The sequence below is a fragment of the Lepidothrix coronata genome, unplaced genomic scaffold (genome assembly GCF_001604755.1).
Source record: "Lepidothrix coronata isolate B3197 unplaced genomic scaffold, Lepidothrix_coronata-1.0 Scaffold23, whole genome shotgun sequence".
In the NCBI taxonomy this organism is placed as follows: domain Eukaryota; kingdom Metazoa; phylum Chordata; class Aves; order Passeriformes; family Pipridae; genus Lepidothrix; species Lepidothrix coronata.
This window is the reverse complement of record NW_016690203.1, coordinates 998,657-1,068,438: the sequence shown is the minus strand read 5'-3', so window position 1 is coordinate 1,068,438 and position 69,782 is coordinate 998,657. Positions and strand designations below refer to the sequence as shown.

The 69,782-nt window shown below is 38.5% G+C and overlaps 1 protein-coding gene and 1 long non-coding RNA gene across 6 annotated transcripts; one reads left to right on the top strand and one right to left on the bottom strand.

Annotated features, from left to right (window-relative positions):
- Nucleotides 1-12,484: 12,484 nt before the first annotated feature.
- On the top strand, nt 12,485-37,517 carry SLC35B3 (solute carrier family 35 member B3). Of its 5 annotated transcripts, none has more exons than XR_001873800.1 (11): nt 12,485-12,588; nt 16,936-17,214; nt 18,538-18,659; nt 20,530-20,684; nt 22,128-22,235; nt 24,240-24,337; nt 27,084-27,176; nt 27,569-27,680; nt 30,596-30,665; nt 31,762-32,043; nt 36,991-37,517. XR_001873800.1 is itself a non-coding variant. In XM_017808589.1 (10 exons), exons 2-10 carry the CDS (start codon nt 17,014-17,016, stop codon nt 31,910-31,912), a joined length of 1,110 nt encoding a protein of 369 aa, XP_017664078.1. In that variant the 5' UTR covers nt 12,485-12,588; nt 16,936-17,013; the 3' UTR covers nt 31,913-37,517. The 5 variants fall into 5 exon arrangements, 2 of the variants coding, with proteins under 2 accessions (XP_017664078.1, XP_017664079.1); XR_001873798.1 differs by having other exon boundaries at nt 33,588-37,517; XR_001873799.1 differs by having other exon boundaries at nt 31,762-36,696.
- Nucleotides 37,518-58,669: 21,152 nt separating this feature from the next.
- LOC108494203 lies at nt 58,670-59,315 on the bottom strand. The gene is made up of 3 exons (XR_001873771.1): nt 59,183-59,315; nt 58,910-59,033; nt 58,670-58,726 (listed from the first exon to the last, which is right to left on the bottom strand). It is a non-coding gene; the product is annotated as an uncharacterized LOC108494203 (long non-coding RNA).
- Between the last annotated feature and the right edge of the window lie 10,467 nt (nt 59,316-69,782).

Genomic DNA, 69,782 nt, shown 5'->3' with positions numbered 1-69,782 from the left:
CTTCTAGTTATCACCAGAAACTATACAAAGGTTACCTCTAGGAGCATCCCTCCAGGGTATGGAAAAGTGCATCCTTAATATTTCTGTTCCTTTTATTCAAGCAGCCAAATATCCAAAGCAATTGTGGAGAATACATTCAAAGCTGAAATTAGGTTAGTCACTTCCGACTCTGAAGAACAACATCGAATGCACCTGAATCCATTACCCAGGAAAAGATGGAATCAAACTGCAGCACTGAGCAGATTAAAAAGCACTTTCACTAAAAAAAAACCAAAAACAAACAAACAAAAAAAAACAATCAAACACAACTAACAGTATTTATAACAAAACAGCTGAATGAAATAGTCTTTCTCCAGGTCTACAGAGCAGCAGTGAGCACCAAGCAAGGCTCAAGAACAGCAAAATTAAATCTAGCAGAAGTCCAGGCATAGGCTGCCAAGTATTGTGTGCAGCAGGAAAACTATTCGTCCTTCTACCAGACTTTCAGTTCAGTATTAGGTGAAAACACCTCATCATTTTCAGTAACCTCATGCTGATAGTCCAATTGCTTAAAATGAAAAATAGTTTTGCCAAAGAATATTAAATTCAGGCAACATTTGCTGAGTCTAATAGCATGTGAGCACATGGCCACAAAAGTGGCAAGAACAAAGATCAATATTTCAGACTCTCAGTTTGGTGAGAAACAAACCCTTTACTCTCAAAAAAAAATCACAGAAATTAAAATCTATATGAAAATCTTGTTTAGTAATTCAATTGCATTTTTGTTCCTTCAGACTTATGACTTAATCCACAGGCTTCATCTTCCGGTAATGAAACGGGCACAAACTATTACAAGGAAAATTTACTTATCCCGTAATACTATTCATATACATGATGAGAGAAGCTTTCTTGATCCTGACTAACTCTTGAATTTCATCCAACTAAAATCAGTTCCAATGAAACTTTTTCTATGACTATCATACATGCAAAAATATTTCTAAAAAAAAAATAAATCACTTAACAGAAACATATACATATGAGTAAATTTAAAAAAAAAGTGACAAAAGCACTGAGCCAGCAAAATTTTGAGAACAAAGACAAATTTGCTTGTCTTCAACAACAAATTCAAAAAATTATAATATAAGAATCAGACTATATTTTAGATGGCAAAGTAAAGTCAAACTCTCCTTAAAGCTGAAGCATTCTGGGACAATGATCACTGGGCTGTGAAAGGAATTAATGAGCTCTAACACTACAAGTACTACTGCCCACTGTGTTATAAATGCTTCTCTCACTTCTTCAGTTTTCTCACCTGCAAACAGGAGCTAGAATAAAAACAGCATGGTGTTGGAAGACTACTTCTGAGAGCTTACATCAACTTCAGAAATTATCAGACACTGTACTAGATCAAAGTATTACAGATAAATGATTAGATTAAAAGGCCACATTTCTATGCAGATGACTTTTCACTTCAGGAAACAAGCAAACAGAATGGTTTTCATTCTTTCATAATGGAAAATGTTATAAATGGACAGTGTATGTGATGAAACATCAGTGTTCCCTGCTTAAGGTCATGCCTGTCACTACACTCACTTTAAACTGAGCTGAGTTTAGTTTTGTAGTCATGCAATTTAAATACCTGCATGGACACTCCAGCATGTAAAAGACTGAACATTATAGACTGAAGAAGCCCACGGAAAATTACACAAAGGAACTTGTGTATATACTAAAAAAGTATATATCTGTTGGGTTTGGAAGAGTCACTGAAAGATGTCCAGACACTTCAGAAAAAAGCAATGATCCTTGTTAGTGAACCCTGGAAGAACTGGGCTGGGGAGTGAACTATCAAAGAGCTTCTAATAGAGAGGTTCCAAACTAGCAGAGTTCTAGCTACTTCCCATACGGAATGGCCTTTAAAATAGATGAAGTGCAATACCTTAGAAGCAAAGGAATATGCAATGAATATTTTCATAAAGCAGGTGTTCTTCTAATACAACTGTAGTATAGCACATTTTCAGAATGGCTGATTGCCATTATTGCTCACACAAACAAATAGAATAATTCTAACCATGCTTACCAGTCAAGGCATTTGCCACAGCCAGGACCATAAAAGAACAGTTCTTTATTTTAGTAAATCTACAAAATTTATTTTTCTCTTTCTTTAAAAGAATGGATTAATCTTCAACATTTAAATGTAGTGGGTTCACTGGAACTAAAGGCCACTAGTTTCTATCTAAACAAAAATTGCTTAACACTACCTTTAATCCTTTACAGCGAACCCTGCTGATTCTCGCTCATAGAAGGATTTTCTGCCACCAGCTTTTGTGCCCCAAGTAATTTTCATCTTTCTCACACACCATTAATAACGCTACTGCTCCAGGTATCACTAAACAACATAATTAATGGAGTCTAAGTACACTGCAACCTAGCCATGCTGCAATGTGATTTGGGTCTATAAAGAACATGCTGAAGGCCTTGGCAGAATTTGCAAGATCATCCCAAAAAATAATGCTGTGTGGGTTCAAAATAAGGAAAAAGAAAAAAGAAAAGACAGAAACACACTACCTTCAACATAACCAAGAAATCAGGATACAACTGTAATAAACTGAAAATAATAAGCATGTTATAGTGCTACTTAACTTATTTGTAAATATCAGTTTAAATTGCTTAGCAAAGGAAAAAAGCTTGCAATATGGACCACGGGGGAAAAAAAGACTTTAGATTATTGGCCTAAGTTCAGCAGCAGAGTTAGCAATTTATGGACTTGATTATACCTTCAAAATGAACAATAACCCAGTAACTACTGCAGTAGAAAGGTACTAAATTTTTATGATATGGGGTAATCAGGTTGGCTACCAACGACATAGTAGACATGCTGCAAAGAAGAAACAATTCACATTAAAACAGTCAAGTAACAAATTCCCTTCTTGAAAAGGATATTTTTCTTTATATGATGTCTTTAGCAGACTGTAGGCTGTTTCTTTAAATGAATGCATACGACACACTTAATTTTCAGGCACACTTGGTTACAGAAACAGGCACCGCACTGTACATCATGTTTAGAAATAAATAGAGCTGTCATACTAGGATTTATACTGACATTTACATCAGACTCTTAATCTGTGTAGATTTGACAGATAGGAAAAAGTCAGTCACCCCATATATAAATGACGCTTACATATTCATAATCAAAATATTCTCGGTTGTTTACTCAGTAAAGCAAAACTAGTTTCTTTATGCATCTATACTGTGGCAGTAAATAGTCTGACATTTCAGCGGAGATGGTGTGCTATTTTATTGCAATTACTATTTCCAGCAAAAATTAAGGGGCAAAATTGTGGTGCTTTTTTTTTTTTTTAAAAAAAAGGTATTCTTTTTTGTAGCAGGTTGAAAAGAATTGTATTCTTTGCTTCATGGTGTAATGGGTACTCACAGTGTGTGGAATTAGCAATTTCATGCAAAATCAGTAAACTTTTCCCTTCTATTGAGTGCATGAATTGTTAATAAAAATGAAATAAAAAATGAAGTACTTATGATAACTCAATAAGCACTCAAAGAAATGTAGTGCTTTTTAAATAACTTAATGCCTACATGAGTGACTCAGTTGCTATAAAAATTATGCAAATATAATTGTAAAATAGAACATTCAAAAAATAATAGAAATAATATCCAAACTATTTTGGACTCTACTTTTTTTTTCCAATTTCTTGCTATCTTCTAGAACTTAAAACACTTTTTACACTGTCCTCTCCTGAATGTTTGTGTAATGAGTTGAGCACAAATTTGGGCATGATACCTGTAAATTCTCTTTTCACCCATGAAAGATATAATTATATGTTGATTTAGGGCAGGGAGAAATAGACTTAAACAGTTTCAGTAGGTACTCTTAGCTGTCATATGGATCCATTCTCAGATAACTGCAGGGTAGAGATTAGGATAGTTTAACAGAATTTACAATAAAAACGGTTCAGCACACAGAGAACAAGTCCTCAACCCTTCTAAAACATAAGGAAAAATTAACACAGGAGGGAGATCTGCATTCCCTTCTTACCTTAGACACTGCCCATATGAAGTCCATATAAACATAAGCGTATCAGTTTTGATGCCCATAAAGCAGTGACAAAACTGCTTCACAGGAGTACTGCTTTAGTTTGAAAGATACTCACAAGACACTATAAAATATCATAAAAACACCCATGAGTACAAAACAAGTGATGTGAAAATTCATTTCAATACCTTCTTATGCATAACATGTTAGTTTCTTCAGATTACATTATGTTATGGAGGTTTTCACAGTCTTGCCTTCAGAAAAGTTGAAATTCGTATAAAATCCATTATTTATTATACTAGGTCCTTAGTAATAAATAGAGTATACTGCTTTTAACTGCAGTTGTGGCTAATTCCCAGCTGGCTTTATTTTTCTAGCACATCAGCAAAATACACAGAATTCTTTGACTCAAATTATTAACTAATATTATAAATTAATTGAGAAGAAGAAAATAATATAGTGTAAAAATTACTTCAATCTCCTTTTAGGAGGAATTAAGATGTAATGATGAATGAAGTTCAGAAACTCAGAAATTTTGCTTCAAATTTATTTCAACACAATATAAAATATTTTGATGCTTATCTAAAAGTATCATTCTTCAGCCTGGCCTATCCAAACTTATTCTCTCCCCAAAGCTACCAAACAGAAATATAAAACAGACTTTGTATTCTCCTTTCCTTCTTCCAAAAAACTATCAATTTTGCCTTTCCAATACCCACTTGACACCAAAAAACCTGTTTGTCTTCCAGAAACATGCCTTGCCTGTAAAACGCCACCTTCCAAGTTTATGTACTTCAAAATATTATATCATGCATATGTATATCTATAATGGTGGAGGAAGTGGCTAAGTCACTGTTCAACATATTTGAGGATTCATAGCAGTATGGTGAAGCTCCCAGTTACTGGAAAAGGGGAAATATAATACCCATTTCTAAAAAGGGAAAATAGGAAGACCCGGGGAAGTACAAGCTCATCAGTATCACCTCTGTGCCTGGCAAGATCATGGAGCAGATCCTCCTGGAAACTATGCTAAGCCACATGGAAAACAAGGAGGCAACTCGTGACAGCCTGACAAATCTGGTGGCCTTCTATGATGGGGTCACAGTGGTGGTAAATGAGGGAAAAGCAATTGAAGAAATTTACCTGGATTTCTGCAAAGCATTTGACACTGTCCCACAGTTATGTCATCATCTTTAAACTGGAGAGACAGGGATTTGATGGGTAGACTGCCTGGCAGATAAGGAATTGGCTGGATGGTTGCAGTTAAAGAGCTGTGGTCAATGGCCACTGTGGAGACCAGCAACGAGTGGTGTTCCTCAGGAGTCAGTATTGGGACTACCACTGTTTAATATTTTTGTTTGTGACATGAACAGTGGGATTGAGCACACCCTCAGCAAGCTGGCCAGAAAGCCAGTCATATCCTGGGGGATATCAAAAGTGTGACTAGCAGGCCAAGGGAGGTGATTCTCGCCCTCCACTCCACTCTCATGTGACCATACATGGAGTGTTGCATCCAGCTTTGGGGCCCTCAACATAAGAAGAACATGGACCTGCTGGAGCAAGTCCAGAGGAGGGCCATGAAGATCATCAGAGGGCTGGAGCACCTCTCCTGTGAAGACAGGCTGAGAGAGTTCGGGTTGTTCAGCCTGGAGAAGAGAAGACTCTGGAGAAAGCTTAGAGCACCCTTGCAGTGCCTAAAGGCAGCCTGCAATGAAGTCAGAGAGGGACAGCACAGGTGGCAATGGCTTTACATGGAAGGAGGTTAGGTTTAGATTAGACATTAGGAAGAAATTATTTACTATGAGTATGATGGGGCATTAGAATCTGTTGCCCAGAAAAGCATCCTCATCCTTGGAAGTGTTCAAGGCCGAACTGGATGGGGCTTTCAGCAGCCTGGTTTAATGGAAGGTGTGTGCCCCTGCCCATGGCAGGGGGCTTGCAACTAGGTGATCTTTAAGGTCTCTTCCAACCCAAAGCATTCCATGGCATCTTCACTTACCAGTTCCATGAGCTTTGCAGTACTCTTCAGTCCCAGATACATCCAGGTTGGTAATCTGTTAAAGATTCCTAACTGAACATTATGAAAGCCAAAACCTTGAATGGCTTCAAAGTAAGATAAACAAAGTGTTGGAGATGTCTACTAGAGGCCATTAAACAATCTATACACAACATCCAAACAAGTTAATAGCACAAGCCAGGGGGCTACGCTAAGAGGAGAACTGCTTAGCTATCCTATCCTCAGGTCCTTGGACTCTATCACAGAGAATGACTAAACAGACCTTTGATATGACCTAATACTTGTTCTTAGGTTAACTTTCAAGAGCAGAAATCCATCAACATTTAGGGAGGGACCTGACTTCCATCCATCAACAGTCAGGACCTGACTTCAAACTTTGCACAGCCACAACACACTCCATTATTTACAATCTAGAAGGCACTAAACTATTACAAAAATCATGCAATAGGACAGTGAGAAATTTTTTTATAGAAAACATTCCATCAAGCCACCTTCCTCACTAGTACTTCCTCTGCCATTGTCTCCAGCGGAGTAAATGACCTGCAGGCACAAGTGAGACAGCTTTTATTCCCATGCTCTAGAGTGTCATCAGTGTAATGCCGTCCATTTCAAGTCATAAGCCTGTTCAGAACTGCATATGAATAAAAGGAAGTTATTCCAAAAAAGGCTGCTTGTGACTGTTAAAGTTACTTTAACCACCTCTGAACACAAAGTACAAAATAATTTGCATGCATCCTGGCTTAAGCACAATTTTTCTGATATCAATCAGTCATGACCGCAAAATTCCATACGTTGTTATTCCAAACAAGTTGTAGAATATACAACTGCACATCCACTCTTTCTGAAAAACATTACTTACTGTTTGCATTTCTAAGTACTAGCATTTATATGCACCAGTGACGAGACAGAAATAATGAAGTTGACTGTTATCAACACTTGATAGATTATATGCCTGGCCCTATGTTCCATGTTTTAAGTGTAATTTAAAAATTTAAAAATCAGTATTACAGTACTTTGTAATGTCAGAAGGCAGAACCTTAATTTAACTTTATAATTCTAGATACAATAGCTTTCCTTTGAATATGAAGTGATGTATCACACATTTCAAACACGGTATTCTATAATCATACAGCTCTTTGTTAATGTTAAAACCACAATTTAGTTTCTGAGGACATAAAATGCAGTAGTACAAGGAATACATTAGAAACGGTTTTTAAAATCAGGCTAAGAAAAATAATTGTAGCTGGAATTTAAGTACAGAAAATTAAAGGAAAGTATTCAGAAAACCTTTATTAGAGAAGCCTATAACATATACTTTTTAATAACATATACATTAAAATATATAGATTTTTAATTGCATTGATATTGTGATACTTAATTAGCCATCCCCATCTTGGATGGGCACTTATTCCTAATTTTAAAAATAATCCTAGCAAAAAGCCCATCAAGATGTTCTTCTGCGTGTCTTATTTATTGTGTTCTCATTCCACCATGTCTCAGAGTAATAGCAATAAAAACCTGTACAAAACTGGCAGAAAAATCTTACTGTGGAACACACAGTATTAAATTATCAGTCACACAGTATTAAATTATCAGTTACACTATTGTATTTTTCAACAGAGGAGAACTATTGCTTTTCCTCCTCTTCCTTATGCTACAGAGGTAAACAGATGCTCTTCTTTTCTCAACCAAGTTTATAGGTTCACTTAACTCCCATTAACTCAGCGGATGACTAGATATGACGGCCAAAATGCACTTTCATCTAACCAAAATATTTACTTTTGTGTGATGTTTATTTGTCTCAGATATAAATCCTAAAAAAAATTTTACAGAAAAAACTGGCTGCTTTGCATGTAATTCCCATTTTTGGTAAAGATATTAAACCAGTAAATGACATCGGGTTTAGCTGTTTCAAGACTCACAAAGTGCATCCTCATTTGCACATGTCATGATTTAATCAATACAGCAGATTCTAAAATTATTTATGCCAATAATACACAGATCTGAGAGGGTGGCTTCAAGCATTTGAAAATGGTATTAATTTGCCTTTCATGCTGAAATATAACAAAACCCCTCATTGTTCTGCTTCATTAACTTAATTTACTTATCACTCAGGTTGAATATTTGTGGATACTTGTGTCACTAATGGTATACCTATGCACGTGTTTCATGGGGAAACATACCTGTATTGGGTAATATTCTTAATAGGAATACACACTATGCCATAAAGATGTTACTGTCCATAACCCATCAGCAAAATGTAAAATGTGCACCTGTTATAAATATTCCATATTTGTGAACCCTTCCACTAACAAGAAATGCCTAACACCTTTGTTCTGGTTAATTCACAACCTGCTATACAGAGCATGGGAACACGGGTACCATTTCACTGCTGAAAATTAGAAATGCTCATAGTCAAAGACGCGGGAAAACAATCTAAGCTAGACAAAAAAGGCAACAAAGCCTATTATGAAGTTGGCATTTCTAAATTGGACTGTAGTGAACAAAAGCTCTTGTCAATAAAACTTCAGTCAACAGTATTATTGTGTATCTTCACTTATGTATTCCAGAAGAAAAACATAGGATTAAGTCTGTGCACAGACTAAGCTTCCCCATTGATACCTTGACTTGGTCAAGAAGAAGCACAGACAAGCAGTGTGAGAACTTTAGATCTTTAATACTTCAACTGCCTCTGCTTGTGATGTACAATATCTATTTCCTGGATAAACAGAGAAGTTAAGTCCCCAGAGCCTGAATCCAGTACCTTTCATAAGCCCTAACTTCATTTTTACAAACGATAAAAGAAAATGTAATTTGCTTTCCAGCTTTACCAGTAATCCATATGTGTTCATATTGCAGACTGCAAAAGCATCTGTGAGATCAATAATAAACATCCTACTCGTCGTTTACTCTTCTGCTTTATTTAAAGAGAACATTCTCCAGCATACACCCCACTCTACACTTTCTCCAGTTTGAATGATGGAATATGGATAATAGAAATAGAAGAATACATTGCAAATAGCAAAATACATGTTCTATATTAATAAGCAGGAGAACTCCCGAGTCAAAATAAAGTGGCCTAATTTGTACATTTCTGAATATAAAGAAAAATAACAATAAGATATCCACATGTCTCAGATATCAGGGAATATCAGATCACATCTGCCAGTGTGTCTCTCCTCAATGCTCTTATTAGCAAAGAGCCTCACATACCTAGGTTCCTTCCATCCACTTAAAGGTTACTTAGTCAATACAATTTAGTGGTGCGGTTTGCTTTTTCCTGCTTTCTGCCTGCTTCTGAGTCATTAAGGCACAATCACAGAGTCACAAAATGGGTAAGATTGGAGGGGACCACTGGAGGTCATCTGGTCCAACCTCTCTGCTCAAGCAGAGTCCCCTAGAATACGTTACTCAGGATTGTGCCCAAACAGCTTTTGAATATCTCTGGTGAGGGAGACTCCACAATCTCTCTGGGCAATCTGTTCCAGTGCTCGGTCACCTGCGCAGTAAAGAAGTGCTTCCTCATGTCCAGGGGGAACTTCCTGTGTAATCACTCCACTTACGTCCATAACAGTAAGGTTTATTACAGGTGATGTATCTAGAGAACTTATAGGAAGCTAGAAAATGCCAGCTGGTCACATGCAAGCTTGAATATATTTTCTTGAATCATTGGAGTCATTACTTCTATCACGGAGACAGAGAAAAGCACCATCCGTATTGTTGCAAAAAATCACAATATTTGCTTACTGTGAAGTCCCTCAACCCAGGTAAAGGAAATCAAAACCAAGAACCTCTCAAGAAGATGGCTCCAAGTATTTTTCTCAACAACCACGAATCCCCTTTTTCAGAAACAGCTATTTTGCTGAAAAGTTAGAGGGGGTTCAAATTTTTATTTGGTTTTTTTTTGTTTTTTTTCTTAAGTCAACCCAAAGTACGCATTTTCTTTTTGATGTTTGTCACTTAACAATACCCTTAAAAATATGATTTTAAATGCTGGTGCACTTGTTGCTAATATCTATAATACATACTGATTTACTATGCTGGCACTGGAAAAGGTAAAGGAAAACTTTTAAAACAGTGTAAACATAAAAGCTTGAATTTCCTAAATACATATCTATTGTCCTGTAGTGTTTATGTATAACGTTAAATAGTTCTGCATATTGTTACAGAAAACACAGCACTGCCATTTTATAGCCTGATATGATTAATAATAACTAGACTTTATGTATCTTCAAGTTACATCTAATTTGCACATTTTCCAAAAAATGCCTTTAGCTACCTTTCTTCACAGTTCTTTGCCTGATTCCTTTGGCCCTTATGCTCTCTATGCATTCTGCTGTTATTGCTCTCATTTACCTTTTTGCTTGTCATTATTAAATACCTTTATTATTTCCTACCTGCAGCCTCACACAGATAGGCACAAGAAGGCCTCCCTGGCAATACATTTTTGCCATTTTTTATGAAGGCAGCAGCTTTGCATGGGTGCTTCACTGCACACATCAGAATGGCAGAGCATCAACCAAACCCCAGAACAAAACTTGTCAAGGATTCTAAACAGTCTCAGTTTCACTGCAGCATGAAACAGTCACCTTCTCCTGGGGTTTCTAACAGAATCACAGCATCAGTCAGGTTGGAAGAGACCATAGTGGGTCATCTGGTCCAATGTCCCTGCTTAGGAAGGGTCATCCTAGAGCACATGGCACAGGATTGCATCCAGACGGTTCCTGAGTACTTCCAGTGAGGGAGACTCCACAACCCCTCTGGGTAATCTGTTCCATTGTGTGGTCACCTGCACAGCAAAGAATTTCTTCTTCGTATTCCTGTGATTCAGTTTCTGCCCATTGCCTCTTGTCCTAGCGGTTAGCACCACCAAGAAGAGCCTGGTTCCATATTCTTGGCACCTACCCTTTAGATATTTACACATATTAATGAGGTCCCCTCTCAGTCGCCTCTTCTTAAGGCTGAACAGGCCCAACTCCTTCAGCCTTTCATCATGAGAGATGCTCCAGTCCCCCAATTACCCTTGTTGCTCTCCGCTGAACCTGCTCCATGTCTCTCTTTTACTTAGGAGCCCAGAACTGGACACAGCGCTCCAGATGTGGCCTCACCAGGGCTGAATAGAGGGGCAGTATCACCTCCCTTGTCCTGTTAGCAATGTTCTTCCTAACACATGCCAGGATTCCATTGGCCTTCTTGGCCACAAGGACACACTTGCACATGGACAGTTTGTTGCTCACCAGGCAACAAGTTCTCCCAAGTTCTTTTCTGCAGAGCTACTTTCCACCAGGTGAGCCCCCATTTTCCAGAGCATTAAGGTGATCTTGCTCACTGAGGACCTAAAGCAGTGCTGAACAAACCATGCCTGGGCAGCGAGCTGACACCTTCACACCTGCCCCTGTCACTGCAGTGCCCCCTCCAGGTGGCCACAGGGGGTGCAGTCAGGTGAGGAGCCCCTCAGGCCCTCCCAGGTTCCTGCTGCCTCAGGCTCCTTCTTCATGTCCTGTTGTGCTGTGGTGGGACAGGGCACATGGCAGAGTTATTGGCCAGGAGGGCCAATGGTATCCTGGGGTGCATTGGGAAGCATGACCAGCCGGTTGAGGGAGAGGATCCTCCCCCTCTGCTCAGCCCTGGCGAGGCCACATCTGGAGTGCTGGGTCCACTTCTGGGCTCCTCTGTACAAGAAAAACAAGGAGCTACTGGAGAGGATCCAGTGGAGAACACAAAGACAATGAGGGGTCTGGAGCATCTCTTTTGTGAGGAGAGACTGTGGGAGCTGGGCCTGGAGAAGACTGAAAGGATCTCATCAATGCATATAACTATCTCACAGGTAGGTGTCAAAAGGATGGTGCTAGACTCTTTTCAGTGATGCCCAGCAACAGGATGAGGAGCAATGGCCATAAACTGAACCACAAGAAGTTCCACCTCAACACGAGGAAGAACTTCTTTATGCTGAGGGTGGCAGAGCACTGGAACAGGCTGTCCAGGGAGGTCGTGAGTCTCCCTCTCCGGAGGCATTCCAAACCCACCAGGACACGTTTCTGTGTCACTTGCTCTAGATGACCCTGCCTTGGTGGGGGGATTGAACAGGATGATTTCCAGAGGTCCCTTCCAACCCTAAACAGTCTGTGATTCTATGATCCCCGCCGGCCCTGAGGGACACGCCAAGAATCTCCCCACGAGCAGCCGCCGACATCCCGTCTCCCCACGAGCACCCGCCGACATCCCAAATCGGGAACCCCGCCTGGCCCCGCCCCCCCCTTGCAGTGGGCGGTCTCTGCCTGGTCCCTCCCCACGCGCGGGCGGGAGCGGGGGGGCGCCACAGCCTCCCGCCCCAGGCCGGGTAGCAGAACGCCGAGCGAGCGAGCGGCGTTGTCTCGATGCGCTCGCCTCTCGCGCCGGCCCCTGGCGCATTCCCGTGGCCACTTCCGGCGGCGCGCGGGGCTGGAGCAGGGAGCGATCCCGGCGGGAGGGAGGGCGGCACGGGCTGGCAGCGGCGGGGGGCGGCTGGCCGGGGCCGCCCTGCCCCTCCTCGCCTGTCGGACAGGTACGGGGGCGGGACCGCTCCTCCCTCCCTGCCTCCTTCAGGGACGAGGGGCTGGCGGGAAGGAGGTGGGGTCGCTTCCTTGGAAGCGTCACCTGGCATCAGGGGGCCATGGGCGCGACGGTGAGGGGCGCCGGGAGTGGGGGCAGGAGCTGGAGGCTGTGGCCGACGGGAGGGATTTGGCCGGTCCGAGGCGGCGGCGTCCGCGGGCAGCGGGACGGCTCCTTTCCTGGGGGGAGGGCGGCCTGTGGCGGCTGGAGAGCCTCCGTGGCAGCCCTGTCCGGGACAGCTAGCAGATGCTCGGGCGGGGCTGCACCCGGTGTGGGACAGCCCCCGGCAGCTCGGTGGGCGGAGGGAGGAAGGTTCAGGGATCGTCGTGGACCTTGTCTCCCTTCCCTCTTCTGCCTCCGGGGCAGGAGGCGGATACCGTGGAGCAAAGTATCCCTTCAGGTTTCCTCACAGATGTGCGTTTCAGTCCCTGTTACCCGGAGCATCCCTCTTGCGGTGCCAGCTTCTGTCCTGCCACCAAGCATTTCTGGTAGTGTTTCCAGAGGAAATGGATCGTGGCCAGGGCCAACGTGGAACTTGCCTTGCGTGGCCCGGGCGGGCAGTTTTTCTGAGTGTGCTGAGATGCTAGGTTCTGCCAAAATTATGGTTTCAATTGATGTTCTTCAAGGTGGAAAAAAAAAAAAAGCCCCAGGCCCTCCATAATGTCTTTTCCATGTTTGGTAAAAGTTAACTTTTTGGAGGCCAGAGAAACCTTTCCTGTCTAGTCACTTGTTCATTTGTTTCTTTTTTGCTTAATAATTACTATTCTGTGTGCAAAGTTGCAAATATTGCTCTGCAGGGGAGTTTTTTTAGAGGGCAAGAAACAAAGTCATTGATTTAAAGAATGTGTTGTTTACATTTTTAGACACAGGAGGAAAAAACAAAAGAGGGAATTTGGTATTTTACGCACATCAGGACAGCTCTTAAGCCACTTGACTCTTCATACAACAGATTTTTGCTGTAGCTTCGTTCAAGAGGTGAATTAGTTGCTTGAGGGATTTTAGCGAGAGGAGGATGAATAACATTTTTCATACTTAGAATAGTAACAGTTTGAGAAGTCACAGTGAACTTCAGAAGAGTTCTGTCACTGTTGATAATGAAATTACTTGGTGGAGGGTGTTGCAAATGGATACATACATTTAGAGTTTTTTCAGCTGTTAAATAATGTTCCTTGAAATGTTTTTTGAAGGATGTAGAGAAAAAGAATTACTATGTATCATTGTTTTATGGATGGCCATGGGCGTGACTAGAGCAATCAGTATTGTTTCTTACTACTTTGATAATAGACTCAGTCATCTGCAAGAAATTAAATGAACAGATTGTAAAATCTGATGGCATTCCTGAGGAAATATGTTGAATATAAATAGTTGAAAATTGAAAAGATTGTGTTAATTGTGTGGTTTAATTCCAGTAGGCAGCTAAGCACTACACAGCCACTTGCTCACTTTCCCCACTGACCTCAGAGGGATGGGGGAAGAGGAAAGGAAGAGTAAAAAAGAAAATTTATGGGTTGAGAGAAAAATTGTTTAAGAAGTGGAGGAAAAATGGAAAAAGAGATGCAAAACAAAACAGGTGATGTAAAGGCAATCATTTCTTCCACAGGTAGATCAATACTCATTCAGTTCCTGAGCAAAAGCTGGCTAACCTCCCTGACTCCTCTCCTCTCGCTTTTCATTGCCAGGCATGAGGATTTATAGCCTGCAATATCTCTGGTTAGTTCAGGTCATATGTCTGGTTGTACCCCCTCTCCCGCTTGCCAAAACATTACTGTGTTATCAGCATCATTTTGGTGACAAGTCTGAAACACAGCACCATTCAAGCTGTTCTGAAAAAAATTGTCTCCATCTCAGCCAGACACAATACATAAATACACTTGTTGTTTCTTCTTCCTTCTACTTCTGATGGTAACTCAGGTAACACAAATAATATTTAGATTAGTAGCCAGAGTGAAAAATGTAGATATAAAAATATGCATTACACAATTCACTCAATTTTTGGATTCATGAAGCACCCATGACAGTACATGGCTGTGTCTCGTCCTGGACATATGTCATACTCAGTTTTAATTTAGGTGAAAAATGAGGCTCATATTACTTCTGCAGCTCTTGTTCCTGCTGAGAAAGTGTGATTATCAAGAGGAAGTGTACACTGGACAGAAAAGATCTGAACAGGCATCACCAAAAATAAAAGTTGAGCTGAGATGCCAACAGTGGATAGATTTTTAACTGTGTTAGTTTCCTTCATGGAAAATTGCTCTTTGGGCTTGAACTTGGAAGTTCTAACTTTGCCTGCAATTGTTTGGGGAGAGTAGTATTTCATGTCCTGGGTTTAGTGATCAAGTAGGATCACCAAGTATCTTCTACAGGCACCTTTACTCTACTTTCCATAGTGGTGGGATGCCATAAACATGAGATTAAAGAGGGCTGCTCAGTCATCATACCCAGTCTCAACAGCTATATATAATTGCTTTCTTAAGCTTCACCTTAACAAACAGTTCAGTTGTTCCTTCTTTCATTTTTAGGCTGCTCTAGAATGCAGATAGTCTAGAGGTGGAAAGGTGGTTTTGGGTTTGTTCATGATCTGTATGCCCATTTGCTCTCATTCTTCTGTCCTTAAAATTAGAATTATTTTTTTCTTCTTCATGGTAATCCCTTGATAATTTTATTGAAAGAAAGTCTGTTTTCTTTTCATCGGGGTTTTCCTAGGCTAGACAAGTAACACTTTCATCTTATATCAGTTCCTAAGACAGGCAATCTGCTCCTCCATCCTGATAACCTTTTTTTTCAGTTGTTCTTTCAATCTGTCTTTGAGGGTGATCAGAACTCTGTGATATTATACATAAAGGCTCATTCATGCCACATTGCCTGACATTGGTACTTTTCTGTTTTTACTAAAAATAGCCTACTTAAACTTTTTCCTTTTTTTTTTTTTTATGGCCACCTCATTTTAGTATAAGCTAACAGTCCACAAGGGTAAACTTTCTACCTCTCACTTTTGGTCTTCGACTGAAGAGCTATGAATTTAAGCACAAATAATTATTGTGGTTCCTAAACCCCTGTTATACTCCCCAAGCTATTCTTTCAGAACTCTAGTAGGAGTCTTGTTCCAGCCTGATAGTAGGTTGTATGAAAAAAAAGGAAACATAAGCACATTGCAGGTTTTATACTAATCCTTAATTTTTCAGCTAAGATTGTAATTTCTTGTATAATATATTGTATAATAAATTGCCAACATTCCTTCAGACTACATTTATTGCATGATCTTGTGATAACATGCTAGCCCAATTTCTGTTTAAAAACAGTGGGAAAAGCATTGTTTATAAGTGTGTGATGAGAATTATTCTTGAGCTGGGGAAAACAAACCACTCAATAGTTGAGACAAACAGAGTTCAATTACTGGCTGCTCACTGAGCTAGATGCTGACCAACACTTAAAAGTCTTGGGACAATTGGCTGATCGCTGTGTTTATTCTTGAGGGTCAAAAGGAAAAAAAGCCTCAAACATCCTACTGTCTGCTGATCTGGAGAACAGAATTATTTGCATCTCAGTCGAAATTCCTTGTATGGGATTCAGTCATCCAGTTTTGTTTTCTGTTACATATGGCAAGAGCTGTATGTGATAAATATTAAAGGGATTGCCATACCACAGACCTCATCAAATAAGAAGTTGCATTTTTGAGACTGGCTTTTCAGTCTGCTTGTTTTCTTCTCCACGTTCTTTTCTGCAGAAGTTGCAAGAAACAGTGAATAAATGTGAGAATGGGGGGGTAACTTCTTCCACTTCAACACTTTTAAGTAGTCATAGGCTCAAATCTGTCGTTTTTAGCAAGGCTTGCCATGTAATGGTCTAGTCTGGTGTGTTTTGCTGTGAAAATGAAGCACAGTAGACAGAACCACAGTGCTTCAAACCAGTTCTTTCATTGTGAGTTCATCATGGGGATCACATCTCTGCCAAGCAGTCACTCCTGTGAGTACTGGCATAAAAGGACTACTTAAAGCTACTGTGAAACTGAAGTTGGTTTTCTGTTGCTGATGTTTTGGGGTTGAGTCATTGGTTTGTTTGCTTTGTGGAGTGCAGGAATACTACTTACCCTTAAAGTGTTGTTGGCCTCTGGTGTTAACTTTGGTGTTAACAAAGTAACTGATGTTAACTTTGGACATCAGAAAAGATAAATAAAATTTATGAATAGAAACAATCCAGCAAAACTCTTAAACCTTTATATTTACTCTGTAAATGTCACATTCATTTACTGTTGTTGAAGGGCTGTATGTTATGTCTTATCTGACTTTAGCATTTCTTTCAGCTTTCAGGCAGAAGACACACAGAAAGAGAAAAGCAGAAAGAGGATAACAATAGCACCGAATGCAGAGAGCCAGGAACCATGGATCTGAAATTCACTTCATCAAGAAAATACATTTCTATCAGTGTACCTTCCAAATCTCAAACTATGTCTCCTCATATCAAATCAGTAGATGATGTTGTCGTTCTTGGCATGAATCTCAGCAAATTTAGCAAACCTACTCAATTTTTCATCTGTGTTTCTGGAGTTTTTATGTTTTATCTAATCTATGGCTATTTACAGGTAAATGCTATGTACTCATGTCTTAGGCCAATTCCTCCTACCCCTATTTTTTTTTCAATACCATAATAATATAGTATGTATTTTAATATGTATAGATGTTTAAACTAGATATTATTGCAAAGTCAAGCTTTCAGTATTCAAGAGCATCAAGTAACTATATAATGTGAGTTTCCATTATAGTTCATGTGCCTAAAAAGTTTAGATCACTTGGACTTTCTTAACTTGATCTTTTACTCCCATGTGCAAGATAGACCTAAGTCTTCATTGGTGTTGAAACCTTTAGAGCTCTCAAAGTTCCATGAGTGCTGTAGAGTTATAGTTCTCTTATTTTTCTCTCTGCTCTCAGGACAGAGCTGAAATATGCTGTGGTAGTTTCTTTAGCGGAAGCATAATGTTTGTGCAATTTAGGTAAACATTTATCTTTCTGTTAACCTTTTCTCCTTTATCTTGAACAGCTACATTTCTGTTCCTTTTTTTTAATTATTATTGAGTTCATCGAGCATTCTCCATAAAGCAGCGATTTTAGAAGTTGATAATTAAAAATCACCCTCTTTCCAATGCAGTTTTCAAAAGCAGCTAAATATAAATATTTAAATATATAATACATAAAAATATAATATATATAAAATATATTTTTAATGTAAAGTTTCTTTAAGAGAGTTAGACAATGTTATCAGTAATTGAAAGCAGAATCTCAAAAAGGAAAATATTAGGTAGCCTTTTGTTTCTGTAGCTGACACATCTACAAAAATCTTTATGCAGTGTGTGTATTTTTCCATAACAGATTGCTCTGGTTTAAAATGTTCCTACAGCCTGCAAATTTATAAACTCACAAGTGCTATTTGATATAGGCACTCAAAATATTAGGTGTGCGTTCCTAGGAGCTGAAAATTACATCAGTAAGTATGTTTGTTAGACAAAGTTTGTGTTTAACTTATCACAAGATATTTATAAATTCTGAATAAAAACAGATAAAAACAAAGTCTTCTACTGATGTAAATGAACTAAAAAAAAAAAAAAACCAAGAGAAAAGCAGACAGGAAGCCATCTATAATTTTATATAAATATTAATGGATCAGATGTAATCCCCTGATGAATTGATCCATTAATTTCAGTGTATTTACACCAGCAGTAAATTATCTTCATGAATTTTGGAAACTTAAATTGTCTTTTCCACTACTTGCAAGTTACATGTGGCAGGTGAATTTGAGCAGCTGCAAAGGCTAGATTTGCATGTATGTGAAGGAAAAAGATCTGTTGATTATTTGTCAAGTCAATATTTTGGTGTATGTACATGACCTTGGTGGGTTTTTGTTTTTATAGGAATTGATATTTTCAGTGGAAGGTTTTAAACCTTTTGGTTGGTACCTCACTTTAGTGCAATTTGGATTTTATTCCATTTTTGGACTAATAGAATTGCAGTTGATTCAGGACAAAAGGAGAAGGTATGTGTTTTTCCAAGCATTTTACCCATTGTCCATCAAGTTAGAATCATTTTACATTTACACTAAATTTAGCTTCTGTTGTTTGAATGTGAGTAGTGTGAGGCATTGGTAGCAGTTCCATAAAAGTGAATTTGCTGGATAATGTTAGAAAATGTTTTATAAGCACCCACTTAGATCTCAGACCTGTAAGCAGTTTTGTTGATTCTACTGTCGTTTTGTCCCACTTAAAGAACATGTTGTATCCTTAAGGTAGCTGATAGAGACTGACTCATGTATGTGTTGCTTGGGATCATCACACGTAGAATAGAGTCAATGCACTTGAAGCCATCTGTCATTGAATATGTTTTCCTCAAATATTGGTACCTCCTCACCAAAATGTTCCTCCAGCATGCTGTGCATCTTGGAGAGTGTCAGAGCTCCACTGTCTGTTTACCATGTGGCTGGGTAGGTTTGCTTCAAAGGATATGCTGAAGTTTTGTGGTTTTCATTTCAGATAGCACTCGTAACACTCTGCCACAAAACTCTTCTGTGTTTTCACTGCAGTTGACCAAGGAAGTTTCTGTTGATTTGAATCCTATGGGAATGGGATAGTTTGTTCTGCATCAATATGGCCATTCTGTGGCTCCCTATCCAGCTACAGCCTCTGCAAACTGTATATTGAGGCCCTCTGGAGAGTTGAACAGAGGCTGTCATGGTGTACATGAACTTTAAAATTGCCTTGTATCCTAGTTGAGCATAACTAGTTTTCCTTACCTGTAGTCAACCTTGGATTATTTTGCAAAAACTGATTTTAGGTTATAGAATTCCATTGTATCCAAACAACATAACTTCGATAAACTATTCCTTTTATTTTAAACACTGACAGCTTATATTTCAGGTTATCTGACTTCTTGAGATACATCAGATAATATTGCACAGTTCCCTTTTGGGTGTTCTGTTACTAGTATTTAGGGGTTTTATTATCAAATAATTGATAATGCTTCAGAGTAGGACCCTTTACGTAAGTTGTGTTGGAAATATAGATCTTAAATATATTGTACATTTTATTTTCTAGCACCTAGCCATCTTCTTGTAGACATGCAGAAATCTGTTAAATTTTAAATTTTTCTCACATGCCTCAGAGTATGTCTGCATCACATAATGAGTTATGGATAAGACAGGATTACAGCAATACAGCTCCTTATGTTGCCTAATGTGGCTCTGAGTATGCATAAGAAAAAGCTGAACATCAATAACTGTAAAATATCACGAAGTGAGCACAGCGATTGCTAAAAATTCCTGTTGGATCATCTGTTGTCAGGTGATAAATTTCATAAAATTGTGAACAAAATATCTGAAAACGTTCAACGAGCCCCTCTGTTCACGTAGCTGAATCACTACTCTCTTAGTTTTGCTGAGTTTCGTAAAACAATGGTACTTTTTTTAACTTTCGTCCTTTTAAAAGTGTCAAGGTTCATGTGAAAATGTCACCAAAGAAACTGGCACAGTGACCTGAAAGGACTAAGATTCAGGATATCTTGGTTTACCAATCTTCTGTGTTTCCCTTGACAAATAACCTGAAGCCTTTGTCTTGATTCATGTGTAAACAATATACCTTCTCCAAAGGAGGTTAAAGAATTACTGCTTGAATACTTCATGAGCCGTGAAGTTTTTATTGTTTTGTATTTGATTGCTGTTTATTCACAGTAACTGTAAGAAATGAAATATGAAGTCAGACATTTATGTACATTTTAAAATTTCTGTTATGGATTGAAATTCAGTGAGAAAGGTGTTGAAGCTGTATTACAAACATATTTCTTTATCTAAATTTTCCAAGCTAAATCTCTAGATGAGTCTGCAATACCAAGATTCGTATGTTTATATTTTGTAGAATTCCTGGCAAAACCTACATGATAATAGCGTTTTTGACAGTGGGAACTATGGGCTTGTCAAATACCTCTTTAGGATATCTGAATTACCCTACTCAAGTCATCTTCAAGTGCTGTAAGCTCATTCCAGTTATGATAGGCGGGGTTTTTATACAAGGTAAGTGTTAGTCTTGCTTTTAGGTGAAGTTTTTATTGTTTCTTTGGGAGGCGATTATATATGGAAACCTGTACTTTGTTAAATTCCACTGATACTATTTTTTCTATGGGGGAAAAATGAGAATTTCTGAAGCATCTTCTCAGAAAATATAATTGGATGAACAGAAAATGTGGGGTAAAACCGTTCTACAGGTCACTTGCAAAACTTCATTTTTACACAAGCTTTCTTAATTTTTAAGAAATTTAAGTTTGTTTTATAAACCAAATCACATCATATATGAAATAGCTTCAATACTGAAATGGAGAACCTGAAATGGAAAAAAAAATCCAACCATGATTTGTGAAGAAATCCCTTACTCTTCTTGTTTGTAAATCTTAATCCCTAAATTCCTAATAAAAATTCCTAAATTTTGATTGAATGTTTATCAGAAATACACCTGGTTTTGTATGTCTTTGACTAGTCCTAAAGTCATACATAGTTCATATTCCAAGAAGAGAAAAAGAGATCTGGAGAAAAACAGATGAAGGTTATAGTTATGTGAATAAATATACTTCGGTATTTCTGGATTTAGAAGACAAATAAATTATAAAAGTTTGTTTGTTCAGTGCACAAAGATTCAGTGAGTAAAGCTCCACATGGGCAACTATTATGGAACAATATCTAGAATGATGTATTTCTGTTTCTGTAGTTAATTTTGGCCTTCTGGTTGCAAAGCTGAATTTTCAGAGAAGGTTGCAACTTTACATATGCACATGCACACACAGTATTTACATTTTATTAGGAAGAATTTTGTATAATTTTAATGCAAAATGACTGGTATTCCCTTAAAGCTTTTTGAAACTTTATATTGTGTTGTAGTAGTATTGTATTCTCAGAAGCTTTGATTTTATTTTTTTAATTTTATTGTGAAAAAAGAAATCAGTTCAAAAAAGTTCCCTTGGAAGCTCATAGTGAAACTGCAGCTTCTGGGAAAGGAATATAATATTTCAAACAAGATATACTAACTCCTGCCTTTTATTTCCTTACTCTCTTTTGCCATCTCCCTCCACATCTTGTCTTTCCCAAACTAAAAGACAGTGTAGGGTTCTAGAAGTACCAGAAAAGACAGCTGAAATGTCTTGCATGAGGGGAAAGTATGACGAAAACATCTAAGCTGTCCTGAAGTTGCTAAGAGAATGCTTTGTTGGGGAGGACATGCTTTAGGAGTCAAACCAAAACTGACCAAAAGCATTGGATACTACCTGTTAGGATCCTCCTCCATGTTAGGAACTGCTGTTGTAGAAGAAACTAATTCCATTCAAGAAAGACCAGAGCATTAAATCCTCTGTTTAAGTGAAAGAGTTGGAACAGTGTTTCCTTTGCCTTCTAGTCTGTTAAACAGGGTAAACGTGAAATTCTGAGAGTGCTAACAGTCCATTCATGCTGTTTGTATTGCTTTTGTAGGAAAACGTTATAACCTTGTAGATGTGTCTGCTGCCCTATGTATGAGTCTTGGATTAATATGGTTTACTTTAGCTGACAGCACAGTTGCACCAAACTTCAACTTGACAGGTAAAGATATATTATATTTTAGAGTTTAGGAAAGTGCTTGTTTTTTTCCTACAATAAGCATTCCATGGAAGTTTGAGTTCTTGTTGGAGTGCCTTTGGGTATTGTACAGAAATTGCTAGTTTCATTGTAACTTTGCACTAGCAGAACTCCTGTCTGTAACAGAAGAGACCTTTATTCCAAGCGTTAAGTTTTTCGGTTCCTGAAATTTCTGGAAATCCCACCCTTTTGTTTGAAATGTTTCATGCATGTTCTCAAGAAATAATTACCCCAGTAAATATGTTAAAATGAGTATGATAAAATTCAGTTGGACTATTTTAAAACTTCAAATGATTAGTTGTCTTTTCTAGTTAAACTTTTAAGTCTTTTTCCATTTCAGAACCATTTACTTTATATTAATTGATGATCTCACTCAATTTTGCTGTAGTTTTTAGGTGGAGTGCCCACATTCTGAGTTTTTTATGCTGTCTAAAAGAAGCAAAGGGAAGATTTTAACCTGCTTGGATTTAAAAGCTTAGTTGAATTTCTTTCTCAAATGGCAATTCCTGAGTTCATTCCAGTGATTTATTTAGAACTGTTTCCATGTGGGTTTCTTTCAGAACTGATTTAGGACCAGGTTTTCCAATTACTTTTGCTCATGCTTTACATACAGTATAACATTGCTGGTCTCGTTTGTGGTTTTGCTGCTGCTGCTGCTCAGCAGGTGCAGCGCTACCACAATGAATGGAACAGTTCTCCTTACGCTCCAAACTATGTAAGGACATAAGATTAACATTTGTCTTGTCCCCACATTTCTCCTCCCTGTGCACTCTTGCGCTTCAGATTCCAGGTAACCTTTTCATCTCAGTCCAGTCCTGAACCCATGCATTTGTCCAGTGGTGTGCCTGGGCCCTTAGGCACTGCTGGAACAAGCATGATGGAGAACAGAGATGAGACATGCTCTATCACTTTACAGAAGTGACCTGCAACAAGGCTCTTGCTGAGCTGGAGTCTTACTGTGTCTTTGGACCAGAGCTGAATCCATGCAGATGAGATATCTATATCTTTAGCATAAACAATGTTATTCATGTTATCTTGGGTTTTCCAACGAGTCACACCTTTTCCAAGGTCTGATAACTTTCAGTGATGAGGAGACATAGAGAGTGTAGCATGGAAAGGAAATGGTTCCCAAAACAAAAATGCTGGTTTTAGAAGTTCTCATATATTCAGATGTTTGCCAAGGAAATGCTACCTTAAACTTCATGTGTCTTAAAAATGTTAAATTTTACAATTCTGAAAATCCTAGGAACTAGGATTTTTATTTTTTTTTCTTTATTGGGAGCTTATACTTCATCTGATTGCCTATTTTGAGACCTCTGATTGTAAGAACATCATATTAAGAAAATATAACACTGCTTGTTTCTAGTCTTCCACTCCTGATTCTTGCCTGACATGATCTTTTAAGGAACCAAGACTAGAGCAGACAGTAAATATGATTTTGATGATTAATATCTTCTGTAATGTATACTTAGAAAAAGAGATATTTCAACGTGTGTGGAACATTAAATACAACAGTCATGAAAGAATCAGAGTTTGGAGGTTGGGCAATGAATTATGACTGACATGGATAAAGGGTTATTTTTGTTATTGGAAAGCTGATTACATTATTGACTTTGTAGTGACTTTGTTGTGAGCATATATGGTAACCTAAAACCATGGGATTTGTAGCCAGAGTGGTTTTTTTAAATGAATGTTTCGGTAATTAGAGATTTCCACTATGAATCCCCTTGTATTTGTTTACACACACTGCTCAGGAGTTAACTAGTGGAGGGAGTGGAGGTGGGCACTGCTTTGTACTGGTGTAATGAAATATTTTTGCTGGCATTTAGAATATGTTATAGAAGGGAGTTATTATTATTTTTCTAATCCTGAGATATTTTTTTCAGGATAAGTACAGAGTGGTTTTTGCTGCTACTCTGCTGATAAATATTCTGAACGGGTTTTTGTTTGTTTGTTTTCTTATATTAGGTGTGGTCCTAATATCCCTTGCCCTCTGCGCAGATGCAGTTATAGGAAATGTACAGGAAAAAGCTATGAAGTTGCACAATGGTTCTAATTCAGAAATGGTAAATACCAGATTTGCAATTTTAAAAGAATATGATCTATCATAGACAAGGCCTGCAATGACAAAATATGAAACCTAATATGCTTTTCTCTTGCTTATGAAAGAAAAAGCTCTTGGTGTACTATTCTTGGGGTTTTCTGCTTGTTTCTTTGGGGACTTTCGCTGGTTTTTTTGTTTTGTTTTTCAACCTTTCAAGGCTGCTGCTTTCCCTGCGCAGAAATGTATCTTGCAGCTACAGAAACACTCATTTCTGGCAACAATTCCTTTGTCTACCCTGCAGGCCTGAAATCAACGGAGTGTTTTCTCTATGATCATGTGCTTAATCTCTGAAAAATATATACTGTCCTTCTGGTACAGTTGTGTTATATGGAACACATTGCTTTTCTCACTTACTAGACTTCCAATTCTAGAGGGTGCTAGCACTTGAGAGGCAGCCTTTTTTGAATCTTTTGAAATCTGTAAAACTCTGACTTTCAGAATGGATGGATATGTGTGTTCCTGATTCAGTGAAATACATAATTTTGCAAAAGTCTTGCTCAGCATTTTTTATATACTTACTTGGAATATGGATTATCTGTTCATGTGATCTGAGGTTATTTTTCTTTTTAGACAAAACTTATGTTTGAATTTGGCATATTTTTCTGTGAAGTTGAGTAAATACAAGTAAATCTTTTATTATAACAGGCATGATTTGAATATGCCACAAGTAAAAAGTTACCGGAATTTATTTTCCATATTTGGCACATTATTTGACATTTAACTAGAAGATCTAGTTTCTCATTATGAACATAGCGTGAAAAATGGAGAAAAAGATAAAAGGAATCTTCGTTTAGGGCTGGAAGTGATTTAGGATGGCTTAAGACATTTGAGCTACAAGTGTCTGAAAAGTGGAAGAATATACACCTAAAAGTGTCACTGTATTCTTGTTTTTATTTTTGTACTTTGTCTTAGTATTCACTGTTGACTGCTGCTGAAGGCAGAGATTTTAGCTACATGGACCTTACATGACCCAGTGCAGCTTTCTATAGCTGTCATCTCCAAAATCCAAACTAAAGTACCATCTGTAACTTTTCTTGCCTACTTTGCATCTTCCCAGCAGTCATCTGACAGTTGTTGCTGCCTTACCTATGAAACTACAGTTATCTCCAGGACTTTGCTTTTATTCTGCATCAGTCTGACAGATGTTGGTCCTCGTATTGTATACTCATACTAATAATAGAGGATGAGTGTAATGATTAAGGATGTAAAAGTTTTATTTGTTTGAGGCTTAGAGTTACACTCCAGGATTTTGTTTAGAGAATTCAATGCAGAAGTACAAGCAGAATTTTAGAAGTCATTTACTTGAGACTGAGGGTAAAAATTGCATCTGAATCACAGATTATATTTAATGGACAGTGATCTGTAAATAAAATCGAATAGTAAAGGAACCTGTCATCCACAGCATCTCTGTTTCATTGTCAGATTTGGAAATTGCCCTGGATTTAAGCAATTATGAAAAGAGAAAAGATGTCTTGTGGCTGGAATAGTAACTGCTGCTCTTGAAGATTATACCTGACTTTTGTCTTGTTTGTCTTACATCACACTGTCTAACAAGGAAATAGCAATGTGGTGCTCATTCCTGGTTGTGAAAAGGGAGGTCTTATGGCAGTTTGGGAGAAAAGCTGGATGCAGAGGCAAGTGAAGAACTAGGGACTGATTTCTGTGTATATGAACAGTGTCAAATAAAAGCAGATCTGCTCTTTTAGACGTGTATTCATCCTCCTTTATTGTAAAGCAATGATAAGCATTGTTATCTCATGGCAATGCTAACAATAGTTAATAGATTTATTTTTCCAAATAGTTGAGATTACTCTAACAAGAAAACAATTGATGAAACCTATGTCAAAAGTAGACCTGTTGTTGACAATGAGTTTTGAAAGCATAATCAGCATGCTCTAGGCAGTTCTGTGTAGAACAGTTCTGTTTACTATCTCCTTTTTTCATAAGAAAAGGCTACTAAATGTCGCACAAACAGCTGACTGCCTCCTGCTTCATGGGAGGATGTGTGGATGGGTTCCAGCTTCTAATTCTGTTGACTCAATGTGGGAAAGGATAGGGTGAAGATTCTTCTGTTGGTCTATGAAACTATGAATTAAATAAGGATGCAGACAAAGTAAAGAGCCTACCTGTTTGCTAAGCATTCTGAGTGCTGAACTTGGCCAGAGCTGGTCATATTTGAAAATCTTATGCCCTATAACCATGATACATATGTGCTATGTATGTGAACGGAAGTGACACAGCTGAAACTAATGTGACACTTCTGGCAGTTCATGGTGATTCTGTGCTACCCTTTGCACTTTTAAGGTAATACAGATCTTTACTGTGCTGAAAAAGTAGTGGAAAATGAAATAAGTTTAACGTGTTATTCAGACTATTAAACTAAATAGTTGTGTGAAGTTTTATTTAGGCTGTGAAATCCTGAACTTGAAGGATTTACCGCTGTTGACACTGACCTCAGGATATTATTAACTGACTAGCTTTCCAAACTTCTTTTATGTTGTTGTGGGTAGGAAGAATGTGTCTAACACTTATTATTGACTTTTCACTGTACATCAACTATTATAGAAATCCTAGTTAAAATATCTTCAAAGGCTGCAAATTCAGCTCTGAGAAGCTGAGCATATTAGCAGGGCCAAGCATTTGAAATCATTTAATTTTATCCTTTGTATAGTATCACCTGGTAATTATTTTCTCTTACACTATTCTAGGTTTTGTATTCCTATTCAATAGGTTTTGTGTATATTTTATTTGGATTAACATGCACTAGTGGATTAAGCCCTGCAGTAACATTTTGCTCAAAGGTAGGTGTAAAGATTTCTTTTTCTCTATGAAAACCTTCTTCTGTATGGTTTAGCAAATCCCACCAGTTCTCTCTCTAATGTCCTATTTTCATCGTGTAAACTGGTTTACTTGTATAATTCATATATTAAGGGAGTTTTTCCAGTCTTTGATGTATAAGATAGGGGAAATTTTTAAAAAGCAACAAAATCACAGGACTAGACTTATGAGCTTATAATTTCATTATTATTTTTCCATTATTTAACTAAAATTAAATAAGGATTTTTGCATGAATGCATTGTTAAACAGCTTATTATTGCTCAAGCAGTTGATTAAAGTCTGTACTTTTATGTCATTTTGCAATACCTCAGGGTTTGTTTTACATTTTCCTAACCAGCTTTTTTTATTGTTGCAGCATCTAGTTCAGACTTACGGTTATGCATTCCTTTTCTCCCTGACTGGGTATTTTGGCATATCCTTTGTTCTAGCTTTGATTAAAATCTTTGGTGCCCTTCTTGCTGTAACAGGTACGAACAAATGATATCTTTTCTGCTTTTGTATAAAAACAAAGTAATCCTATTCTATTATTTAGGACAGAGCTTTTGAGAATTCTTCTTGCTCTGGCTTTTTTTCTGTTCTTTGTGCTGGCTGATTTCTGTAGCACTAGTAGAATGTGTTTGAGAGCTCCCTGGTTCTTTTTATGCCACAGTCTCAACCTTGAAGAGCCTGTTAAGTAGACTTGTGCATATAACCCACACTATGTTTTAGTGCGGAAACAAAAAACACTGTTCTAAACCAAAACATTGAAATAGAATCATGGAATGGTTTATGCTGGAAGGAACTTCAAAGGACATCTAGGTCCAAAACCCCTGCCATATCTTCCACTAGACCAGTTTGCTCAAAAGGCCCATCCAGCCTGGCCTTTAACACTTTCAGGGATGAGGCAGGCACAGTTTCTGTGGGCAATCTGTGTCTCGCCACCATGGCAGTAAAGAATTTCTTCCTAATATCTAGTCTAAACCTACTCTCTTTCTGTTTAAAGCCATTCCTCCTTGTCGTGTCACTACATGGCCTTGTAAAAAGTCCTTCTCCAGCTCTCCTGCAGGCCCCCCTTAGGTATTGGAAGGCTGCTATAAGGTCTTCCCAGAGCCTTCTCTTCTCCAGGCTCAACAACCCCAACTCTTTCACCCTGCCTTCATGGGAAAATATAGCAAAGTGTAAGGAAAGACGTGTACCATTTGAAACCTGGAAGGAAAAGTAAGGATGTTCCAGAAAAACATAGTAGGCAGTGACATTGTTTCTAAGTGCATGAAACTACAAACATTAATCACAAGAGCCTGGTGGGTGGAAGGTGTAGCAAGATGCTGTGTAGCTACTTTCCTTTCTTACTTCTACCACTAAAAGAAACCCCTGGTTTCTGTCGGGTGATGCTCTAATTCGCTCACAGTAGTGGAGTTAAAAACATTGTTTTCTGACCTGAGGATTGCATGCTCTGATTTCCTGTCGCTTATTTCCTCTGCAGCATGTCTGTTTTGCATTTGTTTTTAACAATGTTCGGTAGGTCTCCTGACTGGAAATGGACCCAGATGAGAGGGTTGGTCCATGTATTAAAATAGCTCTTAAAAAAAAAATGGTCTCACTGTACTAAAAAATGTTAAAAATGCTGTGGAATAGCAAACCTCTCCCAGGTTTTCCTATGCCTGACCTTGACAATTCTAACATTTGAGCCCTTTCTGTCTTGCCTGTAGCAATGTGAAAATGTTTATTGTGCCACAATGAACACCACATTCATTACTGTCCCTCCCACCTCCCCCCATCCGCTCTCCCCCTTCATGGGGGGAGTGGGGTGAAAGAGTTTAATGAAAATTGTATTTCTATTAGCAGAATGAGAAATTATCAGACTTAATTGGGAAAAAGAAGAAAAGGCACTTAAATTAGAAGGAAATGGTTACATAAATATTTTAATTAATAACTGATTTGAAAGAACAGAAATAATTGTAATTAGTAAAACTGAAGTAATTTAACCATTTTTTAAATTATTCATCTGTAAACTGTTTTCTAATTAAAACTCAATTTTCTTTTTCATTCTCCTTTAATTTTTCATGTAATAGGAAATCATTTTATTTGATGTGCATAAATTTCTTAAAATGTAAAGAAAATCAGTAAAAATTACTAAAATTATTAAAAAGTTGAGGCTGGGGCAGATGAAGCAGTGGTGAAGTCTGTTTCTTCCCCTACAAAACATACTTTTAAGTAAATATTTGTCTGTGGGGGAGAGTTGGTTAAAATAAAACTTGCTGGACTAACCATAGCAGCATGAAATATACCTCAGTAGTCACTGGTAACTTTTGCCAGTATGTTGCAGTACAACTAATTTGGATGTTATACAAATCTTGCTTAAGCAAGTAAGACTTTCCAGTATGTTGTAGTAAAAAATATCTCATGGTAAGCACAATATTTTCTTTTAATAAAAATCATATTCTTTAGGTGCAGACCTACCGCACCCTGTACTGGGGTATTTCTCAAGTAAGAATCCTGTGCTATCATATAGAATAAACACCTTCTCAGGCCCTTTAGCTCCACAGCTAAACTTGTGTGCCTGGCTGCATTGCTACTTTGTTTTAAAAAATTTTCTACAACTTCTTTGATAAACTATATATGCTACCCAGCACTCAATTTGGTGTATCCTTGTTCATAGCAGTTTGCATTGAAATTGTTCAAATAATTGTTGGAGCTGTAGTTAATTTAAGAGTAACCAAAGAGGTTACTGCTATTTTGGAAACAGGATTATGTTCTTCACTCTTCTTACTACTTTAATTTTTTTTTTTTTTTAGTGATCAAATTACATGTAGAAGAGGATCTCTTAATGGTTTTGAGGAAAACATCCTAATGCAGTCATTGAAGTCAGAAGAGAACATCCTTGTTCTCTTAGGTTTCTATCTAAAATTGTATTTCCCTGCGCTGTTAGGTAAATTTATAGCAATTTGAAAAGAATGATGAGATGATAATCCCATTCCACTTAAAAACAGAGCCCAAAACACGGCTGAACTCTAATAACATGAGGTGGAAATGGCAAGAGATTTGTTGTATCCAAGCTTTAACAGATTAGTTTAGACCATCAGATAATTGCAAGAGTTGTTTGTTGCTTTCAGAGACTGTGAATTGATTAGCATGAAGTTATTAAAGAGCAAATTTTGTTCTGGAAGTTTTTTTTGCTGCAGATAGTGCGACTGGGGTGATACTACTGTCACAGTGTCCTTGTTTACAAACAGTGTAGGGTTCTAGCACTACATTTGCAGTGTGTGTTTGCACCAAGGGTGATCATCGTTTTAGCCAGACAATTAATTATGTAATGAGGTTACCTGCTAATACTGAAGCCTATTTTATATTCTTGTGCTGCAACTGAATTCTTAAAGAGGTAAATATTTGTTTTCCTCTGCAGTAACAACAGGAAGAAAAGCAATGACCATTGTGCTTTCTTTTTTGTTCTTTGCAAAGCCATTTACATTACAGTAAGTATTTACAGTTTTAAATGCTTTATTAAATATTTTATAAGAAATCGTGTCTTGATCATGGAAATATAACAACAGTAATTAATCAGGGTTTAATGCATGTCATTTCATATCTTCTACGATTGTTGGCAATTTGCTGTAAATATTGACGGGCTTGTTGATGCTAAACATAATAGAGAAAATAGTTTCCATTTTTCTAAAGGTCTGAAAGACAAGCTATTCCATGTGTTGGCATTTTTTGTTGTGTTTTTTTTTTTTAAAGAAAACCCTTACATAATTTCTAATTCTTATGATACTTAATAAATTGTTTGGGTACTTTCTCTGTGGAGGAAGATTTGGCTAAAGAAAGGGATTTTCTCCATTGTTTCTGCTTTTATAAGCTCAGATTTGAGTTCTTAACTAGCCTTTTTAAAGAACTGCAAGCTTCTATTATCTTGAGATATTAAATGACAAGATTTTTGAGCTTGGGTTTATTCCCTTTTTTTAGTTTCAGGGAAGAGCTTATATTGAAAAATGCAGCTAAGTTGCTACTTTGATCCTAATTGTTTCTGGTTTGAAACAAAATAATATTCCATTTTATTTCTATATATAATTTTATTTGAGATTTAAGAACAAAGTTTACACCCAAACACCCAAATGGAATTTACTCCAGCTAAAAGTCTTCAGGCTTAAAATAATGGAGAGCTGAAAGAAAAATGTGCCTACATTGGGAAGTATGGATATAAGGCACTGAGTAAGAACACATTTTGGGTCAGTAATGGAGATTAGCTCTCATAACCATAGGAAGGAAAAACATACTAAAATCTTCAGGATTATTTTATTCATGTGAGAAATAACAGATACTGTTTAGTTGTTATTTAGCTATAAATGCCTTAATAAGCTCTCCAGCCAGGACAGGAAAAAAGAGGGGTGCAAGGATAGTAATAATAAAGATTCAAGGATATTCAGAGCCCACTGATTTGTAGGGGTTTTTTTCTTCAAATCCTCTCTCCTTAATGTAGGGGCTTTATTTAATCCACATCTATAGGTATGTAATTGCTACAGATAAGTGCTAATGGTAACTTTTTTTCCCTCCTCTCCTCTCCCTCCCCTTTAGGTACGTGTGGTCAGGCTTACTTGTTGTCCTTGGTATATTTCTTAATGTTTACAGTAAGAATATGGATAAAATCAAACTGCCTTCAGTGCATCGTCTTTGGAAAAAAACTGTGGAAGAGAGAAAAACAAGGACGTTGTCACAAACTGTATAGGCAGTGGTTTATGCCTTGTCTAGACTTTGACTTCCAATTTTGTTGGAACAGTCCTCAACTGATTCACTTTCCAAAGGGAACATTATTAAAACCAAAGGAGCTGAAGGCATATTATCTGCTTGCAGATTGCTGTAAGTGCACACTTTTGTGAGTCCTTTCTTCAGAGCACTTGAATTCATCGTAAAAGATGGTGTAGGCCGTTGTCAGATGGCTTTATCAGGCAATGAAGGACAGCAGCTCCTGGCAAACTGCTGAGAAGCTGCACTCAAGTGGGACACTGTAGAAGACTAGTTTGGGCATTTTAATAATATTGGCCATGTGGCTGATCTGAGATTAGTGGTTCTTTGTTAATTGTCTAGGTGGAGTAATTTAAATGTAATACTGTATTAATTTTTAATGGAACCTGATCACCAACTGGTCGACCAAATTGTGATTTTAAAGGTGGAAGGTTTAGAATATGGTATGTTGTCACTCTTTTACATTTTAAATAAAAATGTTGGGGTTTTTTTAAGTTATTTAGATCATCACAGAATTTGGTATTTATTGTAATAATTGAAATTTTTATGGAAATCTTAGTGTCACTCTTTTTGACTATTACTTCTGAGTAACAAAACTGAGACTGAGTTTGTTTAGTCAACACTCATGCTTTAGTAAGGGGGGAATGGGCTTTTAGGCCTGAACAGGGTGAGAACACAGAGAGAAAAAAATCATGATTGAAACAGTGGTGTAAGAAACTGTTATTTGCTTATTCTGTGGTGAAATACAAAAATTTTAGTGGCCTATGGCCCTCTGTATCGTAGTGGTGTAAAGAGACATGGAAGTTCTCTTTAAATTAGTGTCATCAAATTGAAAGTCTTCAATTTCGATATTGGAGTAAAAAGTAACAGCATCTGCTAATGTGTTTGGAATATGTATCGTGTTTGTGTGGTCTTCTGATGAAGTTAAGAGGATTAGGGTACAGATTACAATTTTCTTTCATTAATGACAGGAGGAGACAATGTGCTACCAGTCTGTCTTTTTCATCATGAATTTAGGAAGACTAAGTCCATTTATCTCTCTTACTTCCATATTCAACTCGCTTTTGAATCACTTGCCATCTCTTTCATTTTATATAGTTAACAAAGCACTTTAAAAATACCAATCACCTTGCAAATCACTGTTCTTATGTGGTCATGTTTTTTCTTTTTGTTGTGTTCCTTAGATGCATCTTGGTGTGTGTTCTTTCAACTTAGACAAAAGTAAATTGGATAATAGAAACATATAGTCAGAAAAAATGTACAAAGAATTGAAATATCTCACAGGATTGCCCTCTGTCAAACTACTAGTTGATGAAAGTATTCACAATGTGCAAAATGTTTTTCAGACACTTAGGAAGAATATCTGTTCCAAGGAGCTTGTAATCAAAGCACAGACACAAAATGTGCCTTAAATTTTGCTTATTAAATTGGTAGCTAGCATGTGCTGTATTAAGTATGTTATGGAATAGAACACAGAATAGCATAGCCATCTTAGCACGTGGAATGAATAAGTGAAGAGCTGTGCTAACATAACTGCACTGTCTCCAGCACTCAAGCTACTCAAGCTACTCAGCAAAGCCTTTCAACCCATACAAACCCACTGTTGCCGAGATGGGAGAATTTATTGCATGTGACAATTTTGTTTCTTAAAATCCCAGCTGCTGCATGATTGATTCTGTCCTGGATAAGGTAGAGAGGTGTGAATTTGATGAACAGATACACCTTGAAAGAGAAGGATTGCCTGCCGTGACCTTCCATTTTCATGTTACAGCCAAAGTTTTATGGTAAAGTATGATAAAGCGTTAGAATTTCAGATTTGGTGTAAGAGTGCATTTGACCAATCAAGTGGATTGATACACTTCTTTCCCCATAATATTTATGATTTCTTACATTCCCTTGTATTCTTTTCACTATATGAAGTTGCTCTTTCCAGTGAGGGTAAGATAATTTTACAGTCTCAGTTCTGCCATCTGTAAACTCTCTCTGTTGCTAAACTTTATTGAACTTCAGGAGAACAAACTATGTGAAAGCTACCATACATGCAGAAAGTCATAGTAAATATAATTCATTTGGCATCTGTTTTATTTAAATAGATGAGGAGACACTCACAAAGTTTCCGACTGGAATTCAAATGTCATATGTAGGTTTCCAAGCTGTTTATATAATCCAATTTTGTCTCCATTCTCTCTCTTTGGAGAGCATAGCATTCACAATAATTCACCTTTTAACTTATTCTCTATTTTATACAAGACTGAGTTAATGAAGCTCACATTGGGGGAAGTTTTGATTTATTTTTTTATTAATTTTCTTAACTGTAGAAATGTATGTTTTGTTTTACAGATGTACTTTAAAATTATTTTTATACACAAATGAATATTATAGGTTTACTGTTAATAGCATAAATTTAAGAGTCAGCTCTTTATTTTCGTAGGTGTGAGTCTAGTACTTGCAAATCAACAATATGTGTGGTAAAGAAAATGCACACACAAGTTAGAGTAGTTCATAATTTGCCACCCATCATGGTCTGTGCAGTTTCATGCTTTCATTAAGAAAACCATATCAGTGAAATGCTGTTTGTGGGGTTGTGTTTTTTTTTTTAATAAGCTTCATAGTGCATGCAAGGAAGAGAACCTTACAAAATTACAAGTTTTCTTATCACAAAATTTTGTTTTAGAGTCTTCTGTACTGTATACGTATGTTGGTTTTAAAATATGAATAAGGACTTGTCCACAAAGTAACTGTAAATTCTTTTTTTGTTTTTGTGTAAGAGCACTTATATTGAGGTGTTGTTTAATCCTTTCTGGTCATGATAACTATTGCATTTTATACTCATTGCCTCCTGTGCTCTTTATAGTAGGCATGATGAAACCATATAAAAAACCATTCAGGTCTCTCACCAGATTTATTATCTAAATATTATGTGAAATAGTTGCTTCTTATTCTTATGCTACACAACTTTCTCCTCTCTACAAAAAATCTACGATGTAAAAATTAGTTATGACATTGAAGTTCACAGTAAAATTTAAGTCTGAGCAAGGTCTCCACTGATGTCAGCAATCTACCTCTGTGACACCCTCTGCTTCTGCCTCCTTTGGAAAACTGAGGGAGCTCTGTTTTCCTAAATTAGCATGCATTTGCAGTTGCTTTCACATTACGTTTTTGCATTTATTTAGCACACTTCAGTAACAAAGTAATTGCCTGTGCGGTGGATTTCTTCATTATTTCTTCATTCAGTATGTCAGTATCACCAGAACTGCTAATTATTCAGGTACCTATGTGTGAATACAAGTATGGGAGAACTAATGCCCTGAGCCTGCACCCCTGCCCCCCAAACCTACAGTGTTTTCTGATACTACATTAAACTGGTTTTTATAATCTTGTTTTACCACTCCTGTGCTTTGAACTTACGAGTTAAACTTTCAAGTTAAACTTAGGCGTACATCATTACTACTTGCCTTCCTTACTTCCTTACTTATCTTTCTTAATTTTGGATGGTAACTCCGTTTTTAGCGTGCTCTGTTGATGCACTGTGCATTTTTTCAGGTTTATATTTCTGCATTTAAGGGCTTACATCATACTATTGCAGGTTGGTCACATTCCATATTTTGTGTTTCATATCAGTCATAGCCATCTGGATGATTCTTTTAAATCCTCTTTTCTTCATGAAAAAAATCTTTCCTTTCATACATTACGTTATTTTTGGAAAGGTCTTGATGAGTACACGTATGAGTTAACTCCTTGACCTCATTCCATCTTCCAAGAAAATCTCTCTTCTCCCTTGCTTGCCTTTGAGAACTAAAGGAAGAGGAAATAAATTATTGCAAGTGCTATTTTTTTCTTTAATAAGTGCCTTCCATACTAACCTGGTGTGTCTTAATTGTTTCTTTTTTTTTCTGCCTCCCATGCTCGCAGGCAGAAACAAGCCCTTGTCTCATGTTTGACCACTGCTTGTTCAGTCATGGAAACTTTTTGAGTTGTTTACTGTTCTGAAAAGAGGTATAAAATTGCATTTATACTCTGGAGGGCAGGAAATAATAAGTATACTTCACAAGTTAAGGAAGTAATTAAATGGATTAATACTTTTTTCTGGAGGGATTTTATATATGGTTTAGGTAATAGCTCAGAATTTGTTAGTGGAAGGGTTTTTTTTTCCTTTTACATTTTACCTGCTTAAAAATCTTTATATTAATTTTAATATTTAATATAAAACTCCTGACTGTTCAGGCAGTTTATAGAGATTAATTTCAGTCTTGCCTATGAGGCAGAGAAGTCTGGTCTCCATTTCACTGGCGTAGAAATGGTAACTTGCCCAAAGTTGCCTTAGTAAATCTGCAGGGAGCAAGGAATAGATGTTAACACCCTCAACTGTTCTATGCCCCAAGTCCAGCAGAGCCCTTCTGTACCTTAAACAAAGCAGTACCAACGTAAGCTCAGTTTTCTTTTACTCCAGTTGTAGAGATGTTAAATTGTTTCTGTTCCTTGTTCTATACTAGCATAATTTAAAGGGAAATTAAGACAGCCATAAAATAGATTTCCTGCATTTTATTTGAAGCTTCTTTGTATTGTTATGTTCTTGTTGATTTGTTCTATTTTCTGTGAACACTGCTATGGAAGCAAACCAGAGAGATTAGCAGTTGTACAAGAAGCGTAATATCCTTCACTTTAAGGTGACTGGTGCATCTTGCTGCTGGTCAAAAGCTGCTGCCGTTGGAAAACTGTGAGGAACTATCATCACATGAGGAATTGAGCATAATGGTGTCATGCCAGGTCTGTATCTTTCACCATTCACCTGTAGAGAAGCAAAGACTAATGCAATAAAGAACATTCATGCACAAATACTCAGCTTAGAATATAATGCTGACTTAACACTTTTCTACACCTGGATTCTGCTAGTTTGCTGGGCTTTTGAGGTTTAATAATAATGTATTGCTTCTCTACACTTTTGGTTATTTAGATGTTTTCTTTCCTAGATTTCTCGGTTTTATGCTTCCTTGGTTTTTTTTTCCCTTACTTGTATTTTAAGTGTAAAGTTTTACCTTGTAATTTTCATTACGCCTGTAGTATTGTGTCCACTTCTGGGCTCCCCACCACAAGAGAGAGATGGGGCTACAGGAAAGAGTCCAGCAAAGGGTCATGAAGATGATGAACTGGAGCATCTGGGTCTGTTCATCCTTGAGAAGAGACAGCTCAGAGGAGTCTCATCAATGTGTATCAACACTGAAGAGAGCGTGCAAAGAAGATGGAGCCAGGCTCTTTTCAGTGATGCCTAGTGACAGGATGAAGGCAATGGACACAAGCAGAAATACAGAAGGTTTCCTCTGAACAGCAGGAATCACTTTCTTACTATCAGGACGACTGGCAGAGGTTAGCCAGAGAGCTTGTGGAGTCTCCACCATTGGATATATTCAGAAACTCTGGACGTGGTCCTGGGCAACTGGCTTTGCTTGAGCAGGGGAGGTTGTACCATATGGCCTCCGGAGGTGCCTTCCAACCTCAGCCATTCTGTGATTGTAAATCTTAATATCTCTGTGTATCTTTCACTTTTTCTCCTGTTTACAAAGTGTTAATAAATGTATTTAAAACATAAACCAAGCATCTCTGATGTTGCTTAAAAATTGGGAGCAAATAAACAGGCTAATTTAGTAGAGATAAGATAGAGAACAAGTCTTTAATGAAGGTCTTCTGGTCCAGGGAGTACAAAAAGGCATGTGCCTCCGTGTCCAGGGGTTCCACAATTTATGGTCTGATCCGAGAACTAATTCCCCCCCAGATGTGCCTCCCTGGCACACCTACCCGGAAATTAAGTCAGAGGTCCCAAGACCCCTTTCTTCCTCATCTTCCTGTTCTTCACAGTACATACTGTCTTTGGAACTTCTCCAAGATTCCAAAAGATCCTAAGGCATCACTGGGTTGGCTACAGTAACTCCACTGAAGCTGGCAAAGCCATGCTGACACCACCTGATAGTGTGATTCTTGCTGAACTATGACTGAGAGCACATTCCCTTGGAGAGAGAGAGACCTTCCTTTGGTAACTGCTGCTCAGTGCAAAACAAGAGTATGTGAACCTCTGAGAGCAAATGCAAGACACTTGTACATGAAATTGATACTGTCAATACAGAACTGTTTGAAGGTATTCATGAAGGAGTTCAAAGTTGCTTTTTTATTTTCTGCATATAGATCTTGCAGTGCTGCTTGGTGTTTTAGTGCACCATCTGCAGGTATCTGCCAGAAATGTTGCTGCACTGTTTTCTGCCTGTTGTCAGCATTTTTGCATGAACATGGACAATGGTGGTAGATGCCTTCGTACTTGTTCAGAACCCCTGTATAAATTCCATTTAAATACAGTTCTGTAGTAACAGGCATTAATATGAGCATTATCTATGCAAAAATCTTTTATAATGGAAAACTGAATTAAGATGCTGTGTCAGATTGAACATTTGAATCTCAGCAGCACTGGAACTCATGCGTGCACACACGCACACAAAATGAATACCACTGTTATCCATGGATAACAGCCTGCCTCGTGGTAATCTGTGGTTTACCTGTGACTGCAGCAGTAAAGGGGAAGTTCATTAAATAGATCTGCCCTGCACGTCTGTTAGTGCAGTACCTTTGAATAGAGACTGTTGTAAGTTTGGCTTCTGCTGGAAACTGTCCTGAAATAGACTTGGTGATGACATGTTCTGGGTGACACCCAGTCAGACATGGGAGAGGGCTGCGTTACAGCAGGCTTTGGACATGCACGGTCTGGTTGATTCCATGCTGACAGTATGTCAGCTTTGCTCTATGTTAATAGAGCAAGTCTCTCTGTCCTCAGCTTATTACTGAATTTTCTAGGTAGCACTAGCAGTAACCTGGATTTACCAAGCCAAGCCATGCACATGTTTTAAGAAGAGCATCTGTGTTTAAGTCCTGTGCAGTCTACATCTTGAGGGAACATCGACATCCCAAAAGTCTCTAGTATTCATAAGAAAATAGAAGGTGTATTTTTGATCTAGTTGGAAGAGAGTGTTCTCCCTGTGAAGGACAAACACAGTGCTATTGCATGAGAAAGGTTATAGCCTATGAAACAATTGGTGAGTGGATCAGTAGGCCACTAGAATCATCTTTGGGAATTTAGGCACATTTATAGGTTCCATTTACTGGTACCATTTGTAGAAGAATAAACCTTTCCTGACAGGCTACAGTTCCTGTTTTTTCATTTTTGCCTCATTCTCAGTTCCTGAACTCTTTTAGGTTTCCATAGCACTACAGTAACTACTGGTACTCAGTGCTAACATAAATATGGATATAATCAAACCTCTGAAAAGTCCTTGTCCACAGCAGGGGAACAGGAATGACGCAGCAGTGGTATCTCGGTGATGAAGCATTGTGAAAACTCCATGGCCCCGTTTCACAAATAATATGGTGTTGCTTACTGCACACTACAGAGGCTCTTCCTCCTTGTGTGCTTCTCTGTGACTTCAAAAACTCCAAGCCCTTGTGGTAGCTTCGTTACATGAGACCTATCACAGTCTTTTGCAGGACTATGCATTCTAGGTAAAGAGCCCTCTGCATAGAAAATTAAGGGCACCACACGCTATGCTTAGTAAGTGGGTTACCTTATAGGCTGTTTATAGAAAGTATAGGTGCTCAAATTTGTAGGTAGGTGAATTATTCAAACCCATCTGAGCCCTACTTTGAATGTCAGGGTCCAGTTTAATGTCCCTCATGAGAAGAACAGTGATAGTACTAAGAACTGGAAGTGCCCCACTTAACTTTAAGAATGACCTATGGTTTAAAAGTACCCCTTCAGAAGAGAGCTGAGGGGGAAATGGGTCTCTGACATCTATGGCTGAGGACAGAAAAGCCACAACACCCAATGATGAATGGTTCTGTTTAAAGATCAGTATGGCTTCTCTGCTCATTGTGTCTTTAAATGTAGCTTCTATATTAAATACTCCTTTCCTGATCCAGTAATGCTTATTCTTACAAATTGGTAAAGGTATAGCGATTTATTTTGAACTTGATGGATGTTTCATTTTGAGATAGACATTGCAGCCACAGGATTTGGACAATCGTGGACATGGAGTACTGCATTCAGCTTGGGATGCTCCCAGCACAGGAAGGACATGGACTTGCTGGGAGCAAGTCCAGAGGAGGGCTACAAAGATGATCAGAGGGGTGGAGCACCTCTCCTATAAGGGAAAGCTGAGTGAGTTGGGATTGTTCAGCCTGGAGAAGAGAAGGCTCCAGGGAGCCTTCTTAGGAGAAGGCTCCTGATTGCAGCCTGTCAGTACCTAAAGGGGGTCCACAGGAAACATGGGGAAAAACTGTTTACCGGGGACTGTTGCGGTAGGAAAAGGGGTAGCGGTTTTAAAGTAAAAGAGAGTAGATTTAGATTAGGTATAAGGAAGAAATTTTTTACAATGAGAGTGCCAAAACACTGGAACAGGTTGCTCAGTGAGGTGGTAGATGCCTCAAACATGCCTTTCAAGGTCATGTTTGACTGGGATCAATTAGATCAATCTGATCTAATTGAAGATGTTCCTGCACATTGCAGGAGATGTTGGAGTAGGTGACCTTTAAAAGCCCCTTCTAAACCAAACTATTCTATGATTCTATGTCCTCAAAGAGGATTTGAGGCCCCTGGAAGGCTTTAATGCATAAAGAGGAGTTCATACAGGCTTCAGGCAGTGACAAGCAGAATTTAAGCTCCTTAGGCTTTAACATGTCTTTAATCTTTTGTTGATGTAGCCTAAAGTTAGGATTATTTATTTTATGTACTATCCAAATTTTGGTACTGGAAAATCATTTTAGTGAAATATACACTAAAAATTGCTCTTAATAAGCAGTTCAACTTAACAGCTGATAGTATTGTATACCTAGTTTACACTATCCTGTGTAGTGCAGCTAATATACAAAATCTGAGTATGAGTGCTTGGCCTCTTCAAATGAAGACTGTATTCTTGCTGTTAGGAAATTTATATAAAAGAAAACAAATTCTGTGTAACTATGTAGGTAAGAACTGATTTAAAAGTAGTTCATCCTTACTATGAGTCACACCTGATTTCCCTGGACTTCTTATCCTTAATAAATAAGTCATGCCTGTCTCTGTAAGCTTGGTTTTCAGACTTCATCTTTCCTGGGATTAAAGCAACCTGAGATTAAGCAGTCATGCTTGCTTGCATGCTTGCCAGGGATGAGACCAGTTATCGCCTAAAGCTTTTGGATCCCTAGGCACATAGGTAAAGGCTATTTGAATAGACCATCTTAGGCTTGGTACAACACAGCTTGAATATCATCTATTCTTTCACAGAATTTTTTTCCAAGAAGCTGAAGCATAGATTATGTACAAATGATACATGGTTTGACTTCTAAATAGAAATGTTAAGAGAACTAGCTTTCTTCCTACTGAGAGCTAAATTTGTATGTAGAATAGGTGTAGCTGTGTATCAGAAAGGTACAATGTGGAATGATTCACCAGATTTTATTTCTGCACTGTGCACTGTGGTAGGATAAGGAAAGAAATTAAAACCAAGATGTGTTGGAGAGCAATAGCCTTAGTTCTTTTCATTACATGATGTTGGATGCAACAGATAAAAAGCGGGTTTCAGTAATCGGACTAAGGCTCGGGACAGGGATTTTTCAAAGGAACTGAAGACAATGAAAATACTGTTGAGCCTTAACTACTATTCTGAAAATACCAAATTCAATCACCACAGAAGAGCACTAGACTGCCCCTCTCTGTGCAAAGCTTCTCTTCTGTGGAGATCCACTGTGAAGACAGATTAATCTTAATGTACGTGTTGGTTGATGGGAAAAGACATCTTTTTAGGTATGGTGAGGCTTCATGGTTGGAAGGATGGCTCCTTTCAGTCATCTTTATTGCGGGTCCTTTGAGAATAGCTGTGCCAAACTGAAAATGAATGAGCCATGTTTGGTAGGTATGCAGGTGGCTGAAGGGAGCTGTACATGATTTAGTGTGCAGTCTCTTCAATCTGCTAGATTTCTTCTTCTGGAGCTGTGGTTGTTGGATCAGTTTAACTGTTCTCTTTCTGCTAGTAACTTGAAGTGTTAAAATGTGGGTTTTTTTGAAAGTGTGGATACTTGGTTTTTTGCGCAGTTTGGGGAGTTTAGGTTGATTTTTTTTATTTATTTTATTTTTTCCTAATTAAAATTCCGTTGTGCAGGGGATTCTTCGTAGGTAATTTTCAATGTTAAGCTTTTATCTTTTCTGTTTCATTTATTTATTTTCACAGTAAGAACTGTCTACCATCTCTTCTTCTCCATGTTCATTTCTATTATTGTAATCTCTCTTCAATAGAATTGGTAACATGCATTATTTTCTCAGTATCATGTAATAAATAATGGTACATGTCTGAAGCTCATCACAACAGCAAATAAGATGGTGCGTAATGCATCATCCTCTCCAAACTGCCACAGCAGGGAGGCCTGGCAGTACATCCATTACCTCTGTTATTTCTCACAAAAAGCTTAATTCTTCTGCCCATGGATGTTGTAAGGCAGCAGCAGAAAAAGAGCTGAGGTAGCTACATGGGGATGTGAGCCTTTGGGAGAATGCTGCTCCTTTTAGTTAGAGGAGCAACCCACACTGGATTGCTTATGGCTTTATCACCGTATTTGCTCCTCTACCCTCACCCTTTTCATTTCTTCATAACTGGAGAATACAGATTAAAACCTGGCATCCTAGTTACTAGTTTTATACTGAGCAAGATTTTTTTAAATCATTTAGTATCACTTTCACCGTGACAGCTGGAAGTGTTGGAATAGGAGACCTTTACCCAGTGATCTAGTTACTAGATCGCTCATTTTGGCTCCTGGTATACCTTTCTTCTCTTTTCCTTGAGAAGGCTGTAGTGATACTAATTCATAGAGTAGGTTAAAATATGAGGATGAAAACATGGAGGAACACTGTCCCACACATTGTGCAACAGAATTTACTTGGGCATTTTTGTAGCTAGGAGAGAAGTGAAATAAAAGAATTAGGTCTTCTATGTAGGTTTTCTATAAATGGTGCATTGTATCTTACCAATTTTACAGGATGAATAGAATCAGGACAAATTATTCTGTTGCATTTTATTCTTTATATTTCACCAGCATTGTAGCTGGAACCTGGGAGTCTGTTCCTTACACTTCTGTTACTCCTCCATAGTCAGACTGCGATGCCAGTTTAGCAGGAGGTCAAGAGTACATTCTTCATGTGGAGAAATATTGGGTTCTGGTTTACCTATCCTTTTGAGATCTTGCTACTCTAGAACTCCTCTAAACCCACAAGTGAATGGGGGGAAAACTGTCAAAATACTTCATTGTTTTTCTTTGATTTTCTCTAGACTTTTTTTGGAGTAGGGATCTGTATGTGTGTTGAGATTTGTTTATTTTTAGTGGTGTCTTCATTAGGAATATTGAGTGCTAGTACTTTAGTAGAGTTTCTTAATTGGCATTAATGTAACAGATTTTTAATAGTTTATCTTAAGGAAGGTCTTGAGAAATTAAAATTAAGTTCATATTTTGTTATTGTAATGTACCAAACATAAATGTTGTGGGGATGTAACTACCCCAATCAGAACAGTACACTTTGTCACTTTACCCACCTACCAACACCCCCGTCCCAAAGACCCCACACCTTTTCTCTGCCTTGCATCCAGGCATGCAAAGGATAAAACACTGAAGGAAAAATGTATAGAATAGTTTTAAAAGTGCTTAATTTGAAGAGCTAAAATGCTTATCTGTCATTGAATAGCTGCAGCTTTATGTTTCTGCAAGGCTGAGGTGAGGCTAGGCGCTTTAGTTATATTCTGTGTGTTCCCATAAGTGTAACTTTAATTGAATCTTCTGGAGTTACAGCACTTGGTTTAGGGAGATTATTTGAACCACTATCACTGTTTGTTTTGGGGTAACACATAACCTGCTCTGCCTTGCTGATTCCCAATCAGCCACATGTGAAAAATGACAAAACATTTCTCTCCCATTTCAGACAACGAGAGGATGGCTGACACAGAGATGCTGGGCAGGGTGACTAATGTAGACCTGCTGGATCTCAGCCTGTTGCCTTCATACCATAACCTCTGTATGTCTCTTCCTCTGTTTTATAAGTTGCATTTATAGTCGGTGGCTTTACGTGGCTCTTTTAGGAAACAGTATTGCATGACTATATTCCCATCAGCTGACAGAGATGTAAGAATTTCATTAGCTTGATAACTGCTCTCATTCTGGCTGATATAAAATGAAAAAATGTAGTTTGAAAATACCTTCCAGGGCTGTTGTGGTGGCCCAGATAGGGCTGTGTCAGAGACCCCAATTCATTTCACAACCTTTCAGTCCTCTGGATGCCACATTTACTAACTAGACTCCCACAGGTTTCTCCACAGCAGGCAGTAGGGCAGATGAGCAAGGAGCTTAGTCAGTACTTCAGCAAGTGTTTGGATACTTGCTGGAGATTCATCAAGAAATGCTTCTGATGCAGTAACTTCCTAAGGCTACCTTAATTAGCACGCAGGCTTGCAACCATCCTGCTGCCAGGATGCTCTCTCACAGCAGCAAGACAGAAGTAGGTCCCTTTCCCACCTTACTGCAAAGGGAGCTGTGAGTCTCTTGGGCAATGTGATCCCATCGTCATCTATGAGTTATGGATTAAAATGTTCATGTACTCAACTTTATTTAGGGGAAATAATATTAAAATCTTGAAAACCTGAGTATTCACCAAGTAAAATTGACCCCTTCATCCCACTTTGCAGACAGAGAACACAATTATATCATGCACCTTCTGCATCCACTCAACCATCAAGCACCCAACTCTTCCTGGATAAACAACAGACTACAAATGCACCACAAAAATTTGAAAATAACATTGAATTATAAATATGTTTGAGAAAATTGTACTGCATTGGTTGACAATTCATTAAAAAAGAGGAGTTGAAATTGATCAAATGAATTGTTTGTTACTAATTATTTGCCTAGTGCTAGCTGGGATGTGAGACCTTGAGGGTGGAAATAAATTATCTTAATGAGGGATTAGGTTAAGGCATGTTATAAATTCTCATTTCAAGAGCTAACCCTACCACTAATATATTTGCCTATAACTGTGCATCTTATTTAGTAGCTGCCTATCTTTTTCGTACTGCATAAAATATTCCTCCGGTTTTAAATCCATGTTTTGAAAAGGAGGTATTGGCCTCCCAGAGTTTATCTTCATTAGAAACAACTCAGAAGTATCTGTGAGGAAAGAAAAGTAAGTTATATTTCATTATGGAGAAATAAATGTTCACATTCCAAGGATGAAGTATCAGATATCTTTTACCATGAGCTGAATACATCCCTGCCTTTGAAAATCTTGTTTGTATTGTCCATGTGACCTTAGAGATCCAGTCTTCTGAGTGAATTGAGGATAGAGAAGTGGGGATAAACTGCTTATACAACTTGGAAGGGAAAAGAGGAACAAGGACACATATATTGCTTTGCTTGTAACAGAGTCAAGAATTGCCTCTTATGATCCAAACACTGTACAAGCTCATCATGATTTGCCTCAGACAATCCAAGGAACAAGGATTTTAAATCTGATCTTCCTCCATTAAGTTTCTGTGGCTGCATTTTTATCATATTTAATTAATATAACTGCTACTAATAATTCATAGACAATTCTGAGACAGGTAAATCATAGGTCGATTGAGATGGGGATCTTTTCTCTTTGTGAACTTGTGCAATGTTTTGTGAGTCTAGATATTAACACAATAGACCAACCATGTAATAATAAAACATTATGTTTCTCTCTCCCTGTCCCTTTCACATTTTCCTTAGTTGTACTCAAAGTGCTTTTGAAAGAAAGAGCATGTTAATGTCTGTATTTCTACAGGCAGGTCATCACCCACAGTTATTGAGCCATTACATGTGGCAATCAACACACATGCACCCCCCCACACACACACACCTCCCTGTGCCATGCCTTATGGGCATCAGTCCTATGCATGTTCTTTCCCTTAGATACTGCTTAGTCAAAAGGCCACCAATGCTGCCTATTTTTTGAAGTTGAGGGTGGAGAAGTAGGTGGGTATGTTAGACTGTCTTGCCTTTCTGTGAACTTATGTCGTTTCATAATTCATTTGATTGAATTTCCTCTGTAGTTTTAAGGCATGATATAATGCCTCGGTTTGCCAAGAGCTTTAGAGCACTTTTAAAAATTATACTTGCTTGCTTTCTGATTTGTCAAACACACACTGCTGGTTTTTGCTACATACCTGTTTCCTCCTTTCTGCAGCACTTGGTGTATAATCAGTTCAGCTCTGGGAACACACAGGAAATGATATGCTATCCATACGTACCGTCAGAGCTCTTTGGGAATGTTGTTCATCTCACTGGAAAGAGTGTTGGGCCCTCTGTTCTTCCAGAGAGACTTGTTTTCAAGCACTGTCAAGACCCTTGTTATTGAAATTCAGAACAGTAGCAAAATACCAAACATTCATTATCCTTATTCAGTATCAATTCAGAGGCAGCACTTGTGTGTTTGGTTTGTGCAGGAAGGATTCATCACTTTCTTGGGTCAACTACCTTGTCAGCTCCACAAACACAAACACACACACACACACACACACACAGGGAAGAAAAAATGAGCTTCATATGCTTCATTCATGTCAGAACTCAACAACTTTAAGAGTGCAAATATTCTGCAGTCACTCATGAAAAGAAATTTTTAATAATAAATATCTAACAATTAATGGGCTGGTAGCTGCAGTTGTCTTCAGGGCATAATATCTAATTTCCTTGCAATGTTTCATATCCTTACTTTTCATGCTGCAACAGTCTATCATTAAAACCAAATGCAGGTTTCTATCACTTTTATTTATTTTTCAAATCAACTTATAAATCAGTGCCAGGCCTTGTTACAGATGAGTTCCAATAAATTATCAGCTGTGGACAAATTCTGAATGTTAAACATTCTCTGTTTCTTCCTCCCCCCCCTTACTATGCTCCTAAGTCATGCTCTGAGACTAGAGTGCATGACACATAGGGGAGTTTTGGAGGTTTTTCCCCATTTAAACAAGATGGGAACCTGGCTACTTAATTACACACTTTTTAAATAATGTAAAAATATATTTGTTTTTCAGGGGAAAAATTACCTAGGGAGACAGTTTCATACAACCTGCAATAAAATTTACATCTCTGGACTTCAGTAAGATAGACATCATCTCTTTCACTTCTACATGACAGGTAATTCCCAGAGACACTTGTAACCCTAATCTGACTCACATTAATTCTTTTACCAAAATGCTCTGTCATTGCCCTTTGGAAGAAGGTCATGAGTGCTTTTGTGAGCTGATGCTAACTTTTCCTTAGCTGATTTGTCACTTCTAAATTGGGTTGTTGCTATTAGAAGTATATTGCTGATTTTGATACGACTCAGTTAAGTAAATTTTATGTCTAGTTTAAACACTAGGCTGAGATACATCAAATGGCCTAAAGTGACATAGCCTTGCATGGCTGACGAGGAACTCTGAATATTGTAGTTAGCTAAATAAACTTTAAAAATATTCTGGGTTCAATTATCTGCAGTTGGGGTGCAACTGTGAGTAAATTAGCTGTGGTCCTTAGCCTGAATGAACTCTGTATCGCATGAACATGTATGGAAGAAAAGATGCCCCCCAAAAACATTCATGTACAGAAAGCCCTCTCCAAAATATTGTGTTATCTCCCAGTTTTCCTTTTTTGGTCTCCTCCATACTGTTTGATTTTTATTTTTTTCTTTGTGTGTATTTTTATGCTTCTTTTCTCTTTCACATCTCTTGGGTTTTCAAAACTTTCCCTCTATTGTTAGACATCATAGATTTAAATCCACACAGGCAGAGTATGATTTGTTTGATTTTACCTCCTTCAATTCAAGTAAACTTCAACCCATTCCTTGAACCATAAAGGGAATAAAGTGGAAATTACTCCGGGTTTTTTTGTTTCGTTTTGTTTGATAAAACTCCTTGTTATTAGACTCTACTGTTAGTTTATCAAGTGATATTTCTAGTTATTGTCTGACATTTACCTTGCTGGATAAATTAAATAATTCGAGTGACAGACAACATTAATCCTTAGCATAAAGTAGGAAATTCTTGAAGAAAAACAGGAAGAATTTCTACACAGCATGGCTAAACCATGGCTTGGATGAGAGCCAGAAGTGCAGAATATGCAGGAGTTTTAGACACTTACTTTCCACCTGAATTAAAGAAAAAAAAAAAAAACCTTGTAATTATATAATACCAACTTCTGGCTTCATCTGAATGCAGCAAGAAAATCCTTGGTGTGTTTGAGGTCTCTTCTGATTCCTGCCTAATGAATAATTTTTATTCTTTTTATGCATCTCTTCCCAGGTACCTGCCATTATTTCCACAAAGCAATTACTTTTTTCCCCTAAATTCTTCATTTAAATACATGTCCTTGTAATTGGCCAGATGAAACTCACTTATTCCTCTGGCAAAGTAATTATATGTATGATTTGTTGTTTCTCCTTGTCCCTCAGATTCAGTGCTCATCATGGTCTGCTGTACATCCACCGTGAGCACAACAGCAAATGCACAAATGAACACAGGTACAGAGTTGAGCCACATATTCTCCTTCTGTTTAAAGATGTAACTTTTTCTACTATACACATGCACCTGCTTTGCTCTATTTATCAGTCCACGTGAATGACCGACAAGGGGAATTGAAGAGTTGCAAAACCTGCAAACCTGGGGACAGAGCAAAACTACAAATTGAATTTTGCTGACCTGCCGTACTAAATTTAATTCAGCCCATTTACACTGTTTGTGCAATACAAAAAGCTGCCTAGAACAAGTACTGAGCTGGGGATGTGCAATTCACAGCTTTCCTGAGAAGGCGTGTTTTTAAATCTGGACCAAGTGAGGAAAAACAATTGACTTTTGCATCCTTCCCCTTAATTCTGTCTAGATGACAAGGAAATTGGGGTACAAAGCAGAGACAATCTTTTCCATTCTCTGCAGTGAGTCTTTTGAATTTCTTTCACAGATATTTAATATGGCCTATAGGAATGTATTTATATAGTCATTTAAATCCTGTACTGGATAACCTACAGGAGAGGCGTTTCTAACCACACACAGTGGGGAGAAGTCTGTGCTTACAGAAGGATGTGGGTTCCTGGGTTGATGTGAGGAAAACTTCCCAGTGTTTCCACAGACCTTTGTCACTCCTGCACTCAGGTGATGCCTCTGAAGCTGCATGGCATTATGAGCTTCTCTCATCAGTCTATCTCACTGTCAGCAGTATGTTTATGATCCTATGAGATGACTCTATTATTTTAACATAGATATGTTGCAGCTTAACGACAGCAAAACCGAACAGATCAGCTGTACATTCAAAAAACATCCTGTTTTCTTTACCTGTGGTGCTGAATTGCCAAGAGTTTGGTTCCCAGATGCTTTCAGCCAGATATCTAAATTCATACTGAGATGCCTAAATTTAAGCTGAGATTTAGCTGTGTATGCTCAGTGTCGCTGAAAAGAAGGGCACTTTTATGTATGTGTTTATACAGAAGCTGATTTCAGGAACCCAGACTGAAAATTAATATCTGATATGGATATTTTATTACGGAGAAATTTCATTCTTAGTCTTCTAAACCTACTGTGTTCCTTGCACTGTATAGAGCAAAGTTGCCTTATATAGGCTAGCTTCAGGGGAGTATGAATTGGGACTCCAGCTTCTCTCCACAGCTCTCCCATTGACTTCCCTTGGAGTCTATGGCAAATCTCACTCTTTCCGAGCATACACCCTCTCAGTTCCCACAACAGATTGCTGGGGATGCAATGTCCTACAATTGCTGTGAGGCCTAATAAATTTTCAGGGTGCTTGGAGTTGGTTGAATGAAAGGTGCTATAGAAGAGGAGAGGTACTAATATTGTTGTTGTTTCACCAGATCCCTGAGCATTGTTCTCAGGAACAGGCAGTGCCTGGTGGAAGACTGCCTTCCAATCTTTCTAGACACAAGCTCTATTAACATACAAACGAACAGGTCACACTATTCTTGGAGCAGAACTCTTTAGCATGTTAATGACAGATTCACACTGGTGGCCCCTTAGTGCTCTGGAGAAATACAGGTTTTGCTTAGCGCTTAATAAAAAAAGGCCATCATAAAATATGTCACTTGGGGACGATTAATACTGTCGCAAGAGATAAAATGGAAGAGGAAAATGACATAGATTTATCTTTTTATGGGTGCCAAGTGTGGCTTCCACATGTACACCAGTCTCACTGTTAATGCAGCATTTATTCACAGCTACTTGGCATAGGTATATATGAGGCTAAATTTTCAAGTGAAGGCTCACAGAAAGGGCTCAGCTCCTGTTTCTGTGCATCTGAAATGATCACCTTAATATGTGGCATTGAAAAGAGGCCAAAGTCAATATGGACTAATGTGGTGCTGGCCCCTAGAAGCCATTGGATGGATCCACAACCATCATATCCTGCCCTAAGGCCACCAAAGGACTGCTACGATTGATGTCATCCGGCTCATATCATGGCTCTGGCTGCTTGGTTTAGTCTTTCTGTGCAAGATGAGCATTTCTGAACATCTGGTCCCACATATAAACAGATGAGGTATTTTTACATTTATGGCCACAGTGACATGCAGTACTTCCCAGCTTTGGGTATATTTCAGATGTGAAAAGGCATAGGAAAAACTCCTGCTCCTTTCTTACAAAGCACAATTTAAGGAATACTTTTTATAATCAGGGATTCTACGCATCATTTACGTGAGTTATGGATGAGACAAAAAAAATTTGCTTGAAGGACTTTATCCATAGCCTAAAGAAGGAAGTAGAAACCATTCTCCATGCTTTTCTTGGGCTTTGGACCAAACCAATATCAGTTAAAAATGATATTTTATTGTTAAAAAAAATTGTTCGGTAGCAAGATATGTATTCATGCCTTTAAAAGCAGTCTTCTTTTTATACATACCATATCAATTTTCCTCTGTCACTTTTAGTTTAGAAGTCAACAGCTGCAACAGGGCACAGGAGTGCACAGCAGCATTACCCATAATCAGCGCTGGTTGCTTGTTACATTGTCCACTGTAGCAAAGGTGAGTTGTTCCATGAGGGGAAAACACTTTAGCGCGTATGTCAGCCAAGCACAGAGATCAAGCAGAGCTCTGCACCAGCCAGAGGCTCTCCACGTGCTGCTCCAACCAGAAATGCTCTGTACACATTCTGAAAATTGTGGCAGGGATTTGAAGATGTCCTGCTGACGCTGATGTTGCCATTTTAAATTCAATCAATTAATATTATAAAGAGGCAAAAACATTGCTATAGTAGGTATACTGCTGTTGCCCTCATGGAGCTACACATTATAACAAATGCTGGTGCTAAGTGGTTTTCTGAGTCTTATAAAGGTTAGATCATATCTTTAGAATTTCATGCATTTCTTTTTTTCTGATTAGTTCTTTTTTTTAAAATTTATTACCTATAGTAAGGGTGTTTATCAGGAAGTGAATAACAAAATGAAGCTGAAAAACAGTATAATTGGTACTATAATTGCACAGATATCAGTTTCAAAATTCCAGTAGCAAACCAAAGGTACAACACTTACAAGGAAAAGAGCAACAGAGATACTTCTTCACAGGCTTTTAATTAGAATCCTAATGAAATCACCTTGTAAAGGTGTGGGATGCCTGAAGCATGTACGTGATGGCAAAGGAGGTGACTTTGTGCATTAGCATTCAGAAAGAGTACAGCCCTGTGACATGGTTTAGGCAGTGTCCACTCAAAGCTTCTCAGCTGTGGGGAAAGTGAATTTTACCACTCCAACAGTAGAAAGCTGAGCTTTCCAATATATCTTTCTAGGCTTCTGTGGCAGTTGGTGGGAAGAGAGAGATTGCTCCAAAAGGCAGCAGTGGCTATGTGTAAGGACCTCTGTGAGTGAGATACAATGGAACTCTTTGGCCTTCGTTTGTATGTTTACCCTTATGAAAATCAGAGCATCAAGTAGAGATGCACAGCTGACTTTCACCTAGAATTACGTTAAAAGCTGACACAGAGTACAACCTGTACCCAGCTCAGTACACAGGGTAGCCCTCCTGGGCTCAACTGCAATGACCTAGACCCTGATCAGGCTTCTCCTCCAAATTATCTTCCTGTCGCTTTCCATCCATCAAAGAGGAAGAAGGCTCTGAACACATAACAGTTAATTTGTGTGGTTTGGGTACTCCTCCAAGTGTATTAGAAGGATAGTAGTCACCATGTTACATTTCCTAAGGATAGAAAAGTCTATGGTATTGCAATATTCTTAGTCAACTGCAACTTTGGAAATGGTAGAAAAAGAGTAGAGGTGGTTTTTTATCCCACACTGGTTTTATGCAGGAGGAACTATCCTGACTCCTGTTAAATTAATCTTTATTTCCATAACTGTGAATGTACTAGTAAGAGTACTAGTTTACTTACAGTAATAAACCAGCATCAGCCTAATTTATTAATGTTTGAAAAGCTTGTCCTGGAATAAGGAATATTTGTGTGGCATCAGATTCTGACTCTGAGAGAATAGTGGTATTTTGGTCAGCATTCTCAGGTTTTTTGCACCTGCAACAAGAAGCCGTTTTTCAAAGGTGCTGCCTGCCTAGCAGATTTCGGAGGATTGAGCAGAACCGCTTCAAATGAACATTTTTGAATGCTAGATACCTGTTCAAAAGCATTAAATAAGGCTCTGCCTGAAATCTCCCTTTTTATCTGATTTTAGCTCTCTTCTAGGGCACTGTTTCATCACAGAAATTTTCCATTCCAGAGAGCAAAGAAGGAGGAAGAAACTAACTTTTCAGCCAATATCAACCAAACTGAAGATGGACATGACCTCACTCATTCATCAAACAGAATCAAAGTTGATACAACAGTGTCAGTAAATCCCGTTTAATGATCTCTCCCCGAGGAACCTTTATGTGTAGAGATATCCATTTCTAATTTACTACTTTGAAATATAACTCACTATAACCAAATGTTCAATAAGCCACAGGGGCAGCAATAATTTCTCAGAAAACTTTACATTTTAACAAAACCACTAAAACAGTTCAAGGCTGCCAAGACCAATTAAAGTAGTTAGCTGAAAGATCACTTTGTCCTCTGGTATCTAGTGAAAGGTCCCTATTAAGCATTACATTGGCAGGGGAATACAAGACTTGACACTATCCAGCTACACTGTTTGACTAACCAAATAAAGTCTTAAGCAGGGCAAGATTTTTGTTTCACAGGAAGGATTAAATTCACTGGTTTCCATTTGAACATCTCAAGTCCTGTTTCTCATCCCTCATATTTTCTTTCCTTTGCAAAATTCTGTTCACTTGGGTTTTTAAAATGCAACTTTCAACCAAAGATTCAGGTAGTTTTAGCTTGCGTCACAAACAAGCCAGCATATATGGTGTTTGAATTAATGCCATCAGTTGCATTGTACCTGTCCCTAATCTCACTGAATTCAGTAGAAGCTGGAGAGAGCAAAGTACTGAGTTGTTTGGCATTAGCAAGGATTGTAAAAACTTTTTGGAATTTGTGGGAGCCAGAGGTGATGCCTATGTAAGATCTTATCCCAGTGTGAAAAATAGCAGAACAGAAGCAAAGAAGGAATGTTTATATAAATTACCAAGTGATATTTTGTGGCAAATTTTGCTCAAGAGATCATTCTCCTACATTCTGGTCAGAATAGAATAGAACAGAATAAAATAGAATAGAATAATTTCATTTGGAAAGGACCCACAACAATCTTGAATTCCAACTGCTTGCTATAATAACACTCCACTCTTTCTTCCTCTGCATATACATATAGGTCATTTATATGGTGTCTGCATTCTCTAAATAAGCAAAAAGATGTACAAAATTTGAGAGTATAGAATTAAATTATAGACTTAAAAATACTAACTTTCAGACAGAGATGGATTATCAGTTAGATCAGCTAAGAAACCTTTTGATGTACTAATACCGATCTACGCATTGGCAAATATTCCTTAGCATAAAACTTACAGCCTTTTTTCATTTAAATAAATCCAATTGTGCATAGCTTCAGGGCATTTATTCATAAGTATTCTAGAAAATCTTTCTGAGATTCAGTAAAGAAAACTCAAAATCTTGTTTATCAGAATAAAGTAGTGTATGTCTGGTTAGAGTATTTTGGGTGTTCTGCAATAAACATGATGCTGTATTTAGGGAAAAAATATCCTCATTTTTGCTTGTTGGGACAGATCGAAAACACACCAGTGCAAGATGTCTGTTAACTTTGTCAAGGTCTGGATGAGGCTTTCAGTCTAGGAAAAAAGGATGCTGCTGTGCACTGCAATAGTAGCAGTAACCCTAGCAGTTATCTTCCCCCCTAAACATACCCAAAAAGCAATTTAACGCACCAACAGCAGTTGCCTATTAATCGGGCTAGAAAAAAGGTAGCCTGGGAGGGTGGGTTTAAAAAGAGGAATGTGGCACTATTATGTATTGCTTGCAAAGTAAACAAGCAACATCAGTAGAGTCATTTCCTAATTACGAGCTGTTTCATAAACTGTAAATGCTAACATGGGAGAGGTAAATCATAGCAATTTAATTAATAAAACACTTTAGACAATTAAATCCATATGTGCATGTCCTGGGGCACAACATCAATAATAGAAGCTTGCAGGCATATTTTGGAAATTTTATGCAATCATTTGCAGATCTTGTAGTCAATAATTGGTACAAACTGTTTTAACTCTTCCTTGCCCAGTCTGAAAAATGGAAGGAAATTGCTGATTTCTCTTACTATTATTGATTTCATTACTGTTATTATGTAGCCCATTTTTCCATTGTATATTTTAAAATTATTTCTGTGCAGGCTACAAAATGAATCTGATTTCTTTCTTACATGTATGTGACCTCTCTACACAGTATAATGAATTAACTTCATCCTAGGAAGGTAATAGACTTGTTTTTCTGGTCCTCAGAGTAGACTAAAATTTGCACATACACTACAACTTTGGACTCTGAAGTCTGATACAATTTCTGAACAATGTCACCTGAGCTCTGGAGTTCAAGGATCTATCCATGAGCAGAAATATCTTTAAAGGTTTTGGAGACTCTAAGTACAGAGCTGAATTGTGACTTTGACAACTAATAGATGTGCAGAGAGGCTACCTCATGTTTGCAAGAAGGCAGAGTCATTCATAGGCTGTTATCTGGATAATTTGCAAACCAGGCTGACAGCAATCCAGAAAAGCCACACATAATCGTAACCAAAACAGTACAAGACTTATGTGCCATACAGTTCTCCTGTGGGACACAAAGCTTCACAGTGTAATATAAACCTCTATAATTTGGGGTATCTAGCAGTGCCTGTGAAGTTTGGGAGCCCATTTGACCACAGCAGCAGCCACATGCTCAGTAAAAGGGCCACATGCTATTTTTACGCAAACTTCCAGCAACACCCAGGCCCAATATTTATAACGTGTGAACATCTCCAAGGAACTAGCTCCAGGAAGAAGCAGCTGGCTATAGCTGCTGAGGCAACATGCAAAGAACTGGCCAGACTGTTGTGTCCCCACCTGTCAAAACTAAACTCCTCTATACTAAGGAACTGCTGGGGTCTTCTAAGGCTCATTAAGACTGAAGAAGGAAATAGCATGGATCCCATCCTTGCACTGACTCCCGGCTAATTTCCAGTGTCCATGTAAAGCTTTGTTCTTACAATTTCGGGCAATAATGAATCCAGCCCTGGCAACATCAGAGCATGGTATGATCGTTGAATCACTATAACTGCATGTCCTCTGGGACAAGACAAATCACAAAGACTTTTAAAGCAATTAATGGATCCAGCCCCATTTACATCAAAGTTCCAGTTCTGATTTATGCACTGCCATGACAGCAGTGCTTCCTAGGGACAAGGCAGTTCACAAAGTCCCAGAAGCAGCATATGAATGCTGGGGACATTTCAGTTAAGGGGATCTCACAGTGGGTAGTCTTCCAGTAGAGATCAAACAGATGTTAAGACTCCAGGGAAAACAGTCAAGCCTTCTGAAAAACTTCACTTTGAGCCATGTAGTTTAAGCCCCTCTCTTAAGTTTAACTGTCTACTTACTATGAATCTTAATTGTCCACCCACTTCCCAGAAAGAGACAAAGGTGGCATTTAATCCTAAAAGTGGGAGACTTGCTAAAGACTTGATGAAATCCACCAGGGGTTTCACCATTTCTATTGCTATCACATAAAAACAATGGATGATGATTTTACATTGTTGAACAGATAAGGAGAGAGATGAATTAGCTGGTAAAGTGATTTTGCTCTTTACTTATAAAATAGTATGGGGGGGAAAATCCCTTTTCTGACAGCACACTACCAATTCCCATGAATTCCAGCTTCCCTTGCATTTTTGTCTCAGGTTATGTGAGGCATTGCTATTACCTTTCTCACAGTAAAAAATCAAGACTAGCAAAGCCTTATGAAGAATATGCTTTTTTGACATTGTCTATATGTAAATCCTACTCCAGTTCATCAAGATGTTCAGCAATTTCAGAGCCATACTGCATTACCTTGCTACCCATTTGGAGAAGTTTCTTCTACTATACTGCTTTGATTCCTGATAAAGGCTGGCTTCCTTCCTCTGATGAGAAGTGAACAAATGTCCTCACTGCATTTCAAGTCCTATCACACAGCCATGCTGGCATGTGTTGCCTCTGATAACACTGCTGCTAACTCCTGCTGTCCCAACTCCAAGACTGTCTTGACATCTGAGACCAATTTTCCCATATGTTTTTTGGTGGCTTAGTACTTGCAGAAAAGTTTGACTAAAAGGGGAGAACAGGCATGCAGTGTTCTTAACTATCAGCCCTGTGGGCTGCCTTCTTTCTCCAGTTTGGAGCTGGCAGAGAGCTGAGACATCACCTTGTATGTCATGGTCACTAGTGGGGTTTTGAAGGGCTTCATCCTCAGCCCAGTTCTCTTCAACAGCTTCATAAATGGCTTGGATGCAGGACTTGAAGGTATACTGAGTGAGTTTGCAGATAACAATAAACTGGGAGGAGCTGTTGTCCTCCTCAAAGGCGGAGAGGCCCTGCAAAGAGACCTCAAAAAATTAGAGGGCTGTGCAATCACCAACTGTATGAAGTTATACAAGTACTGGATTCTTCACCTGGGACAGGACAACCCCGGATGTACGTACAGACTGGGGGATGAGAGGCTGGAGGGTAGCCTTGCAGAAGGGGACCTGGGGGTCCTGGTCGATGACAAGTTGAATATGAGTCAGCAGTGCCCTGGCAGCCAGGAGGGCCAACCATGTCCCAGGGGGCATCAGGCAAAGCATCGCCAGCGAGTCAAGGGAGGGGATTGTCCTGCTCTGCTCTGCTCTGTTCTGCGCTGGTGGGGCCTCACCTTGAATATTGTGGCAGTTTTGGGTGCCACAATGTAAGAAAGATATGAAGTTTTTGGTGGGTCCAAAGGTGTCCTATGAATATAGTGAAGGGTCTAGAGGCGAAGCCATACAAGGAGCGGCTGAGGTCACTTGGTCTGTTCAGCCTGGAGAAGAGGAGATTGAAGGGGGACCTCACTGCAGCTACAACTTCCTTGTGAGGGGAAAAGGAGGGGCAGGCACTGATCTCTTCTCTGTGGTGACCAGTGACAGGACCCAAGGGAATGGCCTGAAGCTGTGTCAAAGGAGGTTTAGCTTGGATATTAGAAAAAGGTTCTTCACCCAGAGTGTGGTTGGGCACTGGAACAGTTTCATCAATTCCGCTGTGCTCTTTCAGAAGACAATTCTCATGTGTGGAAAGAATGCACTCCTTTAAATATAAAAGTAGGTACATCCCGAGTAAAAAAGCAATTTAAGTTTGAAATTCAGTTGTTCTTAGACTTCCAGTTAAAAAAGACGACTATTTTATTAATTTTGTGACGCAATACATGTATATCCAGGATAGCTGCATTTTTTTATTTTCTTAATTGTTCTTCCTAATTTATGATTATCAATGTTGTAGACTGACTTTGCATGTGAACTTCAATATATGAGGGCCACCAAGTTGATTAGAGGGATGGAGCACCTCTCCTATGACAAAAGGCAAAGAGAATTGGAATTGTTCAGTCTGGAAAAGAAAAAGCTTTAGGTTAACCTAATTATGCCTTCCAATACCTGAAGGGAGCCTACAAGAAAGATGGAGAAAGACTATTTGCAAGGGCATGTGGGGGAATGGCTTTAAACTGAAAGAGAATAGATTTAGATTAGATATTAGAAAAAAATTCTTTACTGTGATGTTGGTGAGGCACTGGAACAGATTGCTCAGAGAAGCTGTGGATGCCCCATTCCTTGAAGTGTTCAAGGCCGGGTTGGAAGGAGCACTGAGCAACCTAGTCAAGTGGAAAATGACTCTGTCCACTGCAGGAGTGTTGGAACTAGATGATCTTTAAGGCCCCTTCCAAAACAGGCCATTCTGTGATTCTATGATCTCTGAGAGTATATAGTCTTGTGCAGTTGTATTTAACTGCTGAAATGATACCAAAAATTCAAAAATCAATTCATAGGAGGTTATTAATCAGAGACTATTATGTTCAATCAGCTTCATTAATGCATTTGGATTTTTTAATCCATCCCATCAGTATGTTTGTGGCTTCAATTTTTATTGAGTCTGATGTGTAGCAGAAAACCATCCCATGCAATTTAAATTCATGATAGGCAGACCCTATGAAACACAGGCCTTAAAATGAGATGCAGACTACAAAATTCTGCTGCCAGGGTACATTGCTACGTACCTAAAAAAAGAGTGAGCACCTCTTAAACAGGAATGATGTTGGTCTTTTTACACTGCATGAGCCTGCCTTCATATTATCTAGGAAAGACATCCATAAACAGCATTTGCTACTGGCAGCCATATATACTCACTGATAAAGAGCAAAAACAGTACGGCCTTGGGTGGATGTGGGAGGAAGCTTCAGGCGCCTCAGACGGACTTCCCTCAGGCCCCTGAGAAGCTGAATGGAGACCACTTGCAAAGGAGGTGGTTAGAGGTTACCTCAGGTGTGGAGTATTGTCCTTCTAGACTGGATTTCCTCCTGCCATCATCAGACGGATGTGGGATTTTACAGGTGTTACAGATGTTGGGTATTTCTGTGGGGTCTGTCAGGAAATGGAGACACCTGTTGGTGGTATATAATAATAATGATAACGATAATCATGATCATCATCATCATCATGATCATCATCTTAAAATATTATTATTATTATTATAGTAATAATTATTATAACAGTAACAATAACAATCACAAAACCAACAAAAAGCCCTCACTGCTGCTTTAAAACAAAGTTTTCTGGCCAGATAATTGAGATTTATAGAACACTGGAAGTGTTTAGCACATATACTTAATTTTGAGAAACATTTTTTTTAAAGGAAGGAATCACACTGTCATTACTAGACAAGAAAAGTGGTGTGAGTCATAGAATCATAGAATCATTCAATCATAGAATCATAGAATCATAGAATCAGTTGGGTTGGAAGGGACCTCTGAGATCAAGTCCAATCCTTGATCCACTACCGCTGTGGTTACTAGACCATGGCATTAAGTACCACATCCAGTCTTATCTTAAAACCCTCCAGGGATGGCGAATCCACCACCTCCCTAGGCAGCCCATTCCAATGCCTGATTACCCTCTCTTTAAAGAATTTCTTCCTAATATCCAACCTAAACCTCCCCTGGCAGAGCTTAAGACCATGCCCTTTTATCTTACTGATAGTTGCCTGGGAGAAGAGACCAACCCCTACCTGGCTACAACCTCCTTTCAGGGAGTTGTAGAGAGTGATGAGGTCTCCCCTGAGCCTCCTCTTCTCCAGGTTGAACAGCCCCAGCTCCCTCAGGCTCTCCTCAGAGGACTTGTGCTCAAGTCCCTTCACCAGCCTTGTTGCTCCAGCACCTCAATATCCTTCCTGAACTGAGGGGCCCAGAACTGGACACAGTACTCGAGGTGTGGCCTCACCAGCACTGAGTACAGGGGAAGAATCACTTCCCTGGACCTGTTGGCCACACTGTTCCTGATACAGGCCAGGATACCCTTGGCCTTCTTGGCCACCTGGGCACACTGCTGGCTCATGTTCAGCTTCCTGTCAATCCAAACTCCCAGGTCCCTTTCTGTCTGGTTGCTCTCCAGCTGCTCTGTGCTCAGCCTGTAGCGCTGCAGGGAGTTCTTGTGGCCAAAGTGCAGGACCCGGCATTTGGCCTTGTTGAACCTCATCCCATTGGAATCAGTCCAACTCTCCAGCCTGTCCAGGTCCCTCTGCAGAGCCCTCCTGCTTTCCAGCTGATCAACACTCCCCCCAACTTAGTGTCATCTGCAAATTTGCTGCCTCCAAACCACTGCCTAATATATCTAAAAGTGGTTGCAGTCAAAAATTAAACATAGGCTGTTTCTCACTGCAGTAACAGGGGGGTTATTAAAAAATATTATTTCAATCCATGAGAGCCTTCTCACTGTCAAAATTCAATGCTTTTTCTCTCTTCACTTCATTTGGTAATAATAAAAATATATTTTCAGGACATTGTATGAGATCATGGTCTTTTTTTTTTTTTTTTTTTGTTAATAATAGCTACATGGGTTTAGATATCTCCCCAGTAAATTATAATTTAATTTTCAGCTATTTAAAGGTCACTCTGAATAATATATATGCTGCTTAATAATCAGTTAAAATAATGGCACGTTTCAGGAGTGTAGGCTAATAGCAGTATTGCCTTTGCACAGGCCTTTGCTGTTTTCATTTGTTGTGTGATCAGTGAAGCAAGAGAGAAGTTCCCCTCATACGCCCGAGCCAGATCTTCAGTCTCTCTTTCTTTCTCTTTTTAATGGGAGGAAGAAAAACCTTTTCGCAATCATCAGTAATCTCTCCAAAGGTCTTTTAATTTAAAAAGTCATAAGTGTTAATTAGCTATTATTAAGTGCCCCCTGTATAAATTAACGTGATTGATGAAAAAATTAAGGGTAATGAAAAATGTAGCAATGCATGTATTTTTAAGAGACTATATTAAAGATGAAAGTCCCCAAAGACAGAAACTAAGGCCTGCTGCACCCGTGCCCTGCCTCTATTAGTATTAATAATAAAAAATATATAGCTATATATCTCAGGAATGCACAGAGACACGTTGGGTATACCAGTTTTAACATCCTTCCTGCTTCATTGAGCTTTGAATACCTCTTTGTCACAAAGACTTATTCCAATGTGGTATAATGTCCAAATTCTTTTTGGTTTATGGGCCAAAATGAGGTTCTTTGAAAACAGACACTGGGATCTGGAGTTAGAAAGAAAAGAGAACCGAACTATGTTTTTCCCATTGAATTTCCCATTTTCCCAATGACTTGTTTTATCTGTTATGAGAATCAAAACCCCAAAATTAAGATAAGAGAAATTATTCTTTTCTCCGCAAGGCTGACTTTTTTTTCCTTTATAAACAATGAGTTTGCAACTCTGCTGGGTTCTTCAACCCATTTGGCTACATGAACTTGATTGAAACACAGTTTCTTTTAACAGCATTTCACAAGAAACAGGCTAGATTAGGCCACAGTGCTAGATGTGTAGATTAGGCATATCAAGAGATATTTCCCAGTGGAAAATGTTTGAATAAATAATATCAGATCTGGATATTTTATTTTCTTTCTTCTCACTTACCCACTTACATCATGTATTCACCAGATTACTTTCATTTCTGATACATATATATATATATAGGCCTCACATGCCATCATAATCATAATGTGATCTACACTACATTAATATCCATTAAGAAATAGTTCCCACAAAAAAACTAGGTTGGCAACGCAAAAAGAAGGACTAGGAGTGTCGTGGTTTGAGACCCCTAAAATCCAATTCCCAAGTCCAAGCCCCCCTCTCACATCTCAACCTAGTGTGAGATGGGTTTTCCAGACACAACACAAGACTTGATATGGGGGGAAGGGAATTATCTTACAATCACTATACAAATAAATATTATAATACAGTATATACATAATCTTAACTATCTCCCCTATGATAAATCAGTATTTACAATGGATCAATCTCTTCTCCCTCCAATAAAAGTCCAGAAGGGAAAAGGAAAGATCCTCTCTACTCTCAGGGCAGCAGTGTTGTAGCTGGAGTTGTCGCAGTTGGAATCTCCGTCCAATACACACAAGGGGGAGTCTCCTCTCCCCTTCTCAGCCCTTTGGCTCCAATAGAAGGTCTCGCCCATGGACTGCCAGCAGGGACAAAACTCGCTTCACCACGGCCATATGAGGAAGTGCAGGGGCATCTTCGTGAAAGTCCCTTCCTCAGGGGATTTACCTCTGAGTCAGAATGTCTCGGGCAGCTTTCAGTTGAAAGTCTTTGCCTCAAGAGTTCTACCAGACCTCCTGTGCTCTGTCTCAAAACTGCCAGCTTGGCAGTAGCAGCAGGGGGGCCAAGGTCACTCCCTCTGCGTTCCTTCTGGCCTTTCTGGTCCAGCTCTGGGACGTCTCTGAGCTTCTTAGCTCCTCTCTCTGGTGCTGCAGCACTCCAAGACTTCTCTCAAGCTGGAGTCCATTTCCCTCATCCTAGGAGGAGTCGCAAAAGGGGGTTTGGGAGGTTTGGCTCAGTTCTTACCCCAAAACTCTGTCTCTGTAGAGCTTAGTCCTCTCTCTTTCTCCTTGCAGGAGTTCTCTCTGTGTTGCTGCATGCCATCTCTGCTGTTTCTCCTTATCTCTTGGCTTTAAGCCATAGCCTCCGTTCACTGCTGCCTCCGCCGCTGCTCCTGCTGCCCACTCACAGTGGATAAAATCTCCCAGTTTCTCAGCTATAGACCTTGGTCCAGTTTAACACTGTTTCCGAGTTTCTATGACCCCAGCCGAGGGCTGGCAGGGGTGGGGGGGGGCAGCCCCCAGTAGGGCTCCAGACCCCTCTCTCTCTCAACTTGTGGTCTCAGAACATGGCCACTCTCTTCCAACTACCTCATCAACCTTCTTTTCCGGTCTGGTTGTGATATGTCTATATTTTGCAGGAGCGCTGATTGGCTCAACCCCAAGGTACACCACCCCCTCGGGGGGTTACCATTTTTTTAACTCCAGGGGGAAAACTTTTTTTCCCCACCACAAGGAGAAATTTATTATTGGCATCTTTACATACTGTATATGCAGAATACCTCTCAACAAGACAGGGATTTAAACCTAGACTACAGGACTCCACTGAGGTGTATGAGCAGCAAGAAGTTTCTCAGTTTGCAGCTGTAACGAAGCCTTGTTTCCTATGGCACCGTGCCATGTCTTGTGGCTGCCATCCCTTGTCTGTTGCTCTACCTCCTGTTGCATGTTTGGCAGGCTGGGGGTTGTGGACTGTCTGGTCAGACCTAGTATGTTGCATGGCAAAGTTAGTTAATATTTGCTGGGCTAGTCTACAAAGTGTTCAATCTCTCAATAGCATGTAGTACCAAAAAATGGCTTCAGATGATTCATGAAGTCTTCTCTCCTTCTCTCAACCCAGCCCCCAAGAAATTACTACGTAGAACTAACATAGGAGTTTATCTGTGTGTACCTCTACCTGATGTATCTGAACCTGGCCGTGATTCAACTTATTGGATAGTCATGAACAGCACAAGCTTGTAAGCCTGGTTTCCTTATTTTCTTTCTTTCTCCCTCTGTATCTTCTTCACCCCAGTGCCTCAGTGCAGTTCTGCATCTTGCTTACTAAACTAAATGGGATTTAAATTGCACTGTTCTACAGACTGTGAGCCCTGGAAGTTCACACTAACTTGTCTGGTTTAGAAGCCAGCACAACTCAAAGTGATGGTGTATGTGAGTGACACATTATATTAAACCTGTCCAACACCTTCCAGTATGAAACCTTATTTTTCATTTGCTCATCACATTTTTCAATTAATTAATTAACTAATTATAGTGAAATATTTTTTCAGAGCAAGCATCTGTGTCTCACTAATTGTTTTAAAGTAAAAAGAGCAAAACGTTTTTGAAAGAAAATGTGATTTTCTGGTTCTAATAAAAGAATCTTGCAGTTGATTATATGCCCCACATTTTATGCTCTAGTGCAAAAGTTCGAAAGTGGGAAGAACATAGTAGATATATGCCGTTAGCACAAATTTGATCAAATCTCAAATCTCTGTAAACCCTCAGTGAAGTCTGCTGTCAAGAACTGGAAAGATTTTGACAGATGAAGTCTCTGAAGAGCCTGACTGCATTAAGCAGCCCTATGCAACGAGCAAGGTGCACGTGTACTGCTCCCAGAGGGCTGGGCATTCTTTAGCCAAGAGCTCCAGGGAAGAAGAAAAAATTATCTCAACATACCAGAAAAGGAGAAAAGACCAAAAGAACAGCTATATTAAGTCAGATCAAAAGATGATCTAATCCAATACCTTTTTCCTGATGGCAATAAATAGTAGACACATAAGGAGAAGTGTAAGAATAAAGTATAAAACAATAGTAGCCTTGAACATCCTTCAGCTTTCCAAAAACTTGCAGCTCTGGGACTTCCAGAGTTAAAGGTAGTTTCTGTTTATGAAATCATTACCAGATTTCTCCTCCATGTAAACCTCAAGCTTCCATGCTATGGCAAGAATTATGATGAAAACATCTCTTTGTTTTGAATTTGTTCAATTCCTTCAATACCCCAATAGTTATTGTATTGGAAGATAAAGTGAACAAACCCGGCTATGGTTTCAATTTTCATTCCACACAAACCATATTGATTCTAGTATTTTTAACTCCAGTGCGTTCATTCCGTAGCCTTAACTTCAACATCGCTTTGTTTTGTATAATACAGAGCATAGCCTTGTATGTATGCTATGATGTTTCAATTACTTTTGTTCTACACAAGAAAAATACACAAGAGTTAGCAAAGCACAGCTTATACTCTCAATAATTTATTCTTTGAAAACTTTATTGGCTTATGGCACAGCACAAAATGTATAGCAACACTTAATTACAACATCAACTACTGTTGAGAGGCAAATACAGTAAAGAATAGTTAAACAGAACTTGAATCTAGTGAAAACCCACTAGATGAACATATGTTTTTATTTCAATGCATGATAATATATGGAAGTGATGTGAAAATTTCAGTTCTAACAAATCTCTGCTTCTGAGATTAAAAAGACTTGCACAGAACCATACAAAAATTTACAGTGGGAAGGACCTTTGCAGTAAAACAGTTTAACACCAGCACAAAGCAGATACAACTAGCTGCTCGGAGCCTTGGCCTGGAGAGTTTGGAATATCATCAAGGATGGAGAGTGTTCCAATATTTGACTGTTCTAATTGTGAAAATTTGTTTCCTAATATCTAGTCAGAGTTTTTCTTATTGCAGCTTGGGTCCACTGCCCACCATACTTTCATTATGAACCATCCTTATGCTTTCTTGAGTGGCAGAAGACAGCAATAAAATCATCCCTGAAACTGCCACTTTCCAAGTGAAGTGACCTATATTTCTCAGCTGCTCCTCATATATCATGTGTTTCCACCCCCAGCCATCTCACTGGCCCTCCATTGGACTTACGTCAGCATAACAATGTCCTTTCTGTAGTGGACATAGAGCTCAAGATGCAGTCTCATGGATAATTATAGGGCTACATATATACATTATTATTACTATTACTATTTTTACTACTGCTATTATTACTATTATATATAAATAATTTTCATTATTTGTACTTTGAAGCAGTGTCCTGAGGCCTCTAGACTCCTCGACAAAAGTTTCATACTTCTTGTTAGCAAACAGTCATGGAATAAGAGCACTGGGAAAAAGTTAGTGGCTTATTGGAAGAAGAAAGTGAAGGCTAGTTACCAAGAATACAGTAGACCCTGAGCCTCATCTGGTGTTAATCATCACAACTGCATTCAAGGGTATGGAAGCATACAAATTTATATTAGCTGAGAAGATGACATGCTACACAACCCACAAGAGCACAGTACAGCCAGTCACAGAAGGCTTGTAGTGTAGCTCTACTGCTTATCATCAGTCATCCCAGAACAGAGTAAATCCTTATTAATTTCCTTTTAAATGTAAAAGTATTCTGTGAAGACCTAACAGATCCATTGACTTGGACAAAAGTCTACCACATCAGCAGAAAGATTTCCAGTGATTTAAGTGGACTATATTTTCTGTTTAATGAAATGTACACTAAATTAACAGGTACTATTATTCTTTAGAATCCAAAGAACAAGGAATAACTCTGACAAGGATATTATGCCACCTACATGCATGGAGTCTCTCTATTATTCAAGAGCAAGTTCTTTTGCTCTTTGTTCAATATGTAAAATAAATTGACCAAACCACCAACCCAACATTTGGAAACTAAAGTATTTTTTGACTAAAAACCAGGAGAAATATCTACTCACTTTAGTAAAATCAATGGATGCTTTTAACTGCACAGGGGCTTAATCTGTGAAAAAAATACCCTTGGATTCTGTTTGAACATGTACAAAAAATCTGCAAATTTTGTGCTTCTTAATACCATAAATCACTGCTCCATAATAATGCCTTCCTGTCCAAGCACACTAATCAAATCGCTTCCCTGTCACTGGAATTATTACATTTTAACAAGCACAGGATTTAATCATCAGTGCAGGCTTTTCACGCATTTACTTCATTCAGGTCTTGACAGCAAACCTTTACTCATGAGTTGTCCTTACAGTGGTGGTTTGATTACCATTTTGACTACTCATGTGAGTAATACTTTCCTGTTTCAGGCCCTTAATTAGCTGAATGCTTTCAGAGGTATTTCTATATACTGCATTTTCTCTGTGCATTAACCATGGTATCCTCTCTCCCTCCCTCATGTTAATGACTTGGGCAGGTATGTATTTGTCTGATGTATCAATCACTTTCTCCTCACTTTCTACACATATAAAGTCTTTCTGATTACTTCTCATGAATTTTAAGAAGCTTCAGAAAAGGCCTTGCCATCTGTAATGCATGTCACATAGGATAATGCAATCACATAATCTTTTGTAATTGAAATATAGGGCATTGCTCAGCTAAAACATTAGCAAATGTTGTTCTCAAACTTGCCAGCTGCTTTGCTTCTTTGTCTTTCTGATGCCCTCTCAAGGCTTCTGCAGTTTGAAGGTCATCACTGCATGTTCACAGGTCTCCATCAGCATCCAGGAGTGACTCCAGATGTTACTAAGGTGATTTCTTTAATTAGATATGTAGCTGTTCATTGGCAGAATATTCCACACCTGGGACTAACACTGACTTTATGTAATATATTAACCTATGCCTATTAGATATGCAAGGAGAGAAAGGAGAAGGAATTTATGAAACTTGACAAATTGTCTAAATTTACTTATTATTCAAAATCTTCAATTTTCTATATAAACTCTGATGGATAATCAAAAGTTAAAACTCATCTGCAATAGCAAGGCTGTCCTGCATCCATATGTTTATTTACAGTCTTCTTCTCCTGTGTCTTATATTGAAGGAAGTCCAAACTTAACAAATTTTACAAGGAAGTTATGTAAGGATTAAAAAACCATGCAATGAGTAAAATTTAGCCTCTGCAAGGCTACTTTGCTTTTAGTTTTGTTTTCTTTTAGTATTATGATCTAAAACTCATATGTGGTTCTGTGTGGGCTGTTCTTTACACTGGTTTCAAGAGAATTCTGTCCAAATATTGTGGTCCACCTGAGTGATGGGACTTACGCTAATGTTGCTTGAGATTTACTAGACAGGGTTTTACATAACTTCATTTAGCAGACAGCTAGAAGGATTTAAGATGCTGCTATGCCCAGATGGTTATTGTACCAGAGATGACAGGTCCCACAGCAGAGCCAGAAGAGTGGTCACACTACAGCTGCCTTCCCACAAAGACCAGTAATTTAGTTCAGTGAACATTGCAGGAAAGCAGCTGAGTGAGACACATACAAATTAAATCCTGCTAACTCATTGTGATAACAGTAATATCTATGGAAGGTCGAAATGGAAGCTGGGTAGGTAACTTATTAGGCTCAGCTAGATTAGTCAGGGCTTACCTGCTATCATGGTTGAGTTAGAGGCTGGACTGGCAACTAAAAGAAAGAAAGTTTGGCAAAGAAATTCCCGTTATGCTCTCCTCCATTTCTCATTGACACCCTGTGATACATAATTTTACAAAAAATTCTGATATGTGATGAAGAATCTGATTTCTCAAGCCCATCCAGGGACCATTCTACCCCTTTCACCTTCAGGGAAAATAAATATGTTTGCTTACAAAATATTTATTTTATGTTCAAGTGTTATTCACAGTTTCAAATACATTCAAATCTTATTCAGTTTGGAGGGAGGGAAAGGGGATCCAGTTTTTCACATCCAGATATGACCCTGTGGGTTTTTCTCTATTGGATTAAGTTTCAAAAAAGGTTGGTTTTCCATGTCCTTGATTTTTTTTTTCAATAAGATTATGAGCAAAAAGGCAGAAACTTAAAAAACCTCCAACACTTAACATCACGTAACTCAAATTTGTTCTTGACTCATTTCTATAATGCCTGCCAGCTTTCATTTGCTTGATCGAGAAGAAGCTACACAATTTTTGTAAGATCCCACAAACAGTAAGGGATTTTCTGACATGGAAAAGGCCAAAGAAAACAAGTGAAAAAGGGATTGCAAATAAGGATTCTCAGAATTGTCCTCAAACTCTAGACAATGCAAAGACAGTATCTAAGTAATGAAATTAATTTTCCAATGCAACTATTTCTAAATTACTACTACCACTGTTCCTAGTGAGGATTTGAGGTCATCTCAAGCAGACTGGTCAGTCCATACCCTCAGATCAGAAACAACTTCATCAAATTCCAAATCCACCCTTGGGTATTGTAGATCATATGGGAAACAAGATAATTGAATGTTCTGAGAACCCTAGAAGCTGATTCAAGCAACTGCCCTAGATAAGACTGATAGGTGAAACGAGGAGAGAGTTTTAGCCTTAACTCTGAATATACTGGCATTCATCATTCATACGGGCAATACTGCACTAGGTGACTGCAGGCTTCAGAATGCAGGGGGCAGTCTCAACAAATATTATGAGTCCTGTGATATTAAGAAATCTCCACTGGTTCGATGAAACAAGGTCTGCCACTTCATAAGAGCTCTCAGTAGCACTAGGGATTTGTTCTCCCTCTGTAAATACCAGCAATTATGACACAGGAAAAAAATCCAATATTTTACTCTTGTTGTTACTTCTGTTTCACATGTGCACATCCTTCTACTACTAATTGCAAATGTACCAACCAATGGCACGGAGTTACATACCTAAAACACAAAATGTATGAGTGTGATGTCTGCACCCAACACTGAAGGGTCCCTAGAGCTGACTTTCACTCTTGTCAAGTTCTATTTCAGACAGCTCCCAGAAGTTCTTGAGACACAGATACTTTCTCCCACTCTAGATCTTTTTAAAAGGCTTTGAAAAGGACAGCTACGTGACGGAAAAACATTGACAACTGACTCGCTAAAGGAGAAAAACAGAGCCTACCACACTGCAACTGAAAGCCCCTCCCTGCCAATAAAGCAGTTTTACAGCAAAAACATTTAATTTTATTTTGATTTTCATTCACTGCTATCAAGTCCTAACTGTCTTCAGGAAAAGAATGAATGTGACAGTTTCATGTTGACTCTTACATTTTCCATTACTGACTCTTTTCATCTCTGTCCTAGAGCAAAAATACATTTCCCTTTTTAAGCTTTTGATGATAAAAATCTCATCTGTAACCTCATAAATGATCCTTTATTATCTATATTAATAATGAATAAATGTCTGTTGAATACCCCTGATCCTTTGCATTAATATTGCCAGATGTATTATAGATAACCTTTTGATTTAACAGCACAAACTGTGAAATAATATTAAACCAGTAAAGGACTGATCTTACTGGAGTCACTAAGGTCAAAATTATAAACATTTCCT

Bases quoted from the DNA above. Each gene is read 5' to 3' on its own strand.
- SLC35B3 (XM_017808589.1), top strand. From the start codon at position 17,014: ATGGATCTGAAATTCACTTCATCAAGAAAATACATTTCTATCAGTGTA. The intron at 20,685-22,127 runs GTAAGTGTTAGT...TTGCTTTTGTAG, and splicing joins AGGCGGGGTTTTTATACAAG to GAAAACGTTATAACCTTGTA. The intron at 22,236-24,239 runs GTAAAGATATAT...TTCTTATATTAG, and splicing joins ACCAAACTTCAACTTGACAG to GTGTGGTCCTAATATCCCTT.